The sequence below is a fragment of the Channa argus genome, chromosome 4, assembly GCF_033026475.1.
Source record: "Channa argus isolate prfri chromosome 4, Channa argus male v1.0, whole genome shotgun sequence".
Lineage (NCBI taxonomy): Eukaryota > Metazoa > Chordata > Actinopteri > Anabantiformes > Channidae > Channa > Channa argus.
The window spans coordinates 12,554,397-12,609,775 of NC_090200.1; the positions used below are offsets into that span (position 1 = coordinate 12,554,397).

At 38.0% G+C, this 55,379-nt stretch overlaps 6 protein-coding genes across 7 annotated transcripts; all 6 read left to right on the forward strand.

Annotated features, from left to right (window-relative positions):
- The first annotated feature begins 894 nt into the window (after positions 1-894).
- Positions 895-16,108, forward strand: LOC137125058 (protogenin B-like). Its single transcript, XM_067499960.1, has 19 exons — positions 895-961; positions 1,577-1,876; positions 5,364-5,508; positions 5,657-5,790; positions 5,888-6,184; positions 6,396-6,555; positions 6,675-6,922; positions 7,420-7,584; positions 7,849-8,154; positions 9,088-9,273; positions 11,091-11,186; positions 11,293-11,479; positions 11,729-11,856; positions 11,989-12,159; positions 12,487-12,669; positions 13,253-13,376; positions 13,489-13,627; positions 13,736-13,840; positions 13,936-16,108. The coding sequence occupies exons 1-19, from the start codon at positions 895-897 to the stop codon at positions 14,332-14,334; spliced, it is 3,540 nt and encodes a 1,179-aa protein (XP_067356061.1). The 3' UTR covers positions 14,335-16,108.
- Positions 16,109-17,401: 1,293 nt separating this feature from the next.
- Positions 17,402-20,332, forward strand: rsl24d1 (ribosomal L24 domain containing 1). The gene is made up of 6 exons (XM_067500048.1): positions 17,402-17,548; positions 18,952-19,065; positions 19,149-19,221; positions 19,308-19,371; positions 19,517-19,602; positions 19,934-20,332. Exons 1-6 carry the CDS (start codon positions 17,468-17,470, stop codon positions 20,008-20,010), a joined length of 495 nt encoding a protein of 164 aa, XP_067356149.1. The 5' UTR covers positions 17,402-17,467; the 3' UTR covers positions 20,011-20,332.
- Positions 20,333-21,179: 847 nt separating this feature from the next.
- On the forward strand, positions 21,180-23,097 carry arpp19b (cAMP-regulated phosphoprotein 19b). The gene is made up of 3 exons (XM_067500049.1): positions 21,180-21,338; positions 21,765-21,887; positions 21,968-23,097. Exons 1-3 carry the CDS (start codon positions 21,294-21,296, stop codon positions 22,136-22,138), a joined length of 339 nt encoding a protein of 112 aa, XP_067356150.1. The 5' UTR covers positions 21,180-21,293; the 3' UTR covers positions 22,139-23,097.
- Positions 23,098-24,232: 1,135 nt separating this feature from the next.
- Positions 24,233-38,709, forward strand: LOC137125054 (unconventional myosin-Va-like). 2 transcript variants are annotated; one of them, XM_067499951.1, is made up of 40 exons: positions 24,233-24,414; positions 24,738-24,848; positions 25,379-25,550; positions 25,836-25,980; positions 26,112-26,268; positions 26,349-26,492; positions 26,901-26,982; positions 27,080-27,187; positions 27,303-27,409; positions 27,537-27,802; positions 27,894-27,975; positions 28,049-28,189; positions 28,288-28,413; positions 29,014-29,097; positions 29,365-29,490; positions 30,234-30,331; positions 30,441-30,527; positions 30,644-30,752; positions 30,924-31,135; positions 31,216-31,372; positions 31,857-32,096; positions 32,228-32,476; positions 32,787-32,880; positions 32,956-33,098; positions 33,690-33,803; positions 34,014-34,148; positions 34,300-34,356; positions 34,503-34,730; positions 34,859-34,926; positions 35,432-35,506; positions 35,574-35,772; positions 36,076-36,169; positions 36,277-36,420; positions 36,525-36,679; positions 36,771-36,860; positions 36,956-37,106; positions 37,186-37,468; positions 37,938-38,112; positions 38,201-38,281; positions 38,394-38,709. In XM_067499951.1, the coding sequence occupies exons 1-40, from the start codon at positions 24,388-24,390 to the stop codon at positions 38,544-38,546; spliced, it is 5,469 nt and encodes a 1,822-aa protein (XP_067356052.1). In that variant the 5' UTR covers positions 24,233-24,387; the 3' UTR covers positions 38,547-38,709. The 2 variants fall into 2 exon arrangements, with proteins under 2 accessions (XP_067356052.1, XP_067356051.1); XM_067499950.1 differs by lacking the exon at positions 24,233-24,414 and having other exon boundaries at positions 24,705-24,848.
- A 1,722-nt stretch (positions 38,710-40,431) lies between these two features.
- On the forward strand, positions 40,432-50,207 carry myo5c (myosin VC). Its single transcript, XM_067499952.1, has 40 exons — positions 40,432-40,572; positions 40,883-40,993; positions 41,089-41,260; positions 41,365-41,509; positions 41,591-41,747; positions 41,937-42,080; positions 42,188-42,269; positions 42,453-42,560; positions 42,646-42,752; positions 42,876-43,141; positions 43,242-43,323; positions 43,414-43,554; positions 43,662-43,784; positions 43,912-43,995; positions 44,143-44,274; positions 44,385-44,482; positions 44,590-44,676; positions 44,755-44,872; positions 44,959-45,170; positions 45,255-45,420; positions 45,516-45,662; positions 45,743-45,907; positions 45,999-46,092; positions 46,173-46,236; positions 46,342-46,616; positions 46,708-46,771; positions 46,874-46,951; positions 47,065-47,245; positions 47,333-47,426; positions 47,534-47,597; positions 47,697-47,865; positions 47,945-48,029; positions 48,114-48,209; positions 48,384-48,538; positions 48,647-48,736; positions 48,855-49,005; positions 49,093-49,378; positions 49,466-49,640; positions 49,734-49,814; positions 49,927-50,207. The coding sequence occupies exons 1-40, from the start codon at positions 40,540-40,542 to the stop codon at positions 50,077-50,079; spliced, it is 5,235 nt and encodes a 1,744-aa protein (XP_067356053.1). The 5' UTR covers positions 40,432-40,539; the 3' UTR covers positions 50,080-50,207.
- A 143-nt stretch (positions 50,208-50,350) lies between these two features.
- On the forward strand, positions 50,351-55,113 carry gnb5a (guanine nucleotide binding protein (G protein), beta 5a). Its single transcript, XM_067500029.1, has 11 exons — positions 50,351-51,266; positions 51,726-51,862; positions 51,981-52,022; positions 52,824-52,900; positions 52,976-53,108; positions 53,425-53,568; positions 53,682-53,773; positions 54,198-54,246; positions 54,612-54,708; positions 54,808-54,974; positions 55,068-55,113. The coding sequence occupies exons 1-11, from the start codon at positions 51,131-51,133 to the stop codon at positions 55,077-55,079; spliced, it is 1,086 nt and encodes a 361-aa protein (XP_067356130.1). The 5' UTR covers positions 50,351-51,130; the 3' UTR covers positions 55,080-55,113.
- Positions 55,114-55,379: the final 266 nt, after the last annotated feature.

Genomic DNA, 55,379 nt, shown 5'->3' on the forward strand with positions numbered 1-55,379 from the left:
TTAGTATTTTTTTTATGCATAAAACTAAATTATAGCCAAATGTATTTTGATTGCAGTCTCAAATAAAAATATTTGATCAACATGCTAGATAGACCTGAGAAAAAATTACATATAAAGTACCTATAAGCATATTACATACAGCATGAAGGCCTATATAAATAACTTATATGTATTTTAGATTGTGAGGCTTTTAGTTCAAAAGCTGATCCTTTCTAGAAGCCATCAGTTGTAGCAGCGTGAGCACAGGCTACAATATATCTTATAGTCTAATGAAGACAGTATGGTAATTGTACAGTGGTTTGTATGGTTTCAAAGCAGAAACAAGCTCAGTTTGGATGTTAGAACTCAATTTTAACATTTTTGAGTAAGAGGTTCAACATTGATTTTGCATAAATGTATCAGTCACATACAACTAAAATAACAGTAGTTAATAACTGGGAAATGTAGGTCTACACACTAAAGACATGACAAGATGGGCCTAAATGTCCAGTTATTTGTGTCTACAAACCAAATGTGAATATTATTTTGCCATAGAGAGCCAGTTGGTTATATTACTAGACCCTCAACTTGTGACCTGAGCCATTTAAAGGGAAAGCGTCACATTTGTGATCATTACACTATCTTGTAGGTGTAATGAATGAAGCTGCGGTGAAATTTTCCATTTTGTGAGGGTTTACTTCTGTAGACACCTAAGTTCGCCGGACATAACACACAAGCTTAACGACCTGTGTTGTTTGCGCATGCGTGGTAGGGCGGGGTGGTGGACCCCTGCACCCCAGTAGAGCCGCTGGTCCTCCACCGCCGGCAGAAGAGAATTTGGGGAGAAGGAGAAACACGCAGGAGAGAGGCCGTGCCCGGTTGGGGCTGGGAAAAATGAAACAACAGTTTGGATAAATGGCCAAGTTTAAGATGAAGCACAGCCAGCACTGGTTGTTGTTTGTTTTATTTTTTCCATTATCGAGTAAGTGTCTTACTTTTGTGATTGTTATTGATGGTATCATCATTTTTAAGTGTGCTGACCTCATGTCGTTAACGTTCAGAAACAACTAGTTAGTTTGCTACACGAAAACGTGGTTCTTGAACCAACCACATTAGTTAAAAAGATAATGAACCAGGATGTTTAACGTAAACTAAGTTATGTGCTTTATTAGTCCAATAGCTCTGTGTCATATCAGTCAAGTCACTTAGTCACTGACTCAATGTCTGATTGTTGACAGGCAGCATATCGTAACCTTACAATGCTAGATAATAATTGCAATTTCACAGTATATTGTTTCCGAAAAATTGTATGTTTTAGAACGTTACACATTGAATAATGGCACCTATCCTAACGCAGCTGCTATTACTGTTTATTCCAGGACTGTATGCAGATTTATACCGTAACTTGTCAATAGCATAATACATTGTTTGAACATTTAATTATAATATCAATATAGTTCTAGTTTTTCGATAATATTCTTGTAGTATGTGGCTTGGCTTTATGGGTTGGTTTTTGTTGTGCAACGTTTTTATTCAATGCCCCAGAAACATAGTTAATTCGTAATTAATAAAAAAAAATTTTTGTCTTTTCCTGCAGGTGTTTTATGTTTCAGTGAGTTGTCGTTCATCACAGAGCCCACTGATGTTACTGTTCTACCAAATGATCCTGCTGTTTTGGACTGTCAGGCTCATGGGCACCCTCCAGTCACCATCAAGTGGCTTAAGAATGGACATCATTTGGCAGAAAGTCAGCACATGCAGTCTCTGCCCAATGGCTCCTTATACATACCAAAGACAACGTATACCAAGGAGGAGTCAGATGAAGGATTTTACCAGTGCCTGTCACAGAACAAATATGGAGCAATCCTAAGCCAAAGATCACGTTTGACTATCGCAAGTAAGTATGGAGCTCAGAGAAAAGGAAATTCTGTGTTGCTGATATAGACTTTTTTGCTGTTTTCCCTCCTTTCCACTACTGAAAATAAGATGAGGATGGGTTAAACATTTAGAGATATCTGCTTTGTGGTGTCAACATGCAGGCATCCAAATGGCAAGTTCTTGGGTTATTAACCTGAAGATGGGAAGCAGATGTACACCGGTCCTCTCTTTACTGGGGATGAGTCTCTAAAGTCCTCGTGTGCATGTCATTGGAAGTCATTTAGATGTTTGAGTTAAAAGCTACCAGTCCAGGTTCAGGATAATTTTAAGAGACTATAATCAATCTAAAAGCCTTTAAATACTCTTTAAATTGGTAGTCCTATTTGATTAATCAAAGTATTTTTTCCCTGATTCGAGGGAATGTGCCTGTTACACTTATGAAAGCCCAGAAAACAGAAGCAAAAATTTGAAAATTGCTTTCTCTTTCTTGCATGCTAGTGGGATGGCATTGTCACTGCAGACTATGGCTCTGTGTAATTGCTGAATGGTCTGCTACACAGAGGATTCTCTGAAAGGCCATTTGCCTTTTTAGCCTTTGTTTGAAGTGCCCCTGACCGCCCCAGAAGAATAGGCTAGATTTTCAGGGCATTTGTTTGTCCACATATCAGTGGACAGAACAGCTGTGTCTTTTTAGTGGGTCTGGTCTACCATGGAAACTTTAAACAGATCTTAGAAGAGATATCCAATGATTGGTGTGATGGAAACCAGCTTGGCCCTCTGAAACGTATGAATTTTGATACTGACCCTGACACTGACACTGAGGACAAAAAGTTCTGAGCTAAATTTCCTTGCCATGAAGACTCAAACCCAAAAATACATTTTTACAAATATTAAAATACCAACAGGAACACAAATTTTTAATACAAATAGACACTGGATTTGTCAGATCACCTTTTTTTCTGCGATTGCTGTCAGCTAAAAAAAGGGCAGAAAAAAACATCAGTTTTCTGCATGTTGACTATGTAAAAACCTTCCAATGTCAAGTTTTGTCTGGTGTCCAGCCTTTGTTGGGGTGAAAGGTTTTTGGTCCGCTGTAGGCAGGGAGTGGAGGATGGGTCTCCTCTTAGCTCCCTTCTGTCCAGAGGTCCTTGGGGTCAGGGGTCAACAGAGAATGGCTTTGTGATGTCATAAGCCTGCTACGTCTGGGTTGTCCTGCTGTTCTCTCCTCTTTATCAATCCCTTTCAATGGATCAGTCCCTCTGTTGCCCTGTCAAGCAGATCCCTTTTTGTTTAAAAAAAAAAAAGCCAGTTTGTCATGTGAATGAATCCGCCTGATATTTCACATTAAATAGCCTTGGCACTCTCAAAAAGGTTAACATACAGAAGGTATTTTCTTTGTAGTTCTAGGAATACATCCCTTGTACCTTCACCTCTTGAATTAACTAATTGATGTCTGATACAAAAACTATTTACAATATTTTTTAAACTAAGTATAACATTTTTTTAAAATAATGTTTTTCTACTGTAGCATTTGTGAGAAGATATAAATAACTTAGGAATCACAATATTGTCTGTGCACATGTTGTAAACTGACTGGTTTCCCCCAAAAATTGAATAAACAGGGTGTTAGAGTGAACTTTGACCTCTTTAGAGAAACCTTTGTGCTATTTGACCTATGCATTGATTTATTCTTTACAAAAAAGGAGGCCAAATTATCAGGTCAGTCTGTGTAGGCTACATCCACATGTACATCACTGAACAGTAGGGAAGATGATCAGTCATCTTCTACTTCGTACAAGGAGAGTTTTTCTACATGTTCGCCAGTCAGCCATGCTGTCTGGAGATAAAATGAGTGATAGTACTGACCTTTGGAAAACACTTAAATGTAAATTGTCATAAGAATGAGTACATCAGAGGGACAGCTCATGTTAGATGTTTTGGAGATAAAGTCAGAGAGGCCAGATTGAGGTGGTTTGGACATGTTCAGAGGAGAAACTGTGAATATATCGGTAGAAGGATGCTGAGGTTGGAGCTGCCAGGCAGGAGGTCTAGAGGAAGACCAAAGAGGAGATTTATGGATGTAGTGAGGGAGGACATGAAGTTAGTTGGTGTGAGTGAAGAGGATGCAGAGGATAGAGTTAGATGGAGTCACATGATTCGCTGTGGCGACCCCTGAAAGGGAGCAGCCGAAAGGAAAAGAAGAAGTAAATTGTCATAAGACTTTTGTAATGTGCCAACCCTAAAATAATTTGTAATTCATGGGTATTTAATAAGGGCTCAGGGTTTCTGGACCTGTATTAGAGTCATTATTATTTGTGTAATGTTGATGATATTAGCTCCTAAATTAAGATACTTTTCTTTTTTTGGATCTCCTAAAGCACAAGATTCAAATGTGGAGATTCGGTGGAAGAACAGGGTATTGATTTTTTCAACATGATATTGACTTCCTTCCTGTGAGTGAGGGGGGGAGGAGAAAGTTATCGCCTTAATTAATGAAGGTCATTGGCCATATCTTACTGAGTGTGCTTCAGATAAATGCATACTGAAGGTTGATTATTTGTGGTGATGATAGAAAGACATTTTGAATGCACATAAATATAATGTCACTTAGCAAACTGTGCACGCCTAGCCACTTTATTAGATACACCTGTACAATGTAATGCAATCCAATACAGCAGTTCTGCCATGAATTCTACTTCTACATTATAATTTATTAGTTTCTTTGTTTATAATTGAGGTCTTAGTGGGTAGTGGAGTCATACTGGAGTGCATTATAGTAGGAGCTTTGGCCCCCTCATCCATTTTAAATAGTGTCTCCTTTATCACCTTTCTGGCAGTTTCAACTTAAAAAAAAAAAAACCTGAAAAATTATAACATTGTAAAAGTAGAATTCATGGCAGAGCTTCTGTATTGGATTGTTTTATATTGTACAGGTCTACCTATTAAAGTGGCCAGTGAGTGTATTTATACTCTGTGTCTTCATAGCAAGGTTTATGTAAACACATTTTACATGTGCGTATATAATGTGCAACATCAAAATGACTAAATGATGATAGATTAATGTTGTGTGTCATCCCTGACTTCAGCAATTGGCCCTTTTATTACATAATGTTTAAGATGTTTTCTATTTCTTGATGTTGCTTGCAGTTGTTATGCAAAGTGGATTGATTGATTTGTATGTACAACAATTCATCATTCAATCTCCAATTGTTCCATTGATTATGCCAGCTGGTCAGTTTGGGATCATCTGCGTATAGTGTCTAACAGAGATAAATTATTTTTATAGAATAAGATAAAATCCATCAGGTCATGGCTTTGCATGCACAATGTATGTATGTGAAGACAAGGCTATATTAGTATGTGGCAATCAAAATTACAAAATAAATCAATGCAAATAACAAATAATAAATGCAAATAATCATACTAATAATACAAATACTCAAATATCAAATTAAATTAGCCCATCAACTACAAAATGTTACATGTCTCATCAATATTTTTTTCAGGTATCTCCGAATTTGTTTTTCATCCTGTGCCCATGGTGGTGACTGAGGGCTCAGTGGCACGATTCTCCTGTGCAGTCACTTCTATTCCTCCTGCCACAATCACCTGGGAGTTCAACCAAAGGACATTACCACTACTTACAGACAGGTAGGGGTTTAATTAATTTCAGACACCATGAGACAGATGTCCCCATATATTAAACTTGTAGTTTGAAATGTATTTTAAGCCTGTGAGCAGCTTTATAATGGATTCTGTTGCTATCCAGTTTCACCTAATGTTATCTGTTTGTTTGTAGAATTACAGTTTTGTCCAGCGGAATCCTTCAGATTTACAATGTACAATTGGAAGATGCTGGAAAGTATCGATGTGTGGCAACTAACATTGGCAGCCGCTTAAAGAGTAGAGAAGCCGCACTTAGAGTAAATCAAGGTAAAGGAACTGCATCTCTTTACACCATTAAAAGGTCATTGACTTCACAGAGTGTTTAAGCAACAGGTTTTGTTAATATCCTATCTTTCTTTAAAAGATCTGGGACCTAAACCACGTCAGCGGCCCAAAATCATTGCTGAACCTCAGAATGTCACAGTTTCTCTTCACCAAACTGTGGTGCTGGAGTGTGTGGCCACAGGCAATCCTTGGCCAATCATCTCCTGGAGTCGTGCTGACAGTAAACCTATTGATGTGTACAATGCCAAAGTGCTGGGGAATGGGAACCTGGTTATTACTGATGTCAGTTCTAAACACAGCGGAATCTACCTGTGCAGGGCCACCACTCCTGGCACCCGCAACTACACTATTGCTGCAGCCAACCTCACAGTTCTAGGTACTATAAACCCCTAAGTAATTATTCCACATAAATCCAAATGCCTACTTTGCATATTTCCTCTGCCATAACATAAAATGTTTTGCAGATGTGAACTAGATTTAAGAAACTGGGTCAGTTTCTGCCTATAGTGAAAGGGTTTGGGGTTCTATGCAACACAGTTACATCGTTTCAGAGTTTTCATTACTTTTCCCTTACATCTCTGCTTTAGTGCCACCATCTATTGTGGAGAGGCCTGAGAGCCAGACCCGTCCAAGGGCAGGTACTGCTCGATTTATGTGCCAAGCTGAAGGACTGCCTCCTCCACGTATTAGATGGCTAAAGAATGGAGAAGAGGTTCATTTAAATGGAAGAATTAAAATGTACAACAGGTAGTGTACAACAGAAGTAGTAGAATAAAAATCCATCGCTACATTTAATAAAATGGAATACCTTGAAATTGTTTTATTTTATTTTTCCTTATTTTGTACTGTTTAATTTTCTGTTCCAGTAAATTGGTGATTACCCAGATCATCCCTGAGGATGATGCCATCTATCAATGCATGGCAGAAAATGAACTGGGTTCTATGCTGTCCATAGCACGCCTTATTGTTGTCATGTCTGAAGATAGACCCAGTGCACCAAGAAATATTCATGCTGAAACCATCTCAAGCTCTGCCATCTTGCTGGCCTGGGAGAGGCCTCTATTCAATGCAGACAAAGTCATTGCATACTCCATTCATTACATGAAGACTGAAGGTGAGACCAACAGAAAGAACCAATTGATTTGTTTCAGGCTAATCATTTGAGCATTAAAAATGCTGTGAACTGAGAGGGATAAAGGTGTGAAAAGATACAGATTACAGACTACAATAATCACCTCACTCTCCCACACGTGATCAGATTTCCTTGGTGAAAGCAATCTGTTGTTGCCACACAGAGCAGAGGTCAAGAAGGACTAAGAATGGCAACTTCCCTAACATAACAACAGGCACAGCTAGCCCATTCTCCATTTCTGAAGCTTAATTTGCCTGTAGTTAAGGGGACAGGGTAGCTTAAAAAGCCTACACATTAAAACTAATAATTTAGGGCGGTATTTAACTATTGCTTTAACAGTAAAGTGACTCTATAATTTCAAGTCTACCTTTGTAGTAGACACCTATTTAGATGTTAAATTGGGTTTGCTTTAATTCTTCTTCTTATTTGCATAATATTAAGCTATTGCCTAACCTACTGTCTGATCTATTGCATGTCAGGACTAAACAATGAAGAATATCAAGTTGTTATTGGCAACGACACAACCAGTTATATCCTTGATGACCTTGAACCAGCTCAAAACTACAGTTTTTACATTGTGGCTTATATGCCGATGGGAGCCAGTCGTATGTCAGACCAAGTCAGTCAACATACCCTGGAAGATGGTAAGGACAAAGCTTGAAGACTCTTTGCATTCCTTGCAATAAATCACTCTGTTAATCCAGCTAACATGCACACACTTGATGCATGTACAGAGCACCTTTTGAGTTGAAGTGAGGGTGCAAAATTTTCTTGTATGTTCTACTCAACAGAACCTATGTGAAAAACAGGAATATGATCTTTTTGCCAGCATGTTTGTATTCTGATGAAATCTATCACCACACTTTTGGGGAAAAGCTTATATTTTTGATATCCTTGTCTTTCTACAGTGCCTTTGCGTACCTCAGAACTAAGTCTGACCAGCCACAGCTCAACAGATATTCAAGTGAGCTGGCAGCCACTGCCAGCAAAGGTGAGCCGTGGTCAGTTGTCTGCATATAGATTATCCTATCGTACAGCTACAGACAACACAGTCATCTCTGTGGAGCTTCCTCAGAACAGCACTGAATATCTGCTGAGGGGGCTGCAGCCTGACACCATCTACCTTCTCCGCATGGCTGCAGCAACCCGTGTGGGCTGGTGTGAGCCATCCGCATGGACTTCACACCGTACACCTAAGATCTCTAGCAACAAAGGTAAACCTGCAGAATGCTGAAGGGAAATCTGAAAAGTTTAGAGCTGTGATAAAGCTGCATGTGATTCTTCTCTTTCTCTCACATGATTATGTACAACTTTACAAATTTTTGTATTTCCTTGGTACGTTTTTCAAGCATGTTTCAAATCTATTCTTAGGGTTACATGCAAATGTTAGTTAATCTTTGTTTAATCAGGAAATTCCATTGATATAAAGATAATTTTTTACAAGAGAGACATGAAAAACTTAGGATAATGTTAAAAGTAGTACATGTTATGGAGAAATAGAATTACATGGGGGCAGAGTGGTAACTGGCTCTCCTTTGGTTTTGTCACAGGGGTGTTTTGCAGCTTTTAGAATAACAGGGAATCACTGAAACCCATGCATTGTAGCCAGCTTATGACTAGAGTTTGTTAAAGTAGCATTGTCCTAACATCTTTGTGTTGGTTACCCAAAAACCTTTGCCCTTTGGTGTCAGTAATGTTAGAGTGGCCTCTGTCACGGGCCATAAAGAGAGGGCCTCAGGCATATATGCAGGGTAAAGAATAGCCTCTTTTCATGGCTTGGTGTGTTGGGGGATGCTGTTTGTTCACTGAAGCAAGATTTCTTGATTTCAGAAATTTTGTTACATATTAAATGTAGACATAGCAAAGACATTTAAACCTTTTAGATTTAGGTAACTGTTAATACAAAACCAGTACTATATTTGAAGTCATTTTCTTCTTACAAGGCTGTTAAAGTTATAGCTGCAACACCTGAAACTCACAACTTGAATAGACTTTTCTGAAAAGCTGTCTAAATGAGGTGATATTCTATCTATCTACCCTGTTTTACACCTATCAATCTGATGTTTGTTGTTCTTTCTTTGTGTTAACTAATAATTTAAATTTGTAAGCACATATATTACCATGCCTGCTGTCTCTATCACCCTTAGTGCCTTCAGCCCCTATTCTTCAACTTGGGGCACTTAACTGCACCTCCATTGTGGCACGCTGGCAAACCTCCCCAGATTCTGTGGTTGTCAAGGGTTACCGGCTGTGTTACCATGAGGAAGGCCAACCAGAGCAGCCTAGCATCCTACTGCCAGCTCAGACCTATACCTATACCATCAGTGGCCTTGGTGAGTGATGCCCACTTGTTGTTATAGCCATCTTATAAGACCACAGGATAGTGGAGTGGATGGAAAACATATGACACATTATTTTAGTGCATTTCTACCGTCTAGATCTTGTGTTTGTATGTGAGGACAACAGAGAGTGGCCAACAGATCCTCAGTTAGATGCTACATTTGCATTTTCACCCTCTGTCCTAATCAATATGTGTTGACCTCTTGCCAGCTGCCCTCTCCAGTTCAGCTGGAGTATTGTGTGAGCTCAGGGTTCCAAGGTTAGAGGTTAAGGTGCAGATGTCCCTCCCACTGCTTACCATCATGCTGCTTCCAAAATTACTGCTGGCCATTGTGTTGTGTCCAGGGCCAGACTTGGCCTGTAAGATCCTGGCCACAACTGCCCTTTCGATGGACACTGGATCTCACTAACATAGACCCATGGGATTGGTCAGAGCTGGACCGAGACACTGACCTCCATTTGTGAGACAGCTGTCGTAGATTAAAACCCCACCCCCACTAGTCTTCTGTATTATCCATATTAATAACTCACATTAATCTATATGCAATTTAAAGCAGAGCCATAACCATCAGAAATGTGTACAATATGACTTAGTTGGATGTAAGCCTTCAGTCACAGTGTGATTTCCCTCCACAATTTAAATGATAATTATAAAAATAATGTAATATAGTGTTAAATTCCTTAGTAGAATTGTAAAATCTTTTGGTGTGCTTCTATATTAATATCACACTGTCCATTGTCATTAGTTCTGTATGCCCTAACATCAGCAATGTCAATATCATTTCTGTTTTGGAGACACGTTTTCTTTTTCTCCAAGTTTAAGACTATAACACAAGGCCAGTAGGAAGAACGTGAAGGGGAAACAAAAGGGGCCCAGCTCCTATCCCACGGTCTTGCACCCAGATTCCTGTTGTTCTATTTTGGCCTGACCTGGTGGCCCCAGTCAAACCCTCCCAGTCCCATGGGCCTAGGATCCCAGCAGCTGAATGCCGCCCCAGGCCCACCCCCCACAAGAGGCCTGAACACCCTACCTTCACTGGTCAATACCCACAGGTTGACCTTTCACACTGGAAGCATAAAACAAATCTTAACACCCCCTAAAAAAGTCTTGATTTAGGAGCTAGGGCAGTTGAAGGTTTCAGAGTTAAAACATAAAATTTGATTGCATATTTTCCAACGAAAGGCTCCAGCCTCAAGACCTCATTGATCTTTTTGATGTCTTTAGCTAGTGCCTTATAGTGCCTAGTCTGTACATCTTTACTATAAAATACAAAAAAGATCTAATTTTGCCTGAACCACCTTTGTTATTTCCCTCAAAGTTAATGATTTTTTTTTTTGCTTTTTGTTTTATGTTCAGCCTACTGCTAATAGGATTTTAATAATTACAAAGTCTCAAAAGGAAAAAGGGTCATTTTGCAGTAATTAAAAAAATACATACATTGGTTATATCACCAAATTTACTGGGCTTTTAGGCTGGTTGATCTTTGTCATGGTCCTTAGACATGACAATGATAAATGTAAGTTTGCGGTGACCCAGGAGACCACACATTGGTTACGCATGGCACTCTCCGGTTATGCCCTTACAAGGTACCCTACTGCAACTAATTTTTAATGTGTATCTTTGCCTTTTATCAAGTACATGCTGCTCTAACCATCAGTTTGGTATTTTAATGGTGCTCTTTTCGGGCTTTGGTATAATTAACTAAGCATTTGGCCCCATTGGCATATTCATTTGATAAAAGCTGAGATTTTAGTTTGAGCAGATGTCAGTTTTAATTTTAGCTGAGAATGAATTTGTTTTGTATTTCAGATCCAAGGAGAAAGTATCATGTCAAGATTCTGGCTCTCAGTCAAACTGGTGATGGTTATCAGACAGACCAGGCTGTTAGTACTCCAGGATGCGTGTGTAAGTACATTTGTGTTTAATTTAATCTAAACAATTTAGAATGGAATAAACCCTCTTCTAAAATTTAGATATTTAATTAAAAATGTATTGTGTTTCCATCATTCAGCGGCTAGAGACCAACTGGCAGCAGCTCCTCCACCTCCAGATAGCGTGGCTGTGGTGGCAAGCAATACATCTTCAGTGTCTCTGCATTGGAGCCGTCCCGCTTTCCCTTCTGGGAAGGCTGTTAGCTATACAGTTCGCTGTACACCTGTAGGTGCCCACAATGCCTCTGCCATTCGCTATTTACAAACGTAAGCTGAAAGCCCCCAAAGTCATTCAAGTTTGACCCCTTACTTTACTATTTCATCTCTAAGCTATTCTTCTGTTGCAAATGATTATGGTCACTAATTTAAGCATGTATCTTTTTACTGCTCATTGATCGTTTGTAATGGTGATATAAAACTTTAGACATGTTCTGTATTTGCACATTTTATATGGCGGAAAGCTTTGGATAATTGGCCGCTACATGCCCATCATATAAGAATATTTTTTGTCCCCAGTTCCAAGCAGAGTGTGGTGGTTCAAAATTTGCATCCCAACACTCACTATGAGTTTGTTGTGCGTCTCCATGTGGATCAGATGTCAAGTCCCTGGAGTTCTGTTTTTAACTGTTGGACTCTGCCAGCAGGTAAGAAATTTGACAATACTGTAATGTCATTTTCGCATGACTATGTTGCTTTCTGTGTCCTGTGCAGGCACAAATTAGATCATATTTCACATTAAATGTTCTTTATTATACATATGACTGTGTTGTGTGTAGCACCAAGCCAACCACCACCAGGATTGCGAGTAACTTTGATCGAGGATGACACTGCTCTGGTGTCCTGGAGGGAGCCCACAGAGCCCAGTGTGGTAGTTACACACTACACCATCCTGTACGCTTCCCAAAAAGCCTGGATGGCTGGACGCTGGCAAAAAATGCAGAGGGAAGGTGAGTAGTGCTCTGCATATGGATTTATATGTAAAATATAAACTAAACAGAAAGTATTTTAGGCAAGATGTATGACAGCAACACCTACTTGGTTCAATGTTCTGCAAATACAATACCTAAGAAAAATTATTCTACCACAGACCACATATTCTTCTTTCATCACTAGTTACAGTAGGTTGTGTTTGACCTTAACTCAGCAGCTTCAGCTAATGGTGGGGAGCAGTAAAAAGATACATGCTTAAATTAGTGAGTTTTTTAAACCTTAAGTGTACCAGTATCAGTACTGAATGTCTAACTCCAACTGCCTTATTCTGCTATCATTCACAGGAACCCATACAATGGCCCTTCTGGAAAAGCTAGAGCCAGGGAATATCTACTTGGTAAAAATATCTGCCTCCAACCAGGTCGGTGATGGGCCTTACTCTAACCCTGTGGAGCTTGCGTTAAAACGTGGAAACACCCACCGCAGCAAAAACCCCAGGCACTCAGACAACTTCCTGGACACAACAGGTGAGCATCATAAAAGACTTGAGCATACAGTTTATATACATGATATAGGAGTTAAGAAAAGTTCCCCTCTCTGTTACGAAACAAATCACTTGTAGACAACAGCACCACTTGTAAATCATGTTTAATAATAAAAACGTGTGATATTATAGGCATAATAAAGCACATAGCTGATGCAAAATAGCACATTCAAAATTGTTTCTTATTTATTCCCAGGCATGAAATTTTAGTTTCATTTATTTAATCTAAGTTTGGTGAAGTCTTGTTTTGTTTTAGTTTTAGTGTGTTAAATATTTTTATATTTAGGTTTAAAATATGGTGATATGTTTATTTATAGTTATTAATGCTTTCAAAGCATTTCAAGTCCTGCATACATTGTTGATCATAAACTGCAAATAACAATACATGAACATGAACTTCTGTTGAACAACACTTTCTACGATAATACATTTTTGTTTTCCTTCAGTGTTATTTTGAATTTGTTTAACTCACATATATTTATATTCTCAGTATTTTAATTGTTGCTCTAATTGTAGCTTACATGTAATTATTACCCACCTGAAACACTGTGTTGTTTATCTCGAAGTGTTTTCTGATGGTGTCTACCACATGGACCAGAGGTCGATGACGGGCATCATTGCTGGTGTGAGCATTGCCTTGGCCTGTATCGTTATGTGTGCATTGATCCTCATAACTAAGGGTAGACCAAGGTACTGATTGCAATTATTTGGAATAATTCAAAACAGTTTACAACTATATTTAAAAAAATGTAATTATGAGTTTTTACATATTTTTAATGTATTATGTTTTTATGACAAGCAGAAAATCCCCCAGTCACAAAGTCATTGCTGAAGGAGCTGGTGAAGGCACATGTCCGGGTTTGTCTCTGCCTAATGACCACCATATGGAGAATGTTGAAGCTCTTATACCCATGATTAGTGAACACTTCTTAGATCTTAAGGTGAGACAAACAAAACAGAGCAAATGAGCTCACTGGATTCAATGGAGAAGAGCACATGATAAATTAAATCTGCCTTTCCTATATACAGTATATTTTCATTTGTTCCAGGGTGGATCTAATAGGGCAATAAATTGTGCTGGTCCAGTCAGTGGTAAGAATCAAAGCACATGGCTGCTTTTCAAGAGGGAGATCAGGAATTCATCAGGAAATGATGTAAGTGGTGTGACATTATACCCGTTGTTCAGCTTTCTTTTAAAAGAGCCTCCTTTATATCTTAATTATTGTCTCATCTTTTCATCTCTTCTTAGATTGAGATGAGAGCCAGCTCGTATGAGGCTGGAAGAACTGTTTTGAGATATGAGCAGCATTTAGCGCCCCTGCCACCTTTGTCCCAGGATATCATTTATGGACCCCTTCAATCTGAGACCTCTAACTCAAGTGAGGGTAGCCAAGACACAGGAGACTCTGGACACTACTCAAATGAGGAAAGCAATGATGATATGAGCAACGGCTCAACTACTCACAGCTTCAGACCAGAATCTTTTGGGTCGGATGAGGGTACCACTGTTTCTGGGTTGAAGCAGTGTTTTAAAGTGGAAAACAAGGTGATGCTGGGTCATCCCCTCTCTCACTCTGCCACTGATGCTTCAAAACTCTCTGAGTGTTCTCATCTTGTCCCACAAACATCCCAAGCAAACAGCTGCTAACATTGCTCTGCCTGCGTCTGCTTTCGAGCAGCCAAAGCTGTCACCTCCATTCGTTTGCGTCCTCAGTTGGGCAACCTTATTATTTTCTGAGGGACGAAGCATCCGAAAAATTGCTGCTGCAGTTGGAGAAATGTGATTCTGCATTGGATCTACCTCAGGATTTTGTATGAATGTGAACATTTATAACATTTTCTTTCTTTTTTTTTTTACAACTTCCTACCTGATTGTGTGTTTGATATTGTCTGTCCTAAACCAAAGCTCACCCATAATGAATGTTAAAAGGGAATGTCAGATATGTATTGTGATACTTTCCACTGGAGCAGAGGGCGTTGTTGGGTCCTTTTGACTAATAATGTACCTCAATATTCAGTTCTTGTATATACATTACTACCTTACTACCTCCTTTTCACTATATATTTGTGCAGTATTATCTCAGACTCAGGGGACAAAATGAAACAAAATTCATTGCCATGTCTGCTTATTTCTATTAAGATGTTATAATGTTAAGGTGCTCATTTTTTTTTATCTCTCAACTTTCATTTTTATAGTTGAATGAGCTTTTGTTTCACATCATTCATCTTTGAATGATGTGTGTTATAGAAAAAGCAAGTGCATTAGATCTTGTCTGATATTTGAGCTTTATTATACAATTTTGTTTCGCATTCTCAGTGCACTGAACTCATAGCTTTAATATGGCCTTAATATCAAAAGGGCTTTGTATACAATAGATATTGAAATCCAAAGAGGAAAAATTATACACAAAGAGATTTTGATAATACATTAGATATTATAAAGCAGCCAAAAATATAGTGGATTAAGGGTGCATTTGCCAAATATTGTTCTTACCAATGATGTAAATTTCTCTTAGGATGGTGTTCTTAATGCTTTTCTCAGTGTAAATTGTCTTTATGCTTTATTCTGGTGAAAGCTTTAGCACAAGTCTCCAAAGCTTGTGTTCCACTTGCCTTCAAGACCATTGCTAAATGTAGCGGTGATGCCGATGCTATTGTCCAAAGAGTTGTCTGCTTCCTCAGATGGGTATAACTTTTCATTCAGTTAATCCTTGGTACAGTGAACTGACACAACACCAAAGATTCACTGTGTCCTGCAGTGATAGATGATGTTATTTATTCTTTGTTTAGAAAATCATCTGTCACCATTCACTAGTACTGCTGAATGGGGAAGAATGCATTTTATTCCCCTTGTTATTGTTCCAGCCCTAGTGTGACAATGAAGGATTCTGACTATCATAATGGAAACCCGATGTGTGAAGAGCAACATAATCAATTTTTATATCTTTGAAATACAAATAATCCTAACCAAAGAAACTTGAAGTCTCTGTTATTTAGCGATTTTCTTTGGTTTTCATTTACATTATTTGCATTTAAATGTGATATGATTTCCAATGGTTTTGATTACTAGAAAGGCATTTTTACATAGTAATTTTTTTTAAAGCTTGAGATGTCAAAAGCTGTTCTGTTGTTTTTTTTTTAACACTATAAGATCGCATCTAAATTATTGGGTTGCATTGGAAATTGTTATTCAAAATGTCTTTTAAACATCATGTTTCCAAACTTTAATGTGCGATTTTGGCTGATTTCAAATTGAATGTTTGTTGGGGGGTTGCATTAGTTTGAAAGCCACAGGTAAATTTGCTGACTAAACTCATGCATCAAATGTAGCTTTACAGTGTAGACGTAACTGTTATTATTTAAATGATGGTTTCTGATATTTCGGTTTTTGAAAAATAAACCACATCTTTTAATCCAAAGTGAGCAACAAAAAGTATTTTCAGTGTGTTAAAATGTTGCAACAGACTTTTTTGATATCCTCAAGATTTTCAAATAGTAGATAATAAAATTGTTCTTGGAAAAATAATTTTGTGTTACATGTTGTCTGATTTGGTATATCAGTACAGTATATAGTGTGTGTATGATGTGAAATTATTTTCTCTGATGTATTTATTAGAGAGTTACGATTTTTGAAGTGGATTCACAAACGTTGTGTGTGTTGAGGTGGTAGTATTCAGTAATAAATTAGCAATAATAGTAATAATAAAATAAGTCATATTGATTGAGTAATACATAATTATACATTTTAAGTAAATAATCTCAGTACAAACGATTTTTTAATAAAACAAAGACAAAACAAAACACGGGTATTATTTTAGGTATGTTTCCCAGCATATCTAAATACATTCATAATGCAATAACAAGTCAAACATATCTGAAAAAGTCAATGTAGAGAATGAACTCAAAAACATATGTTTTTATAAATGTGTAAATAATCTATAGAGATATTGTAAATGTGCAATAATAATGATACTTTTTATATACACAAATACAAACATTAATGCAAATACACGGTTGCTTAATAAGTTGGAAAAAAGTTTGTTATCAGACACATTCTTCATTTTTGTAAGGGTTAATAGTGTTTTAATTTTCACTGTGACGTTTCTGGAAGAGATTGATCAATAATGTTTTGAGAAGATATACACTTTATCTACCAAGAAAGAATTACATTGTCACAATAATTTCATGAGGAGAGGAAAAAAATATTTAATTCCAACCTTATGGGCAACAGTGAACAAATGATTATAAACAGATTTGTAGAACCTAACCTTTCCAACCCCATTTCAAACCAAAGCTGGTCCTTTTCCTGATTCTCATCTATCGTGATACTGAAAATGGGCAAAGGAACAAATCATGCAGTATTGAGCAAATAATAAGTTATGTGAATAAATAAAATAAAACATCAAAATAAAGCCACCTCCACCTGTCTTATCAATTCTTTCCTGCATTTTAGGATACATTTAACAGCTAAAGAAAAAGGCCACTCGGATATAAATGTTTCTGTAATGAAATAAAAATAAACTAGAACAAAACTATTAAAAGCAGTTTAAATGAAAACTTAAAAAAGTGTACAATTTTCAGCATGAGGTGAGAGGTTTGCAAAGCGTTGAAGTTCAATGCTGTTCGACCTTTAGTCATTTTACAGTGTGTAAACGTGGCTCCAGCAGGAGTCACTAATGAATCTCCCGTAGCAGCGTTAGCTGCGCGCTGACAACCGGAAGAAGAAGCGAAGGGGCGGTCTTGTTTTTGTCAGTGTCGCACGCAGCACTTCTGCTGCGAAAATGCGCATCGAAAAGTGTTATTTCTGCTCGGGGCCGGTGTACCCCGGACATGGAGTAATGTTTGTACGGAACGACTGTAAGGTAATAACACCTCTCACCTGATATTTGCTGAACTTTAAGAGGAGATAGTCGTTGACTGCCAGTGCCCCGTTAGGTAGCTGGTTCATGCTAGTGTGCTAATATAACGTGCTAGATTGGCTCACGTGGGATCAGACAGGCTTTCAATAACTGACAGACAGTAAATAATTCAGCGGTAAGAGGACAGTGTATTGTTTAAATACGTGGTTACTTTTTAGTTTAAACGTTAGATCTACGATGCCTTTTACCAAACTAAATAAGAATGTAGCTAGTGATCCCGGACATTTAACTAACGTTTACGGGGCCTCAGTTTCGGCTAACGGAGTAATTGCGCCCTCTGTGGTCTGTGGATAAACCATAAACAGCTAGTTCTAAACAAAATGCTATTGATCCGTCAGGCTTTGAATTGTTAAGGATGAGAAAGCGTCGTGATAAAACTTTGTCCAGATTGTTTGGCAACCCTGAAACATTATCATCATAAGCATACACACACATTAAAAATAAATATCAACTAATTTAATATAAGGAATTAGTATAGATTAATATAAACCACAGTTCATAAAAGTGATCTTTACATTTACCAGCTTCACCAGTAGCTACTACACACATTGATGCATCAGATATACTCAGGTCATTCAGCATAATGAGTACTTTTACTTTTAACTTGTAGCACAAGTGGTACGTCTAATTATAACTGAGTAGAAACGTTGAATATTTTCTTCACTGCCACAAAGACAACAAATATATAAAGTTAATTAAGTCTGGTAAGTCTAATTATAACTGAGTAGAAACGTTGAGTATTTTCTAAACTGCCACAAAGACAACAAATATATAAAGTTAGTTAAACAACTTTTTAAACCCCTTTACTCTTTTTAATGAGTTTAGTAGAGTAGTACATTTTTAGTTTGTTATTAAACAAAAGCTTGAAATCATTTTTAGGTTTATTGCAAATAATTGTACAGTACCAAACTAGATGTTAAGCCGGTAAAGCAGAATTTAGTTTAGTTAAACAGAAGTTTGCAATTACTATTAATGCAAGGTTTAAATGAAAAACTTTTGACATTTTTTAATTCATTTTTTTAGAATATGTCATACAGTAAATTATATTTAGTGAAAATTGAAATGAAACCAGTGTACATCATGTACAAAGTAAGATATTTCATTGTAGAAAATTGCACTTGCTCTCTTTTAGTGCTGTGATGAATAAACTGGAATGTAATGCATAATATAGGTAGAGAGCTTGTAGCATTCAGCAAATCGAATTTGAAATATTTTATGTGAAATATTTCTCTAATTCTACAATCCCAAATTCTTCTAATCTACCTGTTCACATCCATTCAAAACCCTATCATTTCTTATTGATTTTAAATTAACTGTTTTTCCTGTCTTTTTTAAAATAAATACAGACATTCAGATTCTGCAAATCAAAATGCCACAGAAACTTCAAGAAGAAGCGTAATCCAAGAAAAACAAGATGGACCAAAGCATTCAGAAAGGCATCAGGAAAGGAGTTGACAGTGGTGAGCTGATTACCTGTGGAGTACAATCTCAGCGTGCATGTGTTTGTTTTACTGTCACTTAACCAACAACACCCTTTTTTCAGGATAACTCTCTGGAGTTTGAAAAACGCAGAAACATTCCTGTTAAATATAACAGGGAGCTGTGGGACAAGACAGGTACATATATTTCTAGAAATCATTTTCTCTCAAAACATATTTAATTTATGAGCGGAATAATTATCTTTCACAAATCTCTTCTATAGTGGAAGCAATGAAGAAGGTGGAGGAAATCAAACGGAAACGACAGGCAAGATTTATAATGAACAGGTGAGCCTTTATTTGTGTGAATGTTTAAGCATAAATGCATCTTGTATCTGATGTTTATTATGTGAGAAATACAATTTTTGCAGAATTTAAAAACCAGTGTTTGCCTCATCTTTACTTTACATCTTTGTTTTTGTCACCACTAAAGATTAAAGAAGGGTAAACAGTTAGAGAAGGAGGAGGCCATCAACGAAGTGAAGAAAAATATTCACCTCATCAAAGCGCCACATGCAGGTAAAGCATCAGAATCAAGAATTGGCACAGTTCATAATATTACGTTAACATTAGTTTGATATACACTTTTTTTAGGTTGGGGCCCACACCCTTTTATGATATAATAATAGGTTGATAATGTAGCTTGGTACATTGAAAAAGATCAACATGGGCAATCAACAGAAGTTGTCATGCTTCTTCCTTCATAATAGGGATGGGTAAAAGTAAATCTCTGCTTTTACGGTGGAGTTTATGGATATTTTTCAGTTAAATTGAGACAAATAGGGAAAATATTAAAATGCCACATAAATAGTGCTGCTAAGAAATGTTTTGCTCCTGTTCTGTGTTACAGGAAAGGCGAAACAAATGGAAGACAAAATGGTGCAGAAATTACAAGAGGATGTCGACATGGGGGATGAAGATATCTAATCTTATGCTGAAGGGTTTCTTTTTGTGTCAGGAAACTCGAAAGCAAGTTGGCCTTTTGTTAAATTGTACTGTTCTTGGAATTTAAATTCCAAATGGTTAGACACACATTATACACATTAACATATTGCTTTGTTTTAATTGCTGTTTAAGAACTGAAAGCATTGACCTAACAATAATCTGCCTCTAAAGTAGTAGCAATTAACCACATCACCCAGTTTTTTTATTTTTTGTTGGGGCTGGTAAGACTACTCTATCATATTGCATAGTAAAATGATTTACATTATTGGATAAAATATTAAAGTGGAAAAAAAAACCTTGGAAATTGCTTTTCCCTGTCCCCTTTTTTCTTTGACATTTACTGCATGAATTACATTGTTGAATGCTTTTTTGTTAGAATTTAGAGGAACAGTATGGCATATTGTTTTTGTTGCATGTACATTTTGCTGATAAACCTTTTAAATTTACGAATAAATGTGCATCATACATGTAATTGACAAGAGCCTGCCACAAGAGATATTTTATATTAAAGATCCCAACACACACTTTGTCGAAACCCTTAGAAATGAATTGGCTGATAAGATTGTTCTTGTACATTTTAATGCCATACATGTTTTAATGTCATTTTTACCTATGTCTATGGAAACTAAAGTGGGAGTTTAAAATATTCATATTAGAAGAGCAGGTAAATGGTCTACACTTATATAGTGCTTTTCTACCTATTGGAACTCAAAGCGCTTTACAGTGCTTCTTATTCACCCATTCACACTCACAATCACACACCGATGGGGGAGCTGCTATACAGCTGGCCAACACTCACTGGGAGCAACCAAGTTGGGGTTCAGTGTCTTGCTCAAGGACACTTCGACATGTGACCGGAGGAGCCGGGGATTGAACCAACAACTGTGAGATTGGTGGACAACCGCTATACCTTCCTGTGCCATAGTCGCCCCACAGGTGTTTTCTAAGAACATCTTCTCGACCTGTGTTGTTATTCACAACACTCTTAGTTTATATATTTAAACATTATTGCCCATATGAGTTATAAGAGCACGCGTTTAATCCACGTTCTAGAAATTATAAATATTGGAACACGCCTAGTAAGAACCCTATTGTCACATACATTGAGCTGATCCGTCTCTGGCATCGATTAATCGGTCTGTTGCTGGACAGGCTGCTGCTGTAGCCCGCCTTGTCGCTGACACTAGTATTCTTCATCTTCCACAACAGTAAGTTGGAAGGCTACATCCACAGTTTTGTTAGCCAACTAGGGACCATATACAATTATGTCTGAAGAAGTTGAAGGAACAAGGACTGCAGAGGAACAGCAGGTAAAATATAGAGATGAACTGCAAATATGAAGTAGTTCTCCAACGTTTGTAGCTCGTCGAAATCTGGTAAATTAGCAGACGGCTAGCAGCAAGCTAGTTAGCCAGTAGCCGCTTTTAGCTACTGGCATCAACGATGCTACTGCAAACCAGTTAGCCAAGTAGCTGCCATTAATAGTCAATTAAAAGAATAACAAAAGATAGTTTTGCTCTACCACCAGGCTGTCTTAATAAAGTATACCGACAGCTTAGCCACAATTCGCTAATAATGTTGCTAAACATGCTAAATTAAGTTAAAATATGAATTCTAGTGCAAACATCGGTTGGAGTTCTTCATGCGGAGCTTGCGTATTATGCAAAATATACAGTAAAATAATCAACACGGGAGTGGATCATTGGCCATCCATACACTCTGTGCTCTTTTAACAGGAAATGGATGACAAAGTAATGAGTCCAGAGAAAGCAGAGGAGGCCAAACTGAAGGCCAGGTATCCTAACCTTGGAGCTAAACCCGGAGGCTCTGATTTTCTCAGGAAACGGCTTCAGAAAGGGGTGCGTTGAGCCCAAATACTACATCCTGTTCTTAAGAATACCAGTCTTATACTATTCTCAATTTATTTCTTTTTGTACAGCCAAAGTATTTTGACTCTGGAGACTACAACATGGCCAAGGCAAAAATTAAGAACAAACAGCTTCCATCAGCCCCAACAGAGAAGACTGAGATCACAGGAGGACACATCCCAACACCTCAGGACTTGCCTCAAAGAAAGACTTCAATTGTGACTAGCAAACTTGCTGGTTGATCGTTTCATGTTTACTGTTTTTTGTTACTATCCAATCTCCAGTTCATATCTACCTGCCGTTTGCATTTCTTTTGGTTATTTTCACTTTTTTGTGTATTGTCTAAGAACAAGTAATGTACCAACCCAAATACTTGAAAAATTGGCATCTGTCAGGCTCTGAATTATCAGTGAGTATAGTACATGATCCTCAAGAAATTAAGATCACAAAATAGTTACTCATTTCTGTAAATGATATTACAGTACAAAACATGGATTGATGGTAATACTTTTTTCAGGATATTTTTTACTTTTAAGCATATGCCTCCATACAGTTTCCACTATACAGTGATTGAAATGCCCGTGCAGGAGTTGTTTTCATCAGTACAAAGTCATCTTCCACATTTTTCATAATTACAAAAATACTTGTATTATGACCACAGACAGAAAAAATATTTTGCATTGATGTATGTATGAAGTCGAAGTGAAATTTGCAGGTATGCCTTTAGTTTTAAATGGTTTTGAGTGTTCATCTGCTCATATGGGGGGGTGTCTGTTTAAATAGTAAAAAGTTGAAGTAATCCTGCTTATTTTTCTAATCTTTGATTGTAATCACTGTGAAGTTGTTTGAATCTGTGTTGAAGTTAAGTACACATGCACACACATTGTAAACAATTTTATTGTAATTAATTTTAGTGACATTGGTTTGCCAAGATTTGCTGCTCGTTTCCATCTCATCCTGACTTCTAAAATGGCCTTAAACGTAATGAACCGCTGTTTCTCTTGAGCAATATTTGCTCCCAGTGAGAATCTTGGTTGTGAATCTTGCCTGAAATGTTTGACACTGTCTGACTGAAATTACCCTGGAAGAAATTCCCTTAACATGTTTGGAGTGTGTGTGTGTGTGCGCATGGATTGTGCACTTACACTGTGCCATTTGTTTTGTAAATAAAGGGTTCGCCTAATATCTTATAATTATTACATTTAATGTGTCACTGAATTTCTTTAGACTTGATTATTAACAACCAACAAAATTATTTGCATTAACAGAAGCCTTGTTTTTGCGCTAATAAGAAGCAGCTTATGTTGCTAAAGTAAATATATTGTGCATTATATATGCTGATGAGTTTGGGGTGGGATATACATTGAGTTTAAAATTGTTTTTGTATTTTTTCTTGGAGACTGCCTGTTTGGCAAAACATGTTAATGTAATTTTTTAGGGGATTAGTCCATAATTCTTTGTTTAATTCCTCCATAGCAATTATTCTTTACTCTTACTCGTCTTAATCAAGTGACACCCTAACCATGGATGAAGGGATGGTCTTTACTTCCCACCACCACCAATACTTAATGTACAAAAGTAGAAAATATGCTACAAATAAATTTAATTGATCATCAGCAGAGTTACTGATAAAAAGTACAATTGATGTTGATGGTCTTCATAATGTATTTGCCAGCCTTATGTCTCTGAAAATGCATCTGTGGTGTAACTAAAACTGCCACACTATGATCCAGAAATGCAGCTGTAACAATGAGGTCATCTGATCCCCTTTGAACTATTGATATTTATATTCTGTATATGACCATTTTTTTAATCACCTTCCTTTTATGATAGACTTTCACTATCATTTTTTCAAATTATCTTAGATGTACAAGCTTAGAGCCAAAGTACTTCTCTCATCATCATCTCGTCATCATGTGTGGCCCACTACTGTAAAAGTATAAACTGTGAAATGACAACAAAGATTCTTGTGTCCTTGGTCGTCTTTATAAGTGTAGTGTAGTATAAAAGTACAATATTTACATCTAATATAGTAAGAAGTAATTGTACATAAAATTTAGATACTCAAGTACGTGACGTCCTACGTCAAAAGTGTACAAGAACAGTACTTGCACAAATGTAACTACTTAATTTCTTCCCACCACTGGGTGGGATTTTCCACCGTTGTATAATTATGGGGGTAATGTTTCCATCGCCACCATGGCCTCCTCCTCATCCTCCTCCTGGCTGGCTGGCTGTAGTTGTCATAGGCGTGTTGGCCACTGGGAGGCACGCAAGACGCGCTAGAACAAAACGTGCCTAAGCACGCGGAGCTGAGTGACAACTGTTCACCTAGTAGTTGAATCCTCCACTCGGCTGAAAGGCACGGAGCTCAGTTCAGGAGAGGATCTCAGAGTTCATGTTTTTATCCTCTGGGAATCAGTAAAATGTTTGACCCTTGTCTCTGCCGGCATAGAAAGTTTCTGGGGACTTTCTGAGCGAGTGCAAAGACATGACAACTTCTGAACTTTACTGCAAGGTAGGATTATTACATTAGCCTTAGTTCAACTGTGGCGGTTGTCCAGCTCATTCGCCGGTTTCCTCTGAGTTAGCTAACTTTTTCCGTCATGAATAGTGCTTTGCTCATTCAGGCTTCTGAACTTTTTTTGTTGCTTTTTTAATCTTCCTGTACTGTTTTTTTAAACTATGGGCTACTTGCAATGTATGGTATTCATCCTCATTAACGTTATACGCACGGCTACTAAGTTGCATTTGTTTTGCTCTAGATTGGTATAAAAATCCTTTTTTTACTGTAAGTGCAGTAGTTGAATGGCTCTGACCCGTTTGTCCTTTGTCCATCAGTATGCCCGTGTATGGATCCCAGATGCAGCAGAGGTGTGGAAGTCAGCGGAGCTTATCAAAGATTATACTCTTGGCGACCAAACCCTGTCTCTGCGGCTGGATGATGGCACGGTGAGGCAGAGAAATGCTACATACAGGCAGAAATGGGGAATGAGATGGATATGGGTGTGTGGTGGTTTGTCAGACAGCCATGAAAACATTTCTTATACTGTCAGAATACTGGCAGTGGAGTCTCATAAACCTCTCAGTGCTGTGAGATTATTTGAGGCAGCTGTGGTGTTTGATAAATGCACATCGATTTCCAGTCAAGCCAAATACTACATGTCTCTGTTTGCAACTCCTCAAACTTGGTATACAAAATCATATTGGGTGGCTTCAGAATAGGTAGATGAAAATGTCTGTGCCCTGTAGTTGAACATTTTTCACTCAGCATTGTTGCTACCTGCAGCTGTGATGTCGAGTTTGGGCATGCACTGTAGGTATGGAAATAAGGCAAAAGTATTATCATGAGTGAACATGAAGAAGCCAAGCACAGTTGTTGATAGCGTTAACTTGATGTAGAACTGACGCATATATTTTTGTTTTGAAAGGAACCAATACTATAAGTACTCAAAGCTAACTTTTTGTGTCTTTTTTTTAAGGATGTGCAATACAAAATAGACCCCCGAACCAACAATCTACCACCACTGAGAAACCCTAACATCCTGGTTGCAGAAAATGATCTCACAGGTCTTAGCTACCTCAATGAGCCAGCAGTGCTGCACAACCTTAAAGTGCGCTTTGTTGACTCCAAGCTGATTTACACATACTGTGGTAATAAGCGTCATATCCTTTGACTCACACTATCTCTGTCACTGCAGACTTTGGAGCCCTGCTTATTGTACGCTCCAACATAATCCACTTTACATTTTGCTAATTGTTGTGGTAGAAGCTGCTGTTGAAGGAACACAGACTGAAACGTTCTACACACATTTGCCATAAAAGCACACAAAGCAACTACATCTAGAATTCATATTTCTTTGAAATATTCTCAAATAGCATATTTTTGTTATTTTAGTAGGATCTACAGTAACTGACATATTTTCTCTTTGTTTTTAGGAATTATCCTGGTTGCCATCAATCCTTATGAGAGTCTGCCTATTTATGAAAATGAAATCATTAATGCCTACAGAGGGCAGAACATGGGGGACATGGACCCCCATATATTTGCAGTTGCAGAGGAAGCATACAAACAGATGGCCAGGTTTTTTTTTTAATACTTTACATCTCACATTTAAGAATTTTAAGCATATAAAAATTTCACTTTCTTTTATGGTGATTCCCTTCATTTGTTGGAGCTAAAATTCAGTTTGTATGTTTTTTATTTTAATGCAGAGATGAAAGAAACCAATCTATCATAGTGAGTGGTGAGTCTGGGGCTGGCAAAACCGTCTCTGCTAAGTATGCTATGCGTTACTTTGCCACAGTCAGCTGCTCCTCAGGTGAGGCCAGTGTTGAGGAACGAGTTCTAGCTTCCAACCCCATCATGGAGGTAACCTTTATTGCTGTCAGAAAATTAATAATAATTTTCACAAATGAAAGGGTTACCAATACATTTATGTATGTGTTTAGGCCTTTGGGAATGCCAAAACAACAAGGAATGACAACAGCAGTCGCTTTGGGAAGTACATTGAGATTGGATTTGACAAGAAGCATTGTATTATTGGGGCTAACATGAGAACATACTTACTGGAAAAGTCTAGAGTTGTGTTTCAGGTAATTTGCATTGCTGTGGATTTAACTTGCATGTCTTTAGGTAATTATCTTTCATGTCTGAATGTGTCTTTTTCTTATCAGTCTCTCTTATCAATCAATTTAAAACACTTAGGGACAGCTAAATGTAACATATGTTTATCCTAGCAATCTAATATGAAACATCAGTAGCCCCAAATTTAGCCTGGCAGGGGAATGACTCAGGAAGATGAGAACATATGGGCTTTGTTAAGCTCATATTTTATTTCAAGGCAAAATTTGATTTTTGTTTCTGTATTAGCTTGGGTTCAGCGATGTGCTAGCAGTTCATAAATGCTTCTACAGTCAAAAGGGCTATCAGTTTTACACAGTGTTTGCAGTACTTGTTTAATTTACATAATTCACATTTTACGTCTGTTTGCACTATTTTAGGCCCACAGAGAAAGGAACTATCATATATTCTACCAGCTCTGTGCCTCTTCAGATTTACCAGAGTTCAAAGCCTTTAAGTTAGGTATGCAAGTCAGTTTTCCCTTTAGCACAATTCATAGTTGCAAAAGGTGTTTTTACAGTCTATATTAGTAGAATGTTTATGTGATTAATGTTTAAAGGTTGCGCAGATGACTTCCACTATGCTAACCAGGGTCAGAGCCCCATTATAGATGGAGTTGATGATGCCAAAGAGATGCGTAAAACAAGGAGGGCTTTCTCACTTCTAGGTGAGTACTGGGTGCATTATAATGAGGTTTGCATGTACATGTTTGGATGACTATAGTGTACATATGCATGATGATTTATAGATTTACTTTTTCATTCTTTCTTTTTTTTTTGTAGGAATTGCTGAATGTGATCAAAAAGAAATTTACCAAATTCTTGCAGCTATTCTCCATCTTAGTAATGTGGAGGTGAAAGATCAGACAGCAGACAGAAGCAGCATCTCGGTAAATATTGATTAATCCTGAAAACGACAGGGAAGTATTTGGTATACAATACATAATTTTATGTTTTTGGGCTGTATTGAGGCTATGTAGCTCGACCTGTCTAAGATTATTGTTAATGTATTTCCAGCTAGATAATGTCAACCTGATAGTGTTTTGTGAGTTGATGGGGGTGCCCTGTGAAGAAATGGCCCACTGGTTATGTCATAGAAAACTCAAGACGACCACAGAAACGTATGTCAAGTCTGTCTCCAAAATGAATGCTATCAATGGCCGTGATGCTCTGGCTAAACACATCTATGCCAGACTCTTCCGATGGATTGTGGGCCGTATAAACAGTGCGTTACAATCTGGAGCAAAACAACACTGTTTCATTGGCGTGCTTGACATTTATGGGTAGGTTTTCTTCATGGTTGTCTGTGTGCTCTTTATGTTCAACTGATAATCAGACATGTTGGTTTAATTTAATTCAGGATTTTTGTTTTAGGTTTGAAACATTTGATGTCAACAGCTTTGAACAGTTTTGCATCAATTATGCCAATGAGAAACTTCAACAACAATTCAACCTGGTGTGTGTCATTTCATACCCAACACATTAATTTTCAAAACCTACAGATAAATAACACTAGCTTTCACTCCCAGCATGTCTTTAAGCTGGAGCAAGAGGAGTACGTGAAAGAAAAGATCCCTTGGGCATTGATTGACTTTTATGACAACCAGCCATGCATTAATCTCATTGAGGCGAGGCTCGGGGTCCTGGACCTTCTGGATGAGGAATGCAAGGTAAAAGGCCCTTTTTTTTTTTTTTTTTTTTTTTTCCTCACTAAAAATCTGAGTAAGGCCATGTTTTACCGATGTGTCACCTCTTCCTCTTTCCATAGATGCCTAAAGGCTGTGATGACACATGGGCCCAGAAACTGTACAACACCCTATTGAAGCAGAATACTCACTTTGAGAAGCCCAGGTTATCAAATAGAGCTTTCATCATCCACCACTTTGCAGACAAGGTACTTAATAAACCTTATAAATATAAATAAAACACAGTTGTATGTCAGGTATTTGTTTTTATCTGGTTGGCATGTTTCACAAAAAGAATGTCTATTTCAGCATAGGGCTGGGATCATTCTACTTGGAGTTTGCATGTTTCATGTTTGTCTGGATGTGTTCCTTCTAGTGTTCAGGTGTCTTTCCACACACCAGATGTTCACAGATTAGTTTAAGTGGGAACTCTAAATTGCCTGTAATTGCAAATGTGTATGTGTGTTTTGTCTAAATCGGTTTACCCTTTGATTTATGACTGGTCCAGGGTATAACCCTCCTTTTCACCCAGTGTGTGCTGTGATAGGCTCCAGCTGCCCTTTAGCCTGAACAAAAAAAGCAGTGTGGAAAATGGACGGATGGATAAATGACTCATGGTTTCCAATCAAAAGCACTAAGACGCTAATCTCTAAAATTGTTATTAATTTGTCTGCAAAGTAAAAGTTTTGTGGCTTTTATCACAAATAATTAATTATTCACTATACTCATGCAAGTCTAATCTGTAAGATGAATATGATCTTTACTCTTTTAGACTACGAACACTTTGTAAGTTACTTCTTTATGTCTAGGTGGAGTACCAGTGTGAGGGCTTTGTGGAGAAAAACAAGGACACAGTGAATGAGGAGCAGATAAATGTGCTGAAAAACAGCAAGGTGATATTGTTAAAGTGTTTGTTACTAATCAAAGTCTAGTAAATGAAAATGTGTCTTTGTTGTTAACAGAGTAAGAACTATATAACTGTCAACTGCAAAGAGCAAATGTATTTTTGTGTTAAGTCCACCCACAACCTGGAATTGTTAAACATAACTATTGGAGGAAATCCACTCACTTTTATATTGTAAATGGAAAATGCTGCCATCTGCTGTTCAGTGATAACTTTGTATCATGGCATACTGATACAGAATAAATTCTGTTTTCAGTTTGATTTGCTGCTGAAGCTATTTGAGGATGATGAGAAGGCAACAAATTCTACAGACAAGCCTACTGGCATCATTGGAAGAGTCGGTCAGACTCAGAGGGAAAATAAAAAGACTGTTGGCCTGCAGGTGAGACAATTACAAGAGCAAACACGACATATGGTGATGTGTAGCTGTTTGTCACACAGTTGCAGTTCCCATTCTCATCTGTAGACAATACATAACTAAACAGTTTTGTGGATAACTTAAGGAGGATTAAATTCAGTGTAATGTTTTCGTCAGCTGGTCATTGTTCGATATAGTTGTCTTTTAACTGAGTAAATAATCACCAAATATATATTCAATTCCAAATTGTAAAAAACTCATTTCAAGGCATAAAGTAAAGCCAAGACCTTATAGAAAGATAGAGAAACCCTAACAAGTTCCACTAGAGGAAGCACTTTGTGATGGTGGAGGGGGAAAAAAACCTCCCTCAACAGAGCCAGACACCGGGTGGGTGGCTGCCTTACCCAGCTAGGTTGAATGGATGATGGATAGAATAAAGAGCAACAAAAGCAACAAACAAAATATAATCAGGGAGGTTGATGAGAAACTTCCAGGGGTCATCACCAAATATTGCCTAGAACACACAAGCTCCTCTCCATAGACTGGAAAAAGGAGACCAAGAAAGAGAGGAGAGGCACACAGCCCTAATTCTCATGTGCTTGGGGAACAAAATCCAATTGTTAGATTTTCAGTGAAGTACAATATTCTTGTCCAATGTTGCCGACAGGACAAGGTAATTTATGACAGGTAATATATGTTTACAGTTCATGTATTTCCATATTTATTTACTGAAGAGGTTGTTCTTGTCTTTTTTTTTAAAAATTCAGTTCCGACAGTCTCTTCATTTGCTGATGGAGACACTAAATGCTACAACTCCACACTATGTACGCTGCATCAAACCAAATGACCTGAAAGCTCCATTCACGTGAGGAGGAGGATTTCAGTCTTTGTTTCACATATTATCTACAACAAGTTGATGTGCTTGAGTATTACACAAATATTTACAACAGATGTTTTTATAAATCATTATAAAGCTTGGATCCTATGAGGGCAGTGCAGCAGCTTCGGGCATGTGGAATCCTTGAAACAATCAGGATCTCAGCAGCAGGATTCCCTTCTAGGTATCACCTCAACAACAGCAGCTGGTACAGAGCACAGGCCCAAAGGCTGTTTTATACACAATTATATGTTATAAAAGTGATCTACCCAACTTGTCTTATCTATATGAATATTGCAGATGGACCTATCATGAATTCTTTAGTAGGTACCGGGTCCTTATAAAGCAAAAAAATGTGCTTCCTGATAGAAAACAGACCTGCAAAAAAGTCCTGGAACAACTAATACAAGTATGTCAATCTCAATTGTAAAAGTATACCCATGTTAATAGCAAAATTAATACAACTTTAACGGTCCCTTTAAAATATTGCAATTTACATATCCTTTGTCTGTTTGTTTTGTGTGTGTGTGTGTGTGTGTGTGTGTGTGTGTGTGTTTACTTGGTTGTTTTCCTTTTCTAGGACCAGAGTAAATATCAGTTTGGCAAAACTAAGATCTTCTTCCGGGCTGGTCAGGTGGCTTACCTGGAGAAGCTGCGTTCTGACAAGCTGCGTACGGCTTGTGTCCACGTCCAAAAGACTATACGCTGCTGGCTGGCCCGCAGCAAGTATCTCAGGATGAGAGCGTCTGCCATCACCATTCAGAGATATGTGCGAGGTTATCAGGCACGCTGGTGAGTGGATGCTAGACAACAGAATAACATTTTCCAGGGAATAGAAATATCTTTACCATATTTCAACATGTTTTCGTCAGCTATGTAAAGTTTCTGCGACGAACCATAGCCGCTGTTCTCATTCAGCGTAACCTGCGTATGTGGATGACCAAGAAACGTTACCAGCAGCAGCGCTCTGCAGCTATCATCATTCAGTGCTTCCTGAGGGCCTACATGGCTAGAAAGCAATACAATAAGGTAATATCATGCCTAATAGAAGAGATCTTTAGAAATTACTTTTGTTATTGTTTCACACTGTCCTAATAGTCCTATGCTTTCAACATGTGATATATATATATATATATATATATATATATATATATATATACACACACACACACACACACACACACACACACACACACACACACACACACACGTATATATATATATGTATACGTGTGTGTGTGTGTGTGTGTGTGTGTGTGTACAATACGGTAGTATCAACATTAGCATACCCAGTCCTGTGTTTTTGAGTTTGTTTGTACGGAATTTATAATGAAGTTCCTTTAAAATAAACTCAAAGGAAGCCCAGATGTGTCATTTGAATTTGTGAAGGATTGAGACAAACTGTGTTAATACAGTTTGTCAGTATACAAAAATACATTTGCACTTGAATCAGTCAGTTTAAGAATGAATACATTTCATTTTAAACATGAACCCCTACATTTGTCTTCCACAGTTAATGTTTGAGAAAAAGGCTGTGGTCATTCAGAAGTGGTTAAAAGGCTGGCTAACTAGGCAGCGATACAGACGCACTGTGGCAGCCATCGTCTTGCTTCAGAGCTGCGTCCGTCGCATGAAAGCCAAGAAGGAATTAAAGAAGCTGAAAGTTGAGGCGCGGTCTGTGGAGCACTTCAAGAAGCTTAACATTGGCATGGAGAACAAGATTATGCAGTTGCAGCACAAGATAGATGAGCAGGTGAGTATTGTGAGATCATGGATGATTCGATAGTTGTTTACTCTGAAATCTACCAAAAAAACTTTGAACATTGGGTCATTGGGAGTTGTTAAATCACATGCACAGCATGTGTTTGTATCCCACCCCCACAGCAAAAAGAAAACAGAGAGCTCAGTGAGAGGCTGCATTTTGTGGAGAAGACCCAGTCTATGGAGAGAGAGAAACAGAGCAGGGAGATTGAAAACCTACGTAAGCTAGAGCAGGAGGCCAAAGCCAAGACAGAGACACTTCCCTCGCTACTGGAGCAGCTGTCATTCCTTCAGTTTGAGCTGGAAAACACCCGCAGAGAAAAAGAAGACCTGGAAGTACGGACAAATGTCTACAAGGAGCAGATACAACAAGTAGGTCTACACCACAGTCACCTGAATCTATCCAAATTGACTGCCTGGCAACATGACTTGAATTTGAGGTATATAGGTATCCTCACTGTCTTTGATATTGCATGCCACACCTCCAAAATGTCTTACAGTTTACTAGCAAACTTTTATTTATTGTTAACATTATTTGTATGAGTAGCACTGTGATGATAGTGAAAATACAGTAAGGTTGCCAAACAACTTAGTAAAAAATGGAGCAGCCCTTCATTTTGGCTTTTCCCCCAAATCCACAAAGGAATAAGAACCCATGATTTTTGCCTCCTTGCTCTATTAGGTGGTGAAGGAGCTTAATATGAAGAACACCTTGTTAAACACAGAGAAAGAGGAACTGAACACGTTAATCCTTGAACAAGCAAAACAGTTAACAGGTACTAATCCAAACCTTCAGATTTCTCTTGTACTTCTTAATTTCAGAATAAATGTATGCATCTGTTTTGTTTTAGAAATTAAAACCAACATTGAGAACACAAAACAACTGGAGAAGGAGTTAACTGAAGAACGATCACGCTACCAAAGTCTGCTGATTGATAACCTGCATCTGGAAGAGAGGCATAAGGACCTGAAGGAAGAGATGCACCTAAGCATTGTGAGGAACTGTATTGTGGGTTCACATAGTTTTCAGGTGTCAACATTAAGCCTGTTTCACACACGAACTCCCGACAATGTCAGACAAAATCCATGTTGGACATTGTCCAGAGTTACGTTTCACATATGTAACATGTTCTCACGTGTAAAACTCTGCTGGAATTCAGTGCATGATCAGTGAGCAGAGGACGCACAACATCACAGAAAACGTAGGGTGTAGGAAATAGGGTTTTGCTTACAGCACATCGGAGCCCTGCATCTGGAAAAAAGAAATGTCATCAACATACCCATTCAATTACGTTAAATCCTCTCAACAATTCAGGACAGAGCAGTGTGCTGTACACACGCGTTCACAAACTATAAAGTTCAGATAATGTTGACAGCGTCTCACTTGGACATATGCGTTCACACACACAGGAGGGTGTCAGAATTCCAGTGCATGTCTAAAATGGGCTATGGTTGGCATCAGATACTCTTTAATGATGATGATAGAAATAAATGACATGGAAGTATTGTATCAAAGTATTGTATCTATGATATGTCTGGCTAGTCATTTCTTCTTAACATGTTGTCTCTTTTCTCACTCAACCAGAGTTCAAGCAAACCTGGTCACAAAAGGACTGACTCCAACTATAGCAGTAACTCGTCTGAGTTTAGTCGTAGCTTAGGGTCTACAGAGGAAGAAGACAGCTCTATAAAGACAGAGGTAATATTAAACTGCTGTTAATGTATAGCAACCTAAAAACGTTATATGACAAATAGAAATGAAAATGAGATATAATACTTACTGGGTGACTATATTTAAATTTGCTAATTTTACAGGGAACCTACAGCTGTGGGGATATTATAATCCTTTAAGTGCAGCATTCTACTTAGTTTGTAAAGAGAATAATAAACAATATTTGCACTTTGTTAGGATGAGACAGAGCCCACAATGAACCTGCCTATACTTCTGAAGCTCCAGAGAAGAGTAAAGGAGCTGGAGGAGGAGAAACACTCACTGTGGCAGCAACTGGATAAGAGAGAAGAAGCCCAACAAGAAAAGGCTAAAGTATGCACTTAAATATAAGTCTTATTTGTTAATGGTGGAAAAAAATGTGAACCAGACAGAGCAGAGGTATTTTGTATTAATAAGCCTTTTGGTTGATTTCTGTGACTGAATGAAAAAAATATTTAAATTATGTGTACATTTTCCCATATAGGAGGTGGAGGAGCAAAGAACTGTTGGCAGAGCAGAACTGGACTTGGAAACACTAAAGGTATTACCTGGTTTTCCAGCATCCCAGGCGCATGTACACTAAGAATCCAAATAGTGTTCCAACCAATTAGTATACCTCAAAACAATTATAGATTAAAAATGCCTTTAGAAAACATATTGTTTATGTTACTCTAAATGTTGTCATAGCGGCAAGAACTGGAGACTGCAAACAAGAAGTTAAAACAGGATCTAGATGAACTGCGAAAGTCTCTGACTAATGAAAAAAGTGAGCTGCTTCCTCCCACTCCTGGCTCTTTACCTTACAACACACTGCTGGAACAACTCAACTCTTCCAATGAGGAGTTGGAGATGCGAAAAGAGGAGGTGCTGCTTCTCCGGGCACACATGGTCCGCCAAGAGGCTCTAAAACATAAGGTAAGGTAGTAATTCAAACTTTTTATTCTTCTACTTTTGTGGTAGGAATGGTTTTTAATAATCAGCAGACTTAGACAAAATGAGTATCTGGCAGTTATTAGAAATAATTTATCTCTAATGATCTCTAGGGTTCTCCACTGGGAGGGAGCGTGAAATTAGATCTCAGTGAGACTCTCTCCTTCCCTCATGGTGACAGGTAAGGCTACTTGCCTCCAAAGCTTCTCTAATTCCACTGAGCAGATGCAGGTGCACTGAGCACATGCAGAAAAATACATCAGATAAAACATTTAATTTGTTCGTTATTGTTAATTTATCTTTAAATTTTGTGCCTTCCATCTTGGTCTAAGTCTCAATAGTGAAAATAATTATCACTAGAAATTATTAGTTATTGTTATTGTTATTATTATTATTATTATTATTATTATTATTATTATTATTATTATATTTGTTTTTTTGTTTTTTTTACACAGTGTACCATTAAAGTACTGAAAAAGATATACTTCCTACTGGTTTTTCATAATTCTTTTATAGTTTAGCTTGTATGACTAAAACATGTATTAGATTGTATCCCATACGGTAAAGTCTGTAAATGGTTAAATTGAACCTTGGGAACCATTCAGAAATGTTCTAGTTCTGTCAGAAAGAACGTGTCATTTCATTTTCTGATGCTCCACCGAGCATCATGTTCATGCTTTCTTTAGATCCACCGACGTCCATACTCTAAATGAAGATGGAGAGCTGTGGCTGGCTTATGAAGGCTTAAAAGAGACAAATAGGTAATGCAGTTGTAATCTTTTTGAGCTTTTTTGTGCTATATTGAATACTATTATCTCCATCCTCCAGTCTTCTGGAGTGCCAGATGCAGGAGCAGGAACGTGTTCACAATGAGAAATATAAGAAGCTGCTTGATGAGGTGAAAAAGTTAAAGGAGGAAAAGGAGCAGCAACAGAAGATGTTAACTCAGACCCTCCAACTGCCTCAAGACGCTCGAATTGAGGCAACCGTGAAGCACGAGATCACACGGCTTACCAATGAGAATCTGGTGGGTCTGTGTACTGGCTGTTTAGACTGCCAGATCTTTACCTTTTATTATTTAGTATGATTTTAATTTCACAATGCAGAGCAGCTTTTAAAATAAACAAATTTCTTTGACCTGGTCTGGACTTAGGAAAATGTTTTTAATATCATTATTTACCTTTTCTGTTGACCAGACATTTTACATTGTTACTCCTTACAAATTGATTAACTTCAAAGTTTTAAGAATTCACCTTTCTTGGCTGTGTATAAATGTTTTGTTTGCTGTGATATTAATTTAATATGTTTTTTTTTTTTACAAAATTTGTAGGATCTAATGGAGCAGCAAGAGAAGCAAGACAAAACTATCCGCAAGTTAAAAAAGCAACTTAAGTTTTACGTGAAAAAAGTTGAAGATTACGATGGTAATCACGTGACACTAACTGCCTTTGTACAATACTGTATATTTCTAGATGAAGTTAGCCTGGCATTAATCCTGTCATTGCTCATATTGTGTACTTCCTGTGTGTAGCAAGCAGCCAGGAAAGAAATAATGCCTCCATGATGAATGCTCCTGTTAGAGCAGTTAATATCACTCGCAAGGAGAAGGAGTACCAGGGCTTGTTGGAGTACAAGCTGGGTGATGAGAGCCGCTTGCTTAAGAATGTGATCACAGGTATGTTCAGCCTGTTTGCTCTTAAGCAAATTACAGAATTTCATGCAAATATATTTCCTAAATAAAGGACATGCCTTTTTTCTTTTAAAATGTTATATTCCTAGATCTGAAGCCTCGTGGTGTAGCAGTCAGCTTCATTCCTGGGCTTCCAGCCTACATCATTTTTATGTGCCTACGATATGCAGACCGTGTGAATGATGATCAAAGAATCAGCACACTGCTCAATTCTACCATCACCAGCATTAAAGGAGTAATTAAGGTGCAGTATACGGCTTTGATCTGTATAAATAAAGTGTGTAGTGGATTTATTTTGTTGAGTGTTTTTTTTTAATTAATTAATTTATTTTCAGAAAAGAGGAGATGACTTTGAATTGGTGTCTTTCTGGCTATCCAACACATGTCGCTTAATGCACTGTCTGAAGCAGTACAGTGGAGAGGATGTAAGCTTACAAATATTTAGAGGTTGTGGTTATGGCTATGCTGTGTGGGTTCTTCAATTAACCCTAGATGTTTGTCAAATATCTGTTAACTGTAGGTCTTCATGATGCACAACACTACTAAGCAGAATGAGCACTGCCTGATCAACTTTGAACTGTCAGAGTATCAGCGGGTTTTTGCTGATCTAGCCATTCAGATTTACCGTCAGCTCATCAAAAGCATGGACGACATCCTGCAGCCCATAATAGGTGACCACACACACTTACACAATAACTAATAATGTGCTCTTCAGAAAGCTGAGTGTAACGGTTTGCACGTTTTGTGCAGTGGCAAGCATGCTGGAGCACGAGACGATCCAGGGTGTTTTAGGGTCAAAACCAACAGGCCTGAGGAAGAGAAGCACCAGTTTCTTAGAGGAGGCGACTGTTACAGTGGAAGTTCTCCTGCAGCGTCTTGGCCTCTTTCACAGCACCATGTGTCAGCATGGGATGGACTCGGACCTCATTAAGCAGGTGGTCAAGCAGCTGTTTTACATCATCTGTGCAGTTACCCTCAACCACCTACTTCTGCGGAAGGACATGTGTTCCTGGAGCAAAGGCCTGCAGATCAGGTGCAATGGCATTGACATTATACTTTAAAACTAAAGGGAAAGGGGAGTATGGATTTGATGGCAACATTGCTACAACATAGGATATTTGGGTCTTAACATTTTTATATGGTGGGTTCCTCTTCTATTTCACTAGATATGTAGTCCAGTTTTTTGTCTGGAATATTATAAGTTTTTAGTTTTGACTCAAACTATATAGGCCAATTGCTGAAGTATTCAAAATTAAACAGTATATGCATTACTCCCAATGGCCTAATGACTGTGCATAATTTAAAATTGAAAATGAAAACTCAAGACATATAGCAACAGGTGGTTTAGTTTTAAGCAATGCCAGTACTCCCCTTTTTGAAGCAGGTTTTCAGCTTATTTCTTACATTTCATAATCTTACATTTTTATAATTGGGGTCACACAGGACTGATAATAGGAGATCTCTGTTTCATTTTTATGTTTACCTACTGCCTCTGCCTTCAGGTACAACGTTTGGCAATTGGAGGAGTGGCTGATGGAGAGGGAGCTGGCAGACTGTGGAGCCAAGGAAACTCTGGAGCCTCTTGTACAGGCTGCACAGCTTCTACAGATCAAGAAGAAGACTGATGCAGATGCCCAAGCTATTTGCAACATGTGTACTGCCCTCACTACAGAACAGGTCTAGTATCAGTGAAAGTACGGTCATCTAAATGTGTCGTAATATTTTTTAATTAAAATTTTATTTATTAAAATTTTTTTCTTGGCAGATTGTAAAAGTGTTGAACTTGTACACCCCAGTGATTGAATTTGAAGAACGGGTTCCAAACACTTTCATCACAACTATTAAAGTGAGTAGTTAAATTGTTTTTGTAAGTATCACAAGAACAGACCTTTATACTCACTTCTTTGTTTGGTAATACTGTTATTTCACTAAATGTTTTTTATTTAATTTTATTTTAGAAACTTTTAAAGGGCAGAGTTGAGTCACCTGCTTTAATGATGGATGCTAAGAAGATCTTCTCTGTCACCCTCCCCTTCACACCCTCCTCTGTGGCTCTGGAGACCATTCAGATCCCTGCTAGCCTAAATCTGAGCTTTCTGACTCGCATCTAGACCAGCAACTTCTGACACACCGCTTTCTGTTTACCAGAGTGAAACCAATAACAGTTTTAATCAAAGTTTGCACCTGTTGTAAATGTTTCACCATTACTGATTATTGCAGTACTACAGCAGAATAGGGACTTTTTTCCACATTGTTTGATTGTGGCATCGTTTACATCCACTTCAAAAGGTTCTCTGATACCATGGCTAGTGTTTGCGGATTCACATGTATTTTGTAAATGTATTTGTTCATTCCTGTATTCAAAGGTATATCTTTCAGGCTGCATTATCTATAGCCAGCTAAGGAAATATAATTTTTCACAACACAATTGACAAATGCCAACTACAAATTTAATGTATTCAAGGACAAAGCATTGAAAATGAAAAATATTTAATTATTTTGCAACGAGACATAATAATTAAAATTTTGAAAATATGTTCTAGATCTAGATGAATTTTAGGAGCACTGATTTATATATGTACATTTCGATTTTCATAGCTACTAGGACAAGGTGTAAGACTATAACATTTAAATAGGTTTTGCATTGTACCTTTAAATCCTAATGCAGTAGGTCTAATTACAGCTGTCGAGTCAGTAGAATGGTTTAAAATACCTAAAAGTATGCATACAGTGATTAACCACTGTCCTGAGGTGTTAATGATCTAAGCTTAAGCTTTTTTTTTTACAAAGTAGTGTCTGACACACTACATAGTCCCGGTTATGCTTTCTATGTTTCTATATTGACACTTTCAGATTTGTTGTGTTATGTGATGCAGAGTTATGTAATAAAGTATGTAATCAACAAATATACTGTTAAAACCTTATAGGAAACTATTTGAGATCTATTTAAGTTACAGACTGGTTTCTTGTCATTGTTTTTATATAAAAGACTTTGGTGTCTTTGACAGGAAACGGTGAATAATTTCCTTTGGATTCAGAAATGTACTGGACTAATAGAATAAAGATCGAGTGACCTGAAAAATAAGAACAACACAGGCGTTAAATTGTGTTATTTTTCACGTTTTTAATTGCACTGTATTTTGAAATACTTACACAGTGTCATGTAGACATAACATAAGAACATGAGTTCAATGATTCTTCTCTGCACACCAAGACGGTTTCCTTCTAAACTTTTATAAAACCGGTATTCCCACTGTTTTCTTAGTTGTGCAAGTGCAGTGATAATGTGGGTCAAGTTGGTAAAAGGTGGTGAAATATTTACTCTTTTTTTTTTAATCACTTACGTTTAACTACTTGTGGTAAGGCAATGACTAAAAATGTGTTCACATATGGTGAGCTGGTGAGATCTGTATCCGGTTTCTTTTGTTGCCAGAATCCTTGATCAAACGAGCACACCCACTCTGTCAAGCCGCTGTCACAAGACGGGAGGGCGGAGTAATCCAGTCAAAGTCCGCAGCAGGTGAGCGACAAGTCGACCAGGAGAAAACAAACCTGGAAAACCAGTGGTAGGGCTTTCAGAATAAAAGTGTCAGGTTTGTAATTTTGTATGGAAGATGTTCCCTTACACTAAGCCCTGTGCTGTACAAAGGAACGGTGAAGGGGCAAAGAAGAGGGGTTATTTGAAAACATTTCTGTGCAACAAAAAGCCTTTTCCAGCCATTTCCTTCTAGCCCCTAAGACCCCTTCAAATGGACTCCCAAAGTTAAATTAAGTGAAATACCTTACCAAATATTAGTAAAATAGAGGTGTGTGTAAATATATTTAACTTTGACGCACAAAGTAATTGTGTAACTAGGTATAGTATAGAAGAAACATCCGATTTATAATGTAATAGGTGATGGCGAGGGTGGTTATTGAGTTCAAAGATTTTGCATTCAATCTTATTTTGAAAATTTGATGGATGTATCATGTAATTATGTTTTAACTTGACTAAGGTGATACATATTTGTACGACAGGCAGAAAGTCGTTGGTAACCTGGGAAGTACAGTGATACAAGAAGTGATAAAAATATATTTATACAAAATAATTTACAATAATAATGAATGAACATGGCTTTGTTGGAACTGTACACCCAGGTAAGAGGAAAACTCCCTTTTGTTCTTATAGAAGGTAAACATCTGTACACTGAGTCTTTTGCTGAGACATATGGAAACTTCAGTGCTCCGGCAAGTTAAAAGGATATAGAGCAGGCAATAATCAATGTAATTTAAAATCTTCATCGTTTAACTGTTTACTTGTACTGAACCTTTAAAAAGTAGTTAAAATGTTCTAGAATAGATTTGAATCTCAGAGAGTAAAGTCCTTTTTTTTCTCAATGAGTGCAGTATTAAATACCGTTTTAAGAAAGTATTGACTACTTGTTAAGCTGTTAATTATTTCCTTTAGTACAACAGAGTGTGGATTCCAGATGCAGAACATGTGTGGAAATCGGCCGAGATTCTGAAGGATTTTCAAATCGGAGATAATGTTCTTCAGCTGCTTCTTGAAGATGGCACTGTAAGTACAGTGTGAATATTAAAACCGTCATATACAACTTTATTGGATACATAATGGTAAAAAGAAACACATGACATTTTTCCTTTACATAAAAGGAGAACTTCTACCCGGTCAATCAATCACAACCACAACTCCCACCTCTTCGAAATCCAGACATCTTGGTTGGGGAGAATGACCTCACGGCTCTCAGCTACCTCCACGAACCCGCAGTCCTGCACAACCTCAAAGTGCGATTTGTGGAGTCCAGAATCATCTATACTTACTGTGGTACAACTTTTAATTATCAAGAAAACACTAGGGTGTGGCGTACAGCGTGTAGGTTTTATGTAGTTTGTGCTTTTTGCTCAAGCTGTGCTGTTTCCCCATTTCAGGTATTATACTGGTAGCTGTAAATCCATATAAACAACTTCCTATCTATGGAGATGCAATTATTCATGCCTACTCTGGCCAGAACATGGGAGACATGGATCCTCATATATTTGCAGTGGCAGAGGAAGCTTACAAACAAATGGCCAGGTAACTAAACCCTTAGAGAGCTATTTATAGTAGGGTATACAGTGTAGTTATAACAGTGCAATACACCCCTTTCTTCCACAGAAACCACAAGAACCAGTCTATCATAGTCAGCGGTGAATCTGGAGCTGGTAAAACTGTGTCTGCTCGATACGCTATGAGATACTTTGCCGTTGTAAGCAAGTCTGGGAGCAAGACTCGAGTTGAAGACAAAGTCCTGGCATCTAATCCTATAACAGAGGTATGGTTTTACCAGACCATGGGCCATACTCACAAGACAACCTGTATTATAGCTATTTGGACTAAGCTGGCAAAATCGTACATTGGTATTTCAGTACTATGACAATTTTCTGTTAAATAATTGCCGCCATTAGATAACTTGTATCTTACTGATATTTGAAAAAAAGGACATAAAGAATTTTTCTGACAGGCAATAGGAAATGCGAAGACCACCAGGAATGACAACAGCAGCCGATTTGGGAAATACACCGAGATCAGCTTTGACAAGAGATACCAAATCATCGGTGCAAACATGAGGACCTATCTATTAGAGAAATCCAGAGTTGTTTTTCAGGTAGTGTATAAGAGAAGGTGTTGTTGAGCTTTTTGTCTTATATATGAGCCCTAATAAGGGTCATATTTAGGTTTTTCTTCAATGTGTTTCGATTGTTGTTTTTTCAGGCAGACAACGAGCGCAATTATCACATTTTCTACCAGCTGTGTTCCTGTGCTCACCTTCCAGAGTTCAAGAACCTAAGACTGTGTGAGTCGGTGCTGAGGGTTTCTTTTGTATGTTTAAGTTGGAGCTGAAATTATTTAATTGCTGTGGAGGTTATTCTAATTTACTCAGACTAAAGGCTGAATTCTAAAAGGTTTTTGTATGTATGTATGTATGTATGTATCATGTGCTTATTAATACATAATCATATGTTCCTTCTATATGCAGTGAGCGCAGATAACTTTCGATATACCTGCATGGGTGGTGACATCACCATTGAAGGTGTAGATGACAAGAAAGACATGGAAGAGACTCAACGGACCTTTTCTCTGCTGGGTAAGAAATGCTGCCAGCTTTCAGATTGGGATTTACTTTTAGTTTGACTTTTCTTTTTTATATTGTCCTCTCTTTGATTGTCCAGGGTTGAAGGAGGATTTTCAGTCAGATGTTTTCAAAGTATTGGCCGCCATCCTTCATTTGGGAAATGTGGAAATCAGAAACTCAGGAGATGACAAATCATCAGTTCCAGTGAGCCTCACCTCTTCCAGCCTTAATTGCTTTTAAAAGCCTTCAGTTGCCTTTTCCTGTGCAAGGTTAGATCTTCAAACATTAACCAGGATAAATACAAAACTTGATTTGGCTATCTTGCAGCTCAGTGATCCACACCTGGCAGTGTTCTGTGAGCTGCTGAGTGTGAGCGCACAGGGGTTGGCACGTTGGCTGTGCCACAGGAGGATCGTTCTGGTGGCTGAGACGGTGGTGAAGCCGGTGCCCAAGGAGCGAGCAGTAAATGCTAGAGATGCTTTAGCTAAGCAGATTTATGCCCATCTGTTTGACTGTATTATTTACAGGATAAACACAGCACTCAAGGTTCCTGGAAAGCAACATGCTTTCATAGGTGTTCTGGACATTTATGGGTAATGCTCTTACAACACTGCTCTTTCTTCTTCTTTCTGATATATTAAAGATCTCTTCAGCTCCCATTTTTAACTTGAACTTTATTTTATTTGTCCTCAGCTTTGAAACATTTGACACCAACAGCTTTGAACAGTTTTGTATCAACTATGCAAATGAAAAGCTTCAGCAGCAGTTTAATTTGGTATGCATTATCATTTTAACAAAATATTATGAACTACTGCATACATCCATTTATTAAATCAGTATGATTCTCATTTCTATTTTCAATCAGCATGTGTTCAAGCTGGAGCAGGAGGAGTACATGAAAGAGGATATACCCTGGACATTGATAGATTTCTATGACAATCAGCCAGTCATTGACTTGATTGAAGCAAAGATGGGGATCCTTGACTTGCTTGATGAAGAATGTTTGGTAAGATCTACAGTAATAGATGTAATATGGGCTTCTCGTTTTTTTTTATCATGTCCTCGTAGCTATGAAAATCTAAATGTACATATTTTGTTTTACTCCCTTTACAGTTTCCTCAGGGCACCGATCAAAGTTGGCTGCAGAAGTTGTACAGCTATCTAGAAGCCAATCCTCTATTTGAGAAGCCCAGGCTATCGAAAGAGGCATTTGTGATACAACACTTTGCAGACAAGGTGATATCTCCAAAGTCCAATCTTGCATAATGGAGCAAAAGAATCACTGATATGGAATTGATAGTAAATGCTTTTGGATTCTAAGGATATATATCATTTTAGACTATGTCAGTCTTTCCATTAACAGGTTGAATATCAGTCAAGAGGTTTTCTTGAGAAGAATAGAGATGCTCTCTATGAAGAACTGGTTGACGTTTTGAGAGGCAGTAAGGTGATTACATTTATTTTAATTTAATTTTACATTTTTTGATGAACACCATGGTTACAAAAACAAATGAAAGCTTCTGTATTTTAAAATATGTCCCAATACATTTTTGTTTTACTTCATTTGATATATATCTCTCCAAATTGCATTCAGTTTACTTTTCTGGTCAGCCTTTTCCAAGAGGAGGGGGAGAGCACTGTGGCCAGTAAAGGTGTCAAAGTGAGGCCTGCCAGGCCTGGAGTGAAACCAACTAATAAACAGCTGAGAACTTCTGTTGGAGATAAGGTAAAAATGTTTAAAACTCTGTTTAAGTTCAGCTCAAGTGTTCACAGGATCAAATTGAGTTTGCTTAGTCTGTGTTTGTGTCTTCTTATGAATTTTGTGGTGGTATGTAGTTTCGTAGTTCACTCTCGTTACTGATGGAAACGCTGAACGCTACCACACCTCACTATGTGCGCTGTATTAAGCCGAATGATGAAAAGCTCCCATTCGAGTGAGTAGTTGTGAAACTGTACTCAAAATAATGCACACTTTATTGCCCCGAAACACAGGCACATATGTGTATTTCTGTTTTAAGTGAGTGCTTATTTGTGTTTTAAGATATGACTCCAAGAGAGTTGTGCAGCAGCTGCGAGCCTGTGGAGTCCTTGAAACTATTCGTATAAGTGCACAGAGCTATCCGTCCAGGTGATGTATTTACCAAACTCCAATATTCACATTTCTTTATGCTTGAGTTGTACTAGCTAACATGCTTTGTGTTTGCAGGTGGACATACATTGAGTTTTATAGTCGGTACTGTATTCTGATGTCCCCACAAGAGGCAGACGCAGACCTCAGTGATAAAAAACAGACCTGCAAGAATGTGTTACAGCGCCTGATTCAGGTTAGCTGCCTCTTATGAAGTCTATCAAAATAGTGTTGTCTCTATTATTGTGCATTACATGTTTGGCTCCATGGCTCAAACTCTAGGATCCCAACCAGTACAAGTTTGGCCGGACAAAGATCTTCTTTCGAGCCGGTCAGGTAGCTTATCTAGAGAAGTTGCGTTTGGACCGACTTCGAGGAGCCTGTGTAACCATCCAGAAACATGCCCGTGGCTGGAGCCAGAGAAGGAAGTACCTGCGCATAAGAGAGGCTGCCATCATTCTCCAACAGTACATCCGAGGAAAACGGACAATCCGGTAAGAGGTGTTCGCTGATAATGGTGCTCTCCATCATCCATGGTACCTATATGGATACTACTTGTTTTGTTTTTACATCTACAGTAAAACAGTAAGTGCTGCAACATTGAAGCAGGGCTGGGCAACAATAGTGATCCAGAGACACTGGAGAGGATACCGCACGAGACAGGTCTACCAGATAGTCCGTTTGGCCTCCATCACCATTCAGGCTTTCACACGAGGTTGGGTGGCCCGTAAACGCTTCAAGAAGGTCAGGAACTGAACGTTTGTATAATTTATTTGTTGTTGTGATAATTTATATTAATATCTCATGAGATTCCCTGCTTTCGCTTCATTACCTGGCAGATGATGGAAGAGCACAAAGTCCTCGTTCTGCAGAAATATGCTAGAGCATGGCTGGCTCGACGGCGATTCCAAACCATGCGCCGGCTGGTGCTTAATGTTCAGCTCTCCTACAGGGTGCAGAAGCTCAGAAAGAAGATTGAAGAACAGGTTTAAAAAAATTCTTTCAAATTTTCTTCAGCTGTGGCTTTTATGTAGACACACAGTATATGAATCCTGTATCCTCACAGAATAAAGAGAACTGTGGATTGGTTGAAAGACTGACCAGTTTGGCCAACAACCATTCTCAAACCATGGACAGACTTCAGGGTCTGGAAACCCAGCTAGAAAAATTAACCAAAGAGAAAGCCTCTCTGGAAGCAAGAGAGAAGAAAGTGAAAGAAGATGCTAGTCTGGTCAGTTGGGAAGTTGATGTTAAATACTTTACGCAATTGATAAAGTACCTTTCATGTGCACTTTAATAACATGTGCTTATTCTTGCTCCAGACAATTGCACAGGTTCAAAAGAAATTTAATGCACTAAACCTTGAAAAGCAAAACTTGGAGAAAATCTTTGAAACTTCCACTAAAGAGTCCAAAGGTAATAGGAGCCAAGATCCCAAGACATGCTGCCTTATTGTAATTTGTGCCAAATTTATAACCAGTTTTACACTCCGACAGAGAGCTTCGATCAAATAAAAAGGAATCTTCAGGAGGAAAAAGAAAATGAAGCAAGGCTTAGAAAGTAAGTATTAAAAACATTATTGATGTGGATTATCTTTCCTCCGAACACAATTTCAAGCTCAGCTTGTTTGAATATAAAGATTTTTAATGAGGGTATTCTCTGTAGAATTGCAGAGAACAACATTGAGATCCAGAGAGATGACCATGAGAAGGAGGTGGAAAATCTGCAAATGGAGATTAAGAGATTGAAAGAGGAGAGAGTCAGTCTTCTTAGAAAGATAGAGGAAGGGAACCAGGTGAATGCTGATCTACAGGAACAAGTCATCCAGCTAACCAAGCATGTCAAGGCCATTCCTGAGCTCCGCAGAGATCTGAACAACCTCCAAAATCAGAGGAATACTATGGACCGAAAGATGAAGGAACAGTCTGACCAAGCAAGAGGTGCATACTCTTCCTGAGAAAGCTTCACCTTTTTATGATAATACATGCATTAAGATAGTGTTAAGTTAATCTATTTTATTTTTTTCTGTAGCTAAAATGAACGACATAACAAGACAACTTCTTGGTGGTGTTGTTGAGGAAGAGGTCCTTTCGGGGTAATCCAAATATTTAGGGTTTTTCTTTTAACTCACATTCTGTAGTTGTAGTTGCATCTTATTTACTTTACGCATTTATTCTCACACATTCTTTCTCTGAAGGCTAACTCCAGATGACTCTGAAAATTTTGAAGTTGAACATTTACTTGCAGCTTTTGAAGGCTTGCAGAAAGCTACCAGGTCTATATTTTTATTGTCAAGCAAAGAAATACCTACTGTTGCTGCTTTCTGCAAAGTTGTGTTTCTTAGATTTCTTTTTTGTTGTTGTTGTTGTGTTTTACCTTTGATGATAGAATACTAGAAAACCACCACAGGGAGCAGAAAGAAAGCCATGAGACCCAGGTGGAGGGCTTAAAATTAAAATTGGACCACCTTCAAAATGAAAACAGCAAGCTGCAAAACCTGTTCCAGGAGAAAAGTAATGTTAATGAGAACATTCGCCAAGAAATGTCCAGGCTCAGCAGTGAAAACTCAGTATGTTATTTCATTCTTCAGTCCATATTTTTGGGGGGATAGATGAGATACAGAACCTACCATGATTGTGCTTAATGGGACCCATAGGTTATACCTGAGCTGAAGCTTCAGGTGTCAGAGTTGCTGAGGCAAAAGCAAGAACTGGAGGTCCATGTAGAAGAGCAGAACAAAGAGTTAGCAGGTACAGTAGCTCTAAATATTTTTGATTCAAGAGTTTAACTATGAAGTTCTTTAACAGATAAAGTTTTCTTTGTTCTTTGTTTATTTTTCATCCATGTCCTCTGAAAGAAAAAACTGAGGAGCTCACGAACACTGTTCAAAGGAAGATTAAAGAAGAGAGCTCACAACGCAGGTAACATGCTCAGTTTGAAGTTTGCTTTCTGGTTAATGATGTGAGTGAGTCTTTGTCTGGGTCTGTTTCATTTATGAATTCATTTATTTTTGTTTTTAGGCACTTTGAGGAGAAAGCTAAAGAACTGGCAGAGGTGAAGATAGAGCTTCAAGGCAAAGTGGAGGAGCTTGAAGAGGAGAATGATCACTTGAAGAGACAGCAGCTAATGGAGAGCGAGGCTAAGATCAAACTGAGACAGGAGACTTCACGGTTAACAGCTGAAAACATGGTATGCGTGGGTAGCATATTTGTATTGAGTGTGTGAATGTTTATCTGATCTTTATGGACAACCTAGCTTTTCCTTTCAGGACTTTGAAGAGCAGCTGGACCAGAAAGACAGATTAATAAAGAAACTGCGAAATCAAATAAAGAGCCTTGAAACATCCCAGAAAGGTAATGTTTTAAGGTTTGGGCATGTGAATTTTCACATAGAGAGCTAACGTCTAGATGTTAATCACTTCGCCGTGTCTCACACAGCAAAGCAAACATCACCTGCCATTCCTAAGGAATATCTTGGCATGTTGGAGTACAAAAGAGAGGATGAACCTAGGCTCATTCAAAACATTATTCTAGGTATTTTTCTTTGTACTATTTCTAAAATACTGTCACATTACACCCACTCATTTTGTGAGTGTCTCTGCCCTTCTCTCAGTGCTGGTATAACCTAGGTCTTCTGTGGCATTCAGCAGCAAATAACAGAAATAACAACAGCTGATTTATTCAATTAGGCACTTTTGTAACCCGCAGACCTGAAGCCCAAAGGTGTGGTTGTGAATGTGATCCCCAATTTGCCTGCTTGCCTCCTCTTCATGTGTGTCCGTCATGCTGACTACCTGAATGATGAAGCCAAACTCAAGTCTCTAATGAATGCAATCATCAGTGGTGTCAAAAAGGTCATCATGGTGAGGAAATGAAATAAACTATAAATATTAGCAAAAAGCTATTCGTGGCCATACAGTATACAACAGCATGTAGCCAATAAGTTAGTAGTGGTTGTGTTTCTGTTTCAGAGTCACAAGAAAGACCTTGAGCTATTGTCCTTTTGGCTCTCCAACATGTACCAGCTGCTCAATTGTCTAAAGCAGTACAGTGGGGAGGAGGTATGGAGTAAATGTTTCTATGCACAGCTTCACTGTGCAGCTTTTATTTGTATGTCACACAATTTTATTATTATTATTTATTTTTGACATTGTTTTTTTTTTTTGCTGTTCACAAAAGGAGTTCATGAAACAAAATACCCCTCGACAGAAAAAAAACTGCTTGCAGAATTTTGATTTATCAGAACACAGACAGATTATCAGTGACCTGGCCATCCACATCTACCATCAGTTTATCACAGTCATGGAAAAGACCCTCGCTCCTTCTATTGGTATTTTGCACAGTGCCATTATTGTTATATGCTCATTATTGTTATAAGAACTGTAAATTGCGCTACTTTACTTTCTTAAACCACCAGTTCCCGGTATGTTGGAGCACGAGAGTTTACAGGGGATTTCCAGCATGAAGCCAACAGGCTTCAGGAAGCGGTCCAACAGCATCTACGAGGACTCAGAGACCTACACCATCTCATCCATAATTCAAAAGCTCAGCTTCTTCCACACCATCATGACCCAGCATGGCATGGAGCAGGGCCTCATCAAGCAGGCTGTCAAACAACTGTTCTTCCTAGTGGGTGCGACCACTCTCAACAACATCATGCTCCGCAAAGATATGTGTTCCTGCAGGAAGGGAATGCAAATCAGGTCTGTGGTTGTTATTGTGAAATTTGAAAAATAGACGGCTTGTGCAGACAGAAAAGCTTGTTTTAATGTCATCTTTTTCTTCTTTAGATGTAACATCAGTTACCTGGAAGAGTGGCTGAAGGAAAAGGAACTTCAAAGCTCCAATGCTATAGATACTCTGAGGCCGCTGAGTCAGGCTGCCTGGCTACTGCAGGTCAGCAAGTCCACTGATGAGGACGCCAAAGAGATCGCTGAACAATGCACAGAACTCAACCCCGTTCAGGTATTTTATTCAGCGCCACATTGTTCGAATTGTGACAGTAGTAATTCCAGTTTTAAGCTAAAATAAAACAAAACTTGTTTTTTAAATTTTCAGATTGTAAAGATTTTGAATTCATACACACCCATTGATGATTTTGAGAAAAGGGTGTCGTCATCATTTGTCCGCAAAGTTCAGGTAAGCTCCGCTGGTATTGTTAATTGGACTTTCTAATTTAAAATGCGACGTAAACAATGTTTAACAATGAAATACCTGCACTGTACTTCACATGCCCTGATCTTGTTTGCAGTCATTTTTACAAGACCGTGAAGGATCCACACACCTGATGCTGGACACAGATTACCGTTTCCAGGTCACCTTTCCTTTCTGCCCATCCTTGCAGGCTCTGGAGCTTCTGCAGGTCCCCAGTAGTCTTCATCTGGGCTTCCTAACCAGGATCTGAAACAACCTTTGACTTGTCCTTCTCATGATGCATTCAAGTCCAGTGGCCTATGGCTGTATTTTGTTGTATATTTAAAAATGTAAACACTTTTATTAAATGGTGTTTATTAAAAATTATATAGTGCTGTAGTTAAGATTCAACAAAGAATGAGGTCATGTCTCCCCAGTGCACCCTGTCTCCCTATTTGTCATTAGAATATTTCGCTATAGTCAGTTAATTGACTCTGTTTTTTAACAGAAAAAGTATGAGTGAACATTTCGATAATTAATTCTTTCAGTAATTTTCAAAACAACACCACTTAACTGATTTCAGCTTTGTGAATTAAGACTTGCAGCTGTTCTCAGTTTTTATTAAATTGAAGATCTATGGGTTTAGTACCAGTCAGGCAAAGGCATTTGAAGACATCAACCATTTAGTGATATTTCATTTAGCCACAATAGATGAAATGAGAGGAAATGGCAGTTTAACTTTAGTGCGAATGAACATCCAACAGGGAGAAGTTAAAAATGTATTTATTGTTTGTTTCTTGTTTTAAAGGTAGTCAACTACATACAGTATATACTGAGTCAAAAAATGGTATATGATTTTGTGTTTTTGCTGTAGTATGTATAAAAAAACCCAAAAAACTATGGCTTTGTTAAATGTGAAAGTGAACTCCTCAGCAGTATTTTGAACCATTCACTCACAACAGAGGATTAGATAAACAAAAGTATATATTTCTTTAAAATTAAATAGCAACTGCTATTTATTATAAAATGTTTCATAAATGAATAAACAGAAATTAATTATTATATTGTATATGAGACCATGTGTGCCTGCTGTATTTGACGGTTCTGATAGAGAACCAGTGTTAAATTTACATGTCGGCAGTATTTGGAGCGGGGAGGATGCAGCCTGTGTGGAGCAGCAGCATCATCAGGATGCAGGATCCTCCTCCTCCTCTGGAAAGTGGAGGAGCATCTTCTCTCTCTGACGTCATGACAGCAGCATCATCTGCTAGCTCCGCTTTAAGCCCTTTCGCCGCCGATCGCTGCCTGCACCAAGGAAATATATGAGATCCCCTCTAATCCCTGAAATGGCGACACAGGAGGTACAGCTGAATGAGACTCTGGCACATCTGAAAACGGAATCGGAGACGCTGAAGACGAAGCTGGAGGAGGAAAGAGCGAAACTGCACGATGTCGAGTGTGAGTGCTGCTGAGAAAATGGAGAGGCCTTGGTTCACCCCTGCGGTTAGACAGCGACAGGACAAATAAAATCAAATGTGCCGATATAGCCTTAAAAAGATCCGTGACAGCTCCAAATTCGCCCGTTTTAGATGGTGTGAATTAGTCGAAGCCGTATTATTGACCTGTCTGCTCCGAGGTTGCCTGAGATTTCTCAGGCTGCTTGTTTTCCTCCCCATTTTATAGCCCAGTGCTTCCATCCGAACATTTTCTGTGGACAGAAGCGGTTTTCGTCCAATCCGGTCTCAGCAAGATTGGCAACAGTAGAGATAATAAATAAGAACGAGGAAAAGTAGAAACGAGTGACTCATAATGAACGTTTTATTGAAGGCTGCAAATAACTAAATATGATGTAGAAGTATAATGTTTAATATAACGAACAATCTGTGTGTGTGTGTGTGTTTGTGTGTGTGTGTGCAGTACATCAGGTGGCAGAGAAAGTGGAGGGGCTGGGTCAGTTTGTCATGAAGACCCGAAGGACTCTGAAGGGACATGGCAACAAAGTTCTGTGTATGGACTGGTGTAAGGACAAGAGGAGGATTGTCAGCTCCTCACAGGTCACAAACTCTGCATAGTTTATGCCTCGTTGCATTATTTTACACATACATTTAGTTTTTTTTGCCATTGCATATAATCTACAGCACAGTAATTGTGCCTTTTTTAATCTGTTTGCAGGATGGAAAAGTTATTGTATGGGATGCTTTTACCACCAACAAGGTACATTTTCTCTTTTCAATACAAAGAAATTTCTAAACAGAAATCATCGGGACTGTTGTAGTCAAGGGCTATGGATTCTTATTTCTTAGAAGCTTGCTACAAACCTGTGTTTCAGCTAAGTTATCTTACAACAAACCAACATCCTGAACTCAATTTATTTTCTTTGAAGGGATAATAAGTATAATTATTATTTTATTTTCCCAGGTATAAGCAGATAACAGAGCAAAGTCAGAACAGATTATGTGTAATAGAATTTTTAAGACCAATTTTGTAACCCAGAATTATTTTACGACTTTGGGGAAGGTGCCCACCCTCATTTTGCTAACCATAGGTCGGAATCCAAATATGATTTTATGATTTTAACTAACACAAATATATATTTAACAACAACCAAACATTGTGGTATCACTATAATAAAGAGAATCTTAAACTAATGCATTATGTGTATGAATGTAAATGAAATTTTGTCATAAAAATTGGAATGTTATGTTTAACTGTATAAGTATTCATGTCAGTTATAGAAGGTTGAATTAAATTCGTCCTACCTATAAATTCATAGCTATGAGGTTTCATGGCATTTCTATGGTGTCCTGTAAAAAACCTGCCCTAAAGACCCCCTTTTTAAATATTGGAAGGAAGGGAAGAGCATAGACTTAGCACAACACTGGCTAAACCTGTGAACTTACAGTAAATGTCTACTAGGATAAAACTTGCTGCTCTGCTCTGATTATGCTTAATGAATTTGATTCATCGCTGTGCCTCAGTGCAGCTAATGCAGGTTTGTCTTTTGATGTTTATTAGGAGCACGCTGTGACAATGCCTTGCACCTGGGTGATGGCGTGTGCTTATGCCCCATCTGGCTGCGCTGTAGCCTGTGGGTGAGTATCTCATTACCCATGATCATCCAAACATGGTCCTATGGTTTTTATTGAACTAGTGATTTTCTGTGGCAGGGGCCTGGACAACAAATGCTCTGTGTATCCTCTGTCCCTGGACAAGAATGAGAATTTGGCGGCAAAGAAGAAGTCGGTGGCCATGCACACAAACTACCTGTCTGCCTGTAGCTTCACCAACTCTGATATGCAGGTGAGAAATTTTGTAAAATATGTAACATAATTAATAAAAATAGTTGTTGACCATTCAGAATTTGTTTTATCAAACGTATGTTCCTGCAGACACTACTAATTGTTTATCATCACAATATTTATTTTATGATAAGAATTCATTAAGTTTCTATATTTTTGTAAAATTTGTTTTCCCACTATGGGAAATAATTCACAGTTATTAGTTTCACCTGGTTTGATGAGGTGGTGTTTCAAACAGATTGTGTCTTAGCCATATTGACTTACTGAACCTCAGAACAGCTGTTATTATTCTTTCTAATCTCCTGCTTGTGTCAAAGATCTTGACGTCCAGCGGGGATGGTACATGTGCATTATGGGATGTTGAGAGTGGGCAGCTGTTACAGAGTTTCCATGGACATGCAGCAGACGTGCTCTGTTTGGACCTGGCTCCTTCTGAGACTGGAAACACATTTGTTTCAGGGGTGAGGACACTTCTTTCTAAGCTTTGACTGCTCATTTTCATTTTTTTTTACTTAATTTAATTATTTTAATGATATTATTATCTCATACTATCCTCAATTTTATGGTATGACAGGGTTGTGATAAGAAGGCCAACGTGTGGGACATGCGTTCAGGACAGTGCATTCAGTCCTTTGAAACTCATGAATCGGACATAAATAGCGTGCGGTAAGGGATTTTTTTTAAGGTCTTATGTATATAATTGGAGAAATATTTATTATTTATTGTACAGTAAAAACAAATTATTATACAAATTATTCTACATCTCTGTTTAAATTTGTTGAAAATGGAAACACTCCTACTAAAATTAGATCTATATCTCTTGCTTTTTAATCTTAGTTGGATATGATATCATTTTTTAATTGTAACATTATTTTAATATTTTAAAAAAATCTTTGAGTTCCTTAAAATGATAAAATAATTTATTATTATTATTGTTATTATAATGTACAGTATGTATAATTTGTAGTTATTCATTATCTGCTCTGTGTCTTTTTTCTTACCACCACTTGGAGTCGCTAAAAGTCAGATAAATTATAATCCTGCCCATCAAGTTAAATGACTGATTTTGCCCAACTTTGCTTTTTAAAAGATACTATCCCAGTGGGGACGCCTTTGCATCCGGTTCGGATGATGCTACAGTAAGTATTCAGATCATGTAGGAACAGTGACATTTTAGGAAATACCTTGTTGACAGGTATATGAGGGGATGAATGCCAGTATTGTGTCAGTATATATATATATATATATATATATATATATATATTCACACAAAGGTAAGATTATCCACCTACCAGCTTCTCTAAATCTCACAAGCTAACACAATATTTGGCATTTGTTTCATCTATAAAAACAGTAGTGTAAAGAAGACACTTTGTATTGAATGTCAATTTAATCCTTAAAACTGTCAGTATCACTCTAGACTCTGATAAGATGCTGTTATACATTTCCCAAAGTTCTTTTGGTAATAAAAATATTTAAAACTTTATAATAATATTTGTTACAGTGCCGTCTCTATGACTTAAGGGCAGACAGAGAAGTGGCTATTTATTCCAAAGAGAGCATCATTTTTGGGGTTTCCAGTGTTGATTTCTCTCTTAGTGGTAAGTACTCGAATGATACTTAATAATGAATCAAATACTAGTCTCTAGCAATTGAAGATAGTATTTTTATACACGGCATGTGCCCGTATGTTTTTGCAGGCCGGCTACTGTTTGGTGGCTACAACGACTACACCATAAATGTTTGGGATGTTCTCAAAGGAACACGGGTCTCTATCCTGTTTGGACATGAGAACCGTGTTAGTACACTGCGTGTTTCTCCAGATGGGACCGCCTTCTGCTCGGGTTCCTGGGACCACACTCTGCGGGTAAGTCATGTATGCTTATGGTCAGATCTGGCATTTAGTTTACAGTGACAAATATGGCAATGTCTTTTAATGTTTGCTGTTCTTTATTTTCAGATCTGGGCTTAAAGATGAAGATACCAGAATAAAATGGTTAAACATACCTTCTGAAGACAAACTGATGTCTCTGTTTTCTAGAGTACAATCACAGAGATGAGAGACTCAGTTTTAGTTGTACATAGGGCATATTAATAGCTTTGTATATACTCCAGTCTCATGGCCAGGGTAGATTTGCATATTTGAGACCAAACGGCGCGCTTGTATTACAGTTACATTCAAAGAAGAAAGTTGCACAGAAGTACTTATAGTTACAACCTAAAATGTAAAATGTATATTGGAAGGACATACCAGTGGTAGTGGCTAGCATCA

Bases quoted from the DNA above. Each gene is read 5' to 3' on its own strand.
- myo5c (XM_067499952.1), top strand. From the start codon at position 40,540: ATGAACATGGCTTTGTTGGAACTGTACACCCAG. The intron at 44,677-44,754 runs GTGATGTATTTA...TTGTGTTTGCAG, and splicing joins GCACAGAGCTATCCGTCCAG to GTGGACATACATTGAGTTTT. The intron at 49,379-49,465 runs GTCTGTGGTTGT...TTTCTTCTTTAG, and splicing joins AGGAAGGGAATGCAAATCAG to ATGTAACATCAGTTACCTGG.
- gnb5a (XM_067500029.1), top strand. From the start codon at position 51,131: ATGAGATCCCCTCTAATCCCTGAAATGGCGACACAGGAGGTACAGCTG. The intron at 51,267-51,725 runs GTGAGTGCTGCT...GTGTGTGTGCAG, and splicing joins GAAACTGCACGATGTCGAGT to TACATCAGGTGGCAGAGAAA. The intron at 52,023-52,823 runs GTACATTTTCTC...GATGTTTATTAG, and splicing joins ATGCTTTTACCACCAACAAG to GAGCACGCTGTGACAATGCC.
- rsl24d1 (XM_067500048.1), top strand. From the start codon at position 17,468: ATGCGCATCGAAAAGTGTTATTTCTGCTCGGGGCCGGTGTACCCCGGA. The intron at 19,222-19,307 runs GTACATATATTT...TCTCTTCTATAG, and splicing joins GGAGCTGTGGGACAAGACAG to TGGAAGCAATGAAGAAGGTG. The intron at 19,372-19,516 runs GTGAGCCTTTAT...TCACCACTAAAG, and splicing joins GCAAGATTTATAATGAACAG to ATTAAAGAAGGGTAAACAGT.
- arpp19b (XM_067500049.1), top strand. From the start codon at position 21,294: ATGTCTGAAGAAGTTGAAGGAACAAGGACTGCAGAGGAACAGCAG. The intron at 21,339-21,764 runs GTAAAATATAGA...CTCTTTTAACAG, and splicing joins GGACTGCAGAGGAACAGCAG to GAAATGGATGACAAAGTAAT. The intron at 21,888-21,967 runs GTGCGTTGAGCC...CTTTTTGTACAG, and splicing joins GGAAACGGCTTCAGAAAGGG to CCAAAGTATTTTGACTCTGG.
- LOC137125054 (XM_067499950.1), top strand. From the start codon at position 24,705: ATGGCTCTGACCCGTTTGTCCTTTGTCCATCAGTATGCCCGTGTATGG. The intron at 26,269-26,348 runs GTAACCTTTATT...GTATGTGTTTAG, and splicing joins CTTCCAACCCCATCATGGAG to GCCTTTGGGAATGCCAAAAC. The intron at 32,097-32,227 runs GTGAGTATTGTG...CCACCCCCACAG, and splicing joins AGCACAAGATAGATGAGCAG to CAAAAAGAAAACAGAGAGCT.
- LOC137125058 (XM_067499960.1), top strand. From the start codon at position 895: ATGGCCAAGTTTAAGATGAAGCACAGCCAGCACTGGTTGTTGTTTGTT. The intron at 6,185-6,395 runs GTACTATAAACC...TCTCTGCTTTAG, and splicing joins AGCCAACCTCACAGTTCTAG to TGCCACCATCTATTGTGGAG. The intron at 12,670-13,252 runs GTGAGCATCATA...TTTATCTCGAAG, and splicing joins CAACTTCCTGGACACAACAG to TGTTTTCTGATGGTGTCTAC.